The sequence below is a fragment of the Bubalus bubalis genome, chromosome 6 (genome assembly GCF_019923935.1).
Source record: "Bubalus bubalis isolate 160015118507 breed Murrah chromosome 6, NDDB_SH_1, whole genome shotgun sequence".
NCBI lineage: Eukaryota > Metazoa > Chordata > Mammalia > Artiodactyla > Bovidae > Bubalus > Bubalus bubalis.
Window position 1 is genome coordinate 49,246,999 of NC_059162.1, and position 64,405 is coordinate 49,311,403.

At 42.2% G+C, this 64,405-nt stretch overlaps 1 long non-coding RNA gene across 1 annotated transcript; it reads right to left on the reverse strand.

Moving 5' to 3' along the window:
* Positions 1-576: 576 nt before the first annotated feature.
* Positions 577-27,238, reverse strand: LOC123334052. The gene is made up of 2 exons (XR_006551802.2): positions 27,135-27,238; positions 577-2,475 (listed from the first exon to the last, which is right to left on the reverse strand). It is a non-coding gene; the product is annotated as an uncharacterized LOC123334052 (long non-coding RNA).
* Between the last annotated feature and the right edge of the window lie 37,167 nt (positions 27,239-64,405).

Sequence of the window (64,405 nt, forward strand, 5' to 3'; positions counted from 1 at the left end):
TTCTTCGGCGCTCAGCTTTCTTCACAATCCAAATCTCACATCCATACATGACCACTGGAAAAAACAGAGCCTTGACTAGACGGATCTTTGTTGGCAAAGTAATGTCTCTGCTTTTGAATATGCTATCTAGGTTGGTCATAACTTTCCTTCCAAGGAGTAAGCATCTTTTAATTTCATGGCTGCAGTCACCATCTGCAGTGATTTTGGAGCCCCCAAAAATAAAGTCTGACACTGTTTCCCCATCTATTTCCCATGAAAGTGATGGGACCGGATGCCATGGTCTTTGTTTTCTGAATGTTGAGCTTTAAGCCAACTTTTTCACTCTCCACTTTCACCTTCATCAAGAGGCTTTTAGTTCCTCTTCACTTTCTGCTGAGTCACACCATTCCCCGGATAAGTCTCTTGTAAGACATAGTCTGTTTTCCAGTCAGACTGATTGGTGATGGGATATTAGTAGATGAAATGGAACTAGCAATGGTAATGACTGGGGGAGACCCTAATGGATAAAGACAACAGAAGATTTATTAGTTGAAAGGTTTTAGGGTTGCAAACGGCAGAAACCTACTTTGATTAACATAAGTAAAAAGGAAATTTATTAAAAAATTATAAAATAACTCAGAAATAAAGAAAAAGTTGAACAATTGGGTCTTTGGGAGACAGGAAGCAGTGCAAATTGAGATCTAGATCTAGGAACTAATGGACAGTCTCTCCAGGGTATTTCTGCTAGGATGACTCAGCTCCAAACTTTAAATTCTTGTGTCACACAGCTCAAGATTCAAATTTCATGGGAGAGAGTCTAATGTTAGTCACTCAGTTGTGTCCAACTCTTTGTGACACCATGGACTGCAGCTAGCCAGGCTCCTCTGTCCATGGGGATTCCCTAGGCGGGAAAACTGGGGTGGATTGCCATTCCTTTCTCCAGGGGATCTTCCTGGCCCAGGGATCAAACCTGGGTCCCCCGCATTGCAGGCAGACTCTTTACCATCTGAGCCACTAGGGAAGCCTCTTGGGAGAGAGTCTAATTGGCCTCTATTGGATCATATGCCCATATCTTGGGCAAGTGAGTGTTGGAATCTTAACCAACAATTGAACCAAGACTGCATTCATTATAAAGGGGGAGTCCCCAAAGAAAAATCAAGATATTTTTCTGCTTATAAGGTTCATGTTCTCAATCTTCTTCATACTCTGGGGGACATGGTTCCTAGGAATTCTGGGATCACATCTGACATCTCCATTATTAGTGATGGAAGAGAAAGAATCACGGGGAATGACTCTAAGTGGCCAGGCTGGGTGACTGCTCTGCATGTGGGGCTTGGGTATTGGGTAGGGCATTAGGAGTGGTTCTTATTCCAGAACCATACAGAGAAATAACGAAGGAACAGTTCCCTAAAGAATAGGAGTGCCACTACCAAAAGAAGGGAGCAGAGTGATATTGGGCAGAGAAAAACGGATTCCCATCATGTCATCAACCCTACATGATTCTTCCTTGCAGCCTGGAATTTTGTGAGTCCTGTAGGAGAAAGAAAACTCAAGATGCTGCTGGTGAATTTTCCCAAGAGGAGTATCCCAGGCCGGGGTGGATGGGTTCTCCGTCTGGCGAACATAGGGCCATAGAAGGAGGTAGGGTGTGGCACAGAAAATACCGTGGGATCTTGGATATTTCCTCACTAGGTGCTGAAGGCCTTTCTGGGGCCACTGGGAGATGGAGTCCAAGCCTGAAAGTCTTCCATTAAATGCCACAAGCTTCTTAACAGAGAGCTGAAGAAAATCCACGAGGTGGACAGGGCCAGGGAGGGCAGGTTTGCCATCTGGTGCCTGGGGCCCAAGGGCCAAAACAGGCAAGCAGTTCACTGGACTTCCTCTCATCCCAAGCCATTCTGCATAAAAAGCTCAGTCTAAAATGTCAACATCATAGGAAAGGCCAGAGGTGGGAGTTAGGGTGTCACAGCAAAACTGTAAAATCAGAGCCCAGCCAAGGACCGGTGAAGGCCAAGTACCAGCAGATAGTCTGAAGACATTTCTTAGGGCACCAAAGCTGGGGCAGGAGTCATTTATGGAGTTTGTAAGCGGGAAGGAAAAGGGGGAAACAAGTAATTTTGAACAAGTGATGATAACTTTGTGAATATATAGTGCAATTTTCTCTTATGTAAGAATAAGAGCATGAGGTATGTAGGTAAGTGATATAATTAATAGCATATTGTACAAAATAAATTTTATTATGTCAATATAATATGGTGTAAAGTTTTACTGGTCCACTTCTCTTTGGATCTCCACTCACGTCCTAGAGAAATAATGTAGACAGTCAACAAGAGAATGTCTTTGCTGCTGCATGGCGTTCTTAGAGCCTGGCACATAGACCGCCAGCTGCAGAGATCCCCAGGTGGAGCATGTCTCATAGAATAAAATCTGCGAACTAGGGAACTGGAAAACCTGAGATTTGGCAATCATTTGAAGGCCATGGTCCACGATGTTACACTGTCAAAAGAAACACAAAGGATTTGTTCATTGACCTGGATTCATAACCACAGGTAATTAGCATTTGCACCTCATCCCTTTGGGGTAGTGACACCTCTATCCTCAGGAGCTTAGGCTTTAATCCAAGCTCTCATTTATAACAACTCAATAAACAGCCCAAATGTTTTCCACTGGGAAATTGATAAGCAAATTGTGGAACATCCATGCAATGAAATACCCGTCAACAATAAAAAAGAAAGAAACTAACTGATTCACACATCTTAGAAATGATATCACATTTTTGCTGTGTTCTGTTTGTTCTAAATCATTATGTTAAATGAAGGAAGCAAGACAAAAAAGAACCACATACTTTATGATTACATTTATAGGAAATTTCAGAAAAGGCAGACTTACAGTGACAAAAAGTAGATGATGTTTGCCACAAGGGAAGGGAGCTGACTCCTAAGAAGCACAAAGAAACTTTTGGGAGTGATGAATATTTTCTGTTTTTTGAAATAGATGATGGTTTGATTAAGACTGTGTACCTATGTCAAAACTTATCAAATTGTATACTTAAAATCGGTGACTTTTTTTACTGTGGTAAAATATATACATAAGCTTGCCCTTCCCTCTCTAAGTGTACAGTTTATTGGCACTGTTTATATTCACAGGGTTGCACAACCGTCTTCACAATATATTTCCAAAACTATTTCTTTTCTCCAAAAGACGGTGTCCTCATTAAGCAATAACTCCCCATTTGTTCTTCCTCCAGTGTGACTTTTATTGTACACAAATTATACCTGAATAAAGCTGGTTTTAAAAATTCACTACCTGCACCCAGCCCCCCTGCCTGCTCTTACTTGAGATAACTTTTGTAGCCTTGCATTGTATCCGCCTCGGACTTCCGCCCGTGCGCTGACCCTGCGTGCCCTGGCCACTGCAGTCATCTCCCTCTCCAGGGTGTCCACAAAGCACACACGGGCATGGTTTCCCTGGTTACCTGGGGACTTTACTCTTTGACCCTTATCCAGGAAGGCGTCTCTTCCCTCTCGCCACCTGTCCATGAATCTTTTTTGCCTAGCCCAGCCTATCAGGTTCTAGCTTTGAGCAACACACACACACACCAGATTCTCCCTTCAACAGTGTGACACAACCTGTTTGTATGTCTTATCCACCCCTGACCCTTGACCTCCTTTCCTTTAACATTTTTTCTTCCTTATCAGTTAGTTGAGTCCAACCTGGACTTCACACTTATATCTTAAATAGTATAGAGCTGATCTAAAGGCCACGTGATGAGAAAGACTTTGTGTTTTCTCCTAAAAAGACAGGAATCTTTTCTGTGTCATCTTGCTATGATGGCATCCCTCTAAGTCCACCCTCTGGAGGACAGGGAGCTTACTTTCAAAGTGTCATGTTCCACTCTTGCAGCAATAGCTATTAGATAGGGACTGTTGCTTCTTCCGTCTTTTAAAGGTACGGAATGAAATGTTCCTCTCCCTTTCCACTCCCCTCCCCATCTTCTCCCTCCCTCCTTTTCCCCAGGATAAGCATCAAAGTGTGTGTGTGCTTAGTCACTCAGTCATGTAGAGCCCACTTCTTATTCGTGAAGCCCAAGGTGACACAATTTGATAACAGGAAATTAAAGAAAGAAATGAATGCATTCAATGCAAAGAAATGAAGATGGGTCTGCAGCATATTCTGCCTGGGCCACCTCTAAGGAGGCTGGGCTTGGCTGCCCACCCCAGATTCCTATGTGCGGTTGGGGTGTTGAACTCCCCACCCCCACAGCTCTTAGGAACTGGCACAGGTGATAGATGGCTCCCTTAGTGTATGCTGCTAGGGCCCCACTTTCCCTTCAGTATGCTGAGGACGATTCGCTGGTGGAAGTAGGGAAAGAATTCTGGGGGAAGACTGACGCTTGTGGACAGATGAGCAGGTTTTTCTTTGAGAAGTGGGGAAAGGAACACATGGAGAAAAGGTTAAAAGATTAGAAGAAAGATATAAAGATAGGGAGTGGTATTAGAGACCAAGCTTGTCCATGAGACACTCTATGAATAATTTAACTTCCTAAGTGCACTTCTGGAAAAACCACATTTAACCCTGAGTTTTAACCCCCTTCCCCCACCATCTTGTATTATAATGTCCTTCATCTTAATGGAAATCTATCCTCCACTTCTCTCCTGCCGCCAAAGCACAGTCTCATCATCTGTACTGAACTATGAGATTACCTGAGAGAGTAATCAGTAATCAGCAAAGCTGGGAGCAGAGGGAAGCACATGACACTGAAGTACATACAGCTCCTGATAGACTGCTCAGGTGGAGTACAAGAGAAAACCTTTTCAAATGCTTCTGAAAGAAAGTGTGTATTTTTAAGGAGGGGAAAATGATATTTGGGCCACAAATGGATCAGGTTGTAGACATTTTATTCCATTCCAAAGATGGGAAGCAAGTTCAACGGATTTGTTAAGGTTAAGCACACATTTTTTAAAGTGGAGCTTTTGAGTGAGGATATACAATTTACCCAAAAACTATATTAAAGAAAACTAAGAAGCAACAGGGCTTCGCAGGTGGCACAGTGGTAACAAATCTGCCTGCCAATGCAGGAGACGCAACAGATGCTCGTTCAATCCCTGAGTCGGAAGATTCCCTGGAGCAGGAAATGGCAACCCACTCCAATATTCTTGCCTGGAAAATTCCACGGACAGAGGAGCCTGGCACGCTGCAGTCCATTGGGTCGCCAAGAGTCAGACATGAGTGAGAAACTGAGCATGCATGCACAAAAAGCAGCAAGCTGGGACAACTATACCAAGTGATAAGCAAAGGGTTATGACCTCAGTATAGGGAAAGAACTTACATTCAGTGAGAAAAGACAACGTAATAGAGAACTGAAAACGATGGCACACGCAAATTAGGATAAAGGGAGGAGGGTTCATTTCCAAAGGACTGTTCGTACAGTGATGAGTGAGAGGAAAAACCAGCGCAGTCACTTGGAGCTATCTGAAGTCAACCAGATGACTCTTTTCTGTGTGAAAGGTCAAAGAGGGAAAGGTCACAGGAGCCCAGAGTGAGAGAGGGTCAGGTTAGAAGAGCAATGAACTTTGTTTTGAAAACACAACCAGTCAGATGCAACCTCCCAGGAGGGAGACAAGGGAATAAATACTTTGAGTTTAGGCTCTTTCCACCTCCAGTCTCCTGCCTGCCTCTCCACTGGCTAAATCCAGCAGGGAGCTGGAGGGCACTGGGCCATGTTGATGAAACCCAGGGAGGTTAAATTTCTAGGGTGATAGCAGAGTGGAGAAAGGGGAAGAGTGACGAACAGAAGACATCCAGCACAGAAGGAAAGGATGTGAAGATGCAATTCAGAGAAAAAGAAATGTTATGGGCCTATTTGGCCACCTGAGGTAGACTCAATCTCACCAGTCATTAACAGCTCAGATTCTTAAGTCAGACTTACTGAGACTACCCCATCTGCTACTGTATTATGGAATCTTGATCAGGTCTTGTTTTTATAACTGGGGTACAAAATGGAATAAAATAGCACCTATGTGCATGCATGCCAAGTCACTCCAGTCCTGTCCAACTCTGTGCGACCCTATGGACCATAGCCTGCCAGGCTCCTCTGTCCATGTGATTCTTCAGGCAAGAATACTAGAGTGGGTTGCCATGCCCTCCTCCAGGGGATCTTCACGACCCAGGGATTGAACCCCCATCTCTTCTGTCTCCTGCATTGACTGGTGAGTTCTTTCCTACTAGTGCCATATGGGAAGCCCAATAGTACCTATATCACAGAGTTAAAGCAGAGATCAAATGGAAAAAGATATACAAAGCCTTGAGCTGAAGGTCAGCATGAGAAAAGCAATCAATAAATGATACCTGTTTTTTTCCCTTTCAAATTGGTAAATGATAAAGATCTGTAGACTTGGTATCGGCAAGGTTATGGGGCAAAAGACAATGTCAAAGACATTTTATTGGCAGTATGAATTGGCATACAACCTTTTTTGGGGGAACAATTCTACAGTTTTGTAATTCAAAATCAGTTCAGTTCAGTCGCTCAGTCGTGTCCGACTCTTTGCAACCCCACGAACTGCAGCACGCCAGGCTTCCCTGTCCATCACCAACTCCCGGAGTTCACCCAAACCCATGTCCGTTGTGTCGGTGATGCCATCCAGCTATCTCATCCTTTGTCGTCCCCTTCTCCTCCTGCCTTCAATCTTTCCCAGCATCAGGGTCTTTTCAAATGAGTCAACTCTCTGCATCAGGTGGCCAAAGTATTGGAGTTTCAGCTTCAACATCAGTCCCTCCAATGAACACCCAGGACTGATCTCCTTTAGGATGGACTGGTTGGATCTCCTTCCAGTCCAGGGACCCTCAAGAGTCTTCTCCAACACCTCGGTTCAAAAGCGTCACTTCTTCTGCACTCAGCTTTCGTTATAGTCAAACTCTCACATCCATACATGACTACTGGAAAAAACAGAGCCTTGACTAGACAGACCTTTGTTGGCAAAGTAATGTCTCTGCTTTTTAATATGCTGTCTAGGTTGGTCATAACTTTCCTTCCAAGTAGCAAGCATCTTTTAATTTCATGGCTGCAATCACCATCTGCAGTGATTTTGGAGCCCAGAAAAATAAAGTCAGCCACTGTTTCCACTGTTTCCCCATCTATTTGCCATGAAATGATGGGACCAGATGCCATGATCTTAGTTTTTTGAATGTTGAGTTTTAAGCCAGCTTTTTCATTCTCCTCTTTCACTTTCATCAGGAGGCTCTTCAGTTCTTCTTCACTTTCTGCCATAAGGGTGGTGTCATCTGCATATCTGAGGTTACTGATATTTCTCCCAGCAATCTTGATTCCAGCTTTCGCTTCATCCAGCCCAGCATTTTGCATGGTGTACTCTGCATACAAGTTAAATAAGTGGGGTGACAATATACAGCCTTGATGTACTCCTTTCCCAATTTGGAACCAGTCTGTTGTTTCATGTTCGGTTCTAACTATTGCTTCTTGAACTGAAAACAGATTTCTCAGGAGGCAGGTAAGGTGGTCTGGTGTTCCCATCTTGAAGAATTTTCCAGTTTGTTGTGATACACACAAAGGCATTGGCGTACTCAATAAAGCGACAAGAGATGTTTTTCTGAAACTCTCTTTCTTCTTCTATGAACCAACAGATGCTGGAAATTCGATCTCTTGTTTCTCTGCCTTTTTTAAATCCAGCTTGAACATCTGTAAATTCTCAGTTCACATACTATTGAAGCCTGGCTTGGAGAATTTTGAGCATTACTTTACTAGCGTGTGAGATGAGCGCAATTGTGCGGTAGTTTGAGCATTCTTTGGCATTGCTTTTCTTTGGGATTGGAATGAAAACTGATCTTTTCCAGTCCTATGGCCACTGCTGAGTTTTCCAAATTTGCTGGCATGTTGAGTGCAGCACTTTTACAGCATCATCTTTTAGAATTTGAAATAGCTCAACTGGGCTTCCCTCATAGCTCAGTTGGTAAAGAATCTGCCTGTGATGCTGGAGACCTGGGTTGGATCCCTGGGTCGGGAAGATCCCCTGGAGAAAGGATAGACTACCCACTCCAGTATTCTGGCCTGGAAAATTCCATGGACTAAGTCCATGGGGTCGCAAAGAGTCGGACACTACTGAGCAACTTTCATTCTTCACTCACTCAACTGGAATTCCATCACCTCCACTAGCTTTGTTCATAGTAATGCTTCCTAATAAGTCCCACTTGACTTTGCATTCCAGGATGTCTGAGTCTAGGTGAGTGATAACACCATTGTGGTTATCTGGGTCATGAAGATCTTTTTTGTATAGTTCTTCTGTGTATTCTTGTCACCTCTTCTTAATATCTTCTGCTTCTGTTAGGTCCATACCGTTTCTGTCCTTTATTGTGCCCATATTCTCATGTTCCCTCGGTATCTCTAATTTTCTTGAAGAGATCTCTGGTCTTTCCTATTCTATTGTTTTCCTCTATTTATTTGTCCCAGAGATTGAATATTTGACCATTCCTGGGACAAAAGTCATCATCTGGAAGCTTTTGTTTTCCCAGTTGTGTGATGTGCCACAAGAGGGAGCCAGAGACTGCTTTTGAAAACAATCGGGGAGTTTGGGGTTTTGTTTAAATTGTACCCCAAATAGCCACTAGATGGTGCCCAAAGACTTCTGAAAATCTTTTGAAATGTCAGTTATTTGTTTAGTGTTTAAATTATGGTAGGGGCTTCCCTGGTGACTCAGATGGTAAAGAATCCGCCTGCAATGCTGGAGATGCGGGTTTGATCCCTGGGTTGGGAAGATCCCCTGAAGAAGGAAATGGCAAACCATTCCAGTATTCCTGCTTGGAGAAAGAATCCCATGGACAGAGGAACCTGGAGGGCTACAGCCCATGAGGTTGCAAAGTGCTGGACACGACTGAGTGACTAACACTAAATTATGGTAAAAATAATATTTGGTCATCATATTTAATTAGAACAATGCAATAAATGAGGTCAAGTGTAAACATTTCAATTCAACACAGACTAAATCTTTTTCTCTGTTCTAGATCCTAGTCATAGGAAAACTCCTGGAGAAAAAAAATTTTTTCTATTAATCTATTAAAGTTTTAATTAAAAAAAAGGTTAAATCACACTTCACTGGTCATGATTTAGCAGCCCCATCACGTGGAAAGGATGGTACTGAGGGAAATATTCAATGCAGCTCATGTGCTAACTTTGACAAGGATGACAAAACAGCCACAGAGAACAGGAGCTCGGGGGTCTTTCATCTGTTCCAGCAGGACTGCTTGAACGGTGACAATTCCTCAGAGACTGTTTTCTCAACTTGTTTCACTTTCTCTCTTTCATACTTATGAAAGGAATAGGCTTAAGAACAATAATGAAGTAAGAGAGAGCCCTGAAGCCTGAAACCAAAAAATATCTCAATTTTGTCATGTCAAAAAACCTGAGAGCGTAGAGTAGAAGAGGGAGGAGGAATAGGTACCAATTGATCATCATTCTTTGCTGAAACAGTCTTAAGAGTCCCCCCAAGGCTGACTCATTGAATCCTCTGAAGAGCTCTACCTGTTCAATGTTTTTAACCTTCATTTGACGGATAGGCAAACTGAGAATCTGAGAAGTTACGTTTTCAAAGTCACCCAAATGGTAAGAAGTGGAAGCAGGAAACAAACCAGAAAAGTTAGGAAATGCCAAGTATGTGAAGTTTCAATATAGGTGGACAACTAACTTCCATAGCCCTTAGTAGTTACTCAGTGGTGGTGGTTGTCAGAGGGCATATAGAAAATAGGTTATTCGCTCTCTTTCTTTGACTGAAGAAGCAATGACCCCAGAATATAAGGTTGTGACTTTAGGCACTGCACAGAGGCAGGGACCTGGACCTCTCTAAGGAGGGACCAGGATGCTGGCAGCTCTCCAGTTTAGAGAAGAAGGGGCCATCTCCACGGGCAATGGCTACCTAGTAGAAACTTCCTGACTTTCTCCAGAGTGGTAGTTTCCCTCTACTGTTTATCCATATGCTATTTAAAAAAAAAGTGCTTGTAAACAACTTGAGTGCATGAACAATCTAATTAAAATAATTAAAGTAATAGCTTGTGAAAAAAATAGTAAAACTCATTATTATAGAGTAGTATGTGGGAAGGCAAAAATTGCTGACATTCTTTAGTCTGAGTTTACCCTGTTTGTCACAGAAAAACACAGACCATTTACCAGGTTCCTTCTGAGGGTATGGTTCCTCCCTCCCAACACAGGTTCAAACTAGTGCTTCTCATCTCAGTGACTTTCTTCTTGGTAACAGCCATATGTGAATGACCCTCCAGTGGTTCCAACTCCAAATTGTTCCTCGGGGTCAAACGTCTGAACTTTTTTCTATTTAACTCAAAGAATCATGAAAGTTTAGACTCTGAGACTCTCTGTACTGAAAGAATGCATGTGTGTGTGCGTGCTCAGTGGCTGGGTGGTGTCCCACTCTTTGCAGCCCCATGGATTGTAGCCTGCCAGGCTCCTCAGTCCATGGGATTTCCCAGGCAAGAATACTGGATTGACTTGCCATTTCCTTTTCCAGGGGATCGTCCCAACCCAAGGATCAAACTGGTGTCCCTTGCATCTCCTTCATTGACAGGCAGATTCTTTACCACTGAGCCGCAGACCCTTAGTAAACGATCTATGGATGCCTCACTCCTTTTGACGTCATTTCTATGTGACGGCTAGTTACTCGTTCCTCCAGTGCATTTTAGAGACAAGGTAATGCAAGTGTGGATACTCTGACTGCTGTCAAATACATTTTTGTTTCTGTGTTAAGCCATACTCTGTCCTTTTAATGCCCCACTATTCCTCATTCTATCCCTCAGGGCCATAGAGAATAAGAAAAATGCCGCTCCCAGGAATTTGAAGGCAGAACTATGGTTGCTCATGCCTTCCCAGTATCGAGTTCCAACACCAAGCCTGTTAAGTCTTCCACACCACGAATGGAGCCCTGCTTGACAGTTCTCACAGTTTACCTCGGCGGGGTACTTACCCGGAATGGCCAGATACTATCCTACGCAGATGTAAGGGCCAAAGTTTTTGCCAGTAAGAGTAATGGTCATATCTGAAGGGAAATGGAACGTCAAGTCAAGAGGTAGAAGAAGGGACAGAAGGAAGATATCAGACAGTAAATTTGTCAGCTAAGAGGGTCAGGAGTGGAAGAGAACAATAAGGCGCACAGGTACAGAAAGGCAGTTCAGAACTAAGATCACGAGGAGTAAATTTTTACAGGAGCTCCCTTTTCCTTACATGGTGCTTCATACACACCCCAGGGCCAGACACCCTCAGTTAAACACTGATAGTTCTTCAACTGTCCATCGTACAACTACTATCGAAACTGCTTTCATAATCCACACCAGAATCTTGTTGAACAGCTCATCAAGTAACTGATCGTGGGTGGTAGAATCCACCTGGCACTTTTGGGTAATGGTGTATCTCAGAGGCATTTGTAATGTATATACCAGAGCATGGAGCAGACGTTCTTCGCTCAGGAAAAGTCACTTTAGTGGACCTTCTTAGCTATGTAAACACAGCTTGATAAAGTACATGGAAAGCACTTAGCATAGCCAATAATATCAGCGTTCATCACCACCTCCCTTTAGACTAGGTCTTCTTAAGACAATGGAGGTAAGTGAGGCAGAGGTGGCCTTCGGAAGACAGATACAGACCATATTGCAGAATCAAGCAATTTCATTGAAATGTGAAAGTGATAATACTCTTGCAACCTCCCTGTTCTCTTACACCTTTCCCAAGTTGGCAGCTACTGCCCATGGCACAAGCCTGGCTGCTGCTTCCCACGGCCTCCACCACTGCAGTTGGGCTGTGCTGACTGCAGTTGGCTTAGCAGCGGTTTCCTTGGGGCCTACTGGCCCCTGACAGGAGAGAACAGAGTGACTGGGGCTAGGAGAGCCCCAGGGACCACCAGCTGCCACGGCCAGGAACCTGATGGGATAGGGGAAGGCCAAGTTCAGTATCCACACCTGCATTTGCAGGCAGTATCTCAGAGAGCAAACCTGGGAGAAGGTAAGGGATGATTCTAAATATTTCATCTTCACATTATTAATAGAAAGTATGCAGACGTGTAAATGTGAAATAAACTCCTTTGAAATAAACTCCCCTTAGGGGAAAAAGTATCATACATTGTTAACAAAGTGGGTCATCCTGGTTTCATATGGAATACCCCACTGATGTTGTTCAATTCCTAGTTCATAGCCCTTTCCTTCTTTTAAATTTCTTAGTGGTCACTAACTGGGATTTGGTGACATCATTCACAAGTTTATTGGGTAGCTTATGTAATTCATCCAGACCAGGAAATGTGCGCTGCCTTAGAGCAGCAGGTTTCGTTCATTCAGCAAGTCTGACGAGCTTCCTTTTTGCCGAGCCCTGAGGCAGGTGCTGCAGGAACAATGATGGGCTCTCTGACCACCCTCCTTTGTCCCTGCAGGACAAAGTACACCTTCTGCCTTTGCACCTGCTCGCACACAGCGAGACAGCTGGTTTTCCTGGAAAGTCCTCCAGCTGCTGAGGCTACCTTATCCTCTAAGGTACAAACAAAATGGGAAACCCAGCATTTCTCCCAAATCTCTAGATATTCCCAGACAGCTTTGCTTCTAGTCACTTCCAGGCTCCAGCTTCCTGCTTCCGCTCATTTCTCCATCCCCACTCAGCCCCTCACCTTCTGTATGCACTGTCCTTTTTCACACCACATCACTCCACCATGGAAACTGCTCGAATTCCTGCATTGCCCAGGCCCCATCCACAAGGAAAAACCCCACTGTGTCATTTCAGGTCCTCTGAGATTCAGTCACCAAGAAAAAGTTAGAAATGCAAGTGAATTCTTGAGGGAAAAGCTTTTCAATGATAAAGAAGAGAGAGCAAGAGAGCAGGAGCAGGTAGGGGAAGTCTTAGACAGGGTTCAGCTGTGACACCTTCGAAGAAAGAAAGGAAAGGAAAGAAGTTGATTGGTAGGAAGAGCCTCAAGCCACATGCGGCTCTGAGAAGGTCATGAGCCAGCAGATAGGGAGGTTGAGAGCAAAGATCAGCACTGGAGGAGTCCTTCAGTGGGCAGGAATGGCCCAGCCACAGTCCCTGTTGTGTTCACTCACTGGTTGGGCAGCCCAGGGAGGTGGTGGCTTTGGCATGAACTCTGTAGTGCACCCTAAAGGTGCAGCAGTTGGAGACTGATGTACTTGTACTCGCTGCAGCAGGTTCTCTGGAAGAAAGACCTCAACGGCATAGTCTATAGCCACACTCACTGACTTAGGGCACCACATGGGAGACTTACTGAGGTTCTACAACAGAGGAGAGAATGATAAGACTTACACAAAATCAGAGTATAGCATGGTCAATTATGTAAAATCAATTATTGGATGCCATTGGGTTTAAAACTCACTTAGCCATTCTTAACTACTTACTGGCTCTCTTTGGAGTGGGGAGCTCTGAAAAAAATCACCCCCTCACTTTACTTTCCTTAGCTCCTCTTTCTCTTCCCTTTTGGCTGTGCCTGCATCATACTAAGTCAATTCAGTCGTGTCCTGCTCTTTGCAACACACAAAGACTGTAGCCCGCCAGGCTCCTCCATCCATGGGATTCTCCGGGCAAGAGGACTGGACTGGATTGCCATTTCCTCCTCCAGGGGATCTTCCCAACCCAGGGATCGCACCTGTGTCTTCCGCAGCTTCTGCATTGCAGACAGATTCTTTACCACTGGAGCCACGAGGGATGCCCCGCTTTTGGCTGCCACTCTTCAATTCTTGATACTTTTCTTACACAAGGCAATTTATCCTTGGGGATTGCATCTTTCCTATTCAAGTTCATTTGCTAATCAAAGGATAGTCTTCTCTCAAACAATTCTATTTCCATTCTCAAAATTATTATTTTAGGCCCATTACATGTTTTTTTTTCTGTTCATTTCTATAGAATTTTAAAACCTTAATTGCAAGTATTAATTGATAATTTAGTGTATTTGCATTTTTGCCAAAGAATTAGGCACATCTTCTAAGATTCTTGCCAAAACTGTCAATCACTTAATGAATGATTTCAATTCAATGTAATTCAACAGTATTTATGGAGTTACACTCAGTTCTAGAAACTATACTAAGTCACTTTGGGAGGTTGCAGAGACAATTGAAATTAGCTTCTGCCCCCAAGAAATAAGCTAGCTTCTAACTTCTAGAGAAAAAGTAGGCATATGGTAAAGGAGTCAATGTATACTGCCATAATGACTCAATGGCTGATTGCTGCTGCTGCTAAGTCGCTTCAGTCGTGTCTGACTCTGCGCGACCCCATAGACGGCAGCCCACCAGGCTCCCCGTCCCTGGGATTCTCCAGGCAAGAACACTGGAGTGGGTTGCCATTTCCTTTCCCAAGGCATGAAAGTGAAAAGTGAAAATGAAGTCGCTCAGTCACGTCCGACTCTGTGTGACCCCATGGACTGCAGCCCACTAGGCTCCTCGATCCATGGGATTCTCCAGGCAGATGTCTAGATAAGGAGATTGAAGATCCTCATTGAGGTGTAGTGATCAAAATGTAATGTATCCAGAGTAAGGACAGGACAAAATGCAGATGGGAGTGGGGATAAAGAGTAGATGATTTTAGACACGTTTCACAGGCACTCAATAAGTTTTCATTGAGTGGATAATTAAATGAATGAAAAGGTAATGACATGAGATTTTCAAAAGACAATTGGAAATCCCGACTTCAGGAGAGTAGTGAAGGAAAGACCTGTAAAAAAAAAAAAGATCATAGGCTTGAATGAGGCTGCCCAGAGGAAGTCCAGTGAGAGAAACCAAACAAGCTAAGCCGAGAATCCTTGGAGATAATGTACATGAACAGTGTGAGTAAAGAAAAGAAGACTAAAAAGGAACAATGAGAAAAGAGAGAGAACGCCTATTTCAGTGTAGCCAATAATAGCACATATCACCTACCCGGTGTAGACTGAATATTTGCTTTTGAGAAGGTAAACTCAGAACGACAAGAAGCTAGAATAGCATAGATGGAGAAAAACCTGTTAGATTCTTCTTGGATGGCCATGAAACCAGCTGTTTCAGCAGAGGAAGGGAGCAAAAGACAGACAGAGGGGAGTTTAGTTTATGTGAGGAATGAGGGCAGTGGGCAGTGCCCTTCTGCACCCTGGAGGACAAGATGCATGAAGCCAGAGAATAATTGCATATGGCTAGAGGCAGAGGGGAAGGAGTTGACGGAGGAGTTTCCGCAGCTGAGACAGAAAAATGGGCTTATCGATGAAGTAACATCCTGAAAGAGCCTTAAGGACATTTTTGGATCCCTACTGCAAGAGAGAGGTTGGCTTTGGGAAGGAATGGGGTCTGTGTCCTTGAAGATAGAACAGGAGATGAGGTGCACAAGAAATGGACTATGTTCCGAGTGGAAAAGGGAAACAGGATGAGGTAGACCTTCCCACCATGTGTTAGAGCAGGGGAGCCAAGTGGAGCTGTGGTCCTTTGAGAGTGGAAAGCGTTCAGTTCAGTTCAGTCGCTCAGTCATGTCTGACTCTTTGCGACCCCATGAATCGCAGCACCCCAGGCCTCCCTGTCCATCACCAACTACCGGAGTTCACTCAGACTCACGTCCATCGAGTCAGTGATGCCATCCAGCCATCTCATCCTCTGTCGTCCCCTTCTCCTCCTGCCCCCAATTCCTCCCAGCAGCAGAGTCTTTTCCAATGAGTCAACTCTTCACATGAGGTGGCCAAAGTACTGCAGTTTCAGCTTCAGCATCATTCCCTCCAAAGAAATCCCAGGGCTGATCTCCTTCAGAATGAACTGGTTGGATCTCCTTGCAGTCCAAGGGACTTTCAAGAGTCTTCTCCAACACCACAGTTCAAAAGCATCAATTCTTCAGTGCTCAGTCTTCTTCACAGTCCAACTCTCACATCCATACATGACCACAGGAAAAACCATAGCCTTGACTAGACGGACCTTTGTCTGCAAAGTAATGTCTCTGCTTTTGAATATGCTATCTAGGTTGGTCATAACTTTCCTTCCAAGGAGTGTCTTTTAATTTCATGGCTGCAGTCACCATCTGCAGTGATTTTGGAGCATAAAAAACTGGGCTTCCCTGGTGGCTCAGACGGTAAAGTGTCTGCTTTACCCTGCAATGTGGGAGACCTGGATTCAATCCCTGGGTCGGGAAGATCCCCTTGAGAAAGGAAATGGAAAAGGTTAGAAAAGGCAATAGAAAGTTAGCCAGAGATGACATGAAGGAAGCTAGAAAGGTATGGATTCTTATCCTCAAACTGACTGCATTTCATTCACAGTGATAGCTTTTGTTGGAATTTTTATTTTTCCCGTACAATCTCACTGAACTCTTGCTGCTGCTAAGTCACTTCAGTCGTGTCCGACTCTGTGCGACCCCATAGACGGCAGCCCACCAGGCCTCTCCATCCCTGGGATTCTCCAGGCAAGAACACTGGAGTGGGTTGCCATTTCCTTCTCCAATGCATGAAAGTGAAAGTGAAGTCGCTTAGTCGTGTCCGACTCTAGCGACCCCATGGACTGCAGCCTACTGGGCTCCTCCATCCATGGGGTTTTCTAGGCAAAAGTACTGGAGTGGGGTGCCATTGCCTTCTCTGCACTGAACTCTTAACAATTTCTAAATATTTTCTAAGGAATTAAAATCCCCCCCCACCTCCATTGTTTGGCCACAACCATGCAGCATGTGGAATCTTAGTTTCCCAGAGTTTGAAATAGCATTCCCTGCATCTACTTCAGTGTAGAGTCTTAACCACTGGACCACCTGTGAAGTCCCCTAAAATCCCATTTTTGAGACAAGCGCACCAAAGCACAGAAAGGTTTACCACTGTGGAGCTGGACTCCAAACTCAACTTGCCTAGAGCCCATGTTCAAAGCTGCCTTGTCTTCTAGAACACCTAACCTTTCCCACCACTCTTCACTCAAATGGTTCTCTTAACAAGCCCTGCTCAGTTTCCTCAGGCTGATTGCCTGCTCTTGGCTCTGGGCTCTCAGAGGTCCTTTCTGTATCCAAGATACCCTGTCTGCAAAGCAAGCCATTTGCTCCATCACCACTCATCAGGGTCTCATGATGTACTCCTGTTCAGTTAATGTCTTCTCTTTCTAGATGAACCTTTTTAGATGAACCTTTCTCTTGCCCACACGTGTGCTTGTATAATGCATGTGCTTTCCTATCATTGGATCCCCACGCTCATGGGAAGCCCTGTGTCTACACCGATGTCAGGTCCTTAAGAGTGTTAGGGTCTCCAAGTGGAGAGGGATTCCTTCATCTGCTCTTAATACCTTCTTACCAGTCTCTATTCTATCTTAGCTAACAAATAGCATTTGCAGAATATGATGATGATGCCAATAGAAGTTCATTTACTAGTTTTCTCTATAAATATGTCTCCAGAGACCCCTATAAGAATTTTAATTGAGGTAATTTTTCTTAATAAGATTGCTTATTTTCTGAACTCACATAAATCTAGGCATTTTGTAATTTCACCCTGATGCTTTATCTACACTTAAAATTTTTCAGTTGCTCTTGAGTTCCAAGAGAAATGCTAGCAGTTTTCTGCTCCCTCCCCTGGTCCATTTCTAGAAATGTGTTAGATTAACTTGGCTCTGGTTCCCCCAAGCATTCTGTCTTTCCAGGGAGCCATCCAAACGCTGCATTAAGGCAGTATTAATCTCTGACGCTTTTCCTTCCCACTCAGAGGCTGTCTCTTCTTGAGTCATCTTAATTTATCGAAGGGAATTCCTAATCACCCTTAATTTATCACTTTTCTGACACTGTTTCCATTTCTGATACATTTTACTGGCCTCATGAAGGCAAGACAAAAAGCTAAACTAAAATAAAACTTAGTTCAATTTTTCCAAGGTCCCAAAGAATGTTCCCCCTCACCCACGACCACTTTGGGTCTTTAAAGAATCTTTTATAGTTGTGGCTTTTTCTAAGGTCGTCCTTCCATTACCATCTACTTTAGCAGTTCTCTTTATATCCTCTTAGTATTGTTTCAAAGCCACCTCCCTGTTTCATAAAAAAATCTTTCCAAGTGTGCTGGTTTTATAAAGCCAGAACCTTCTGTTTTTTCTTGGTCATTCTCATGTGATCTTTCTTTATTAGTTTGTCTGGGCAGTTAATTCATTTCCTGGACACAGAAGATTTTTAGGAATCTTTAATCTGCCTTATTATCCACTTTGCCCCCTCAATCAATCCTTTGCAACAGTATCTGGTTCTTCTAATCCCATCTATTTTATAATCAAACTCTCCCCCTTCTTTTCAGTGACTCTCGCTGCAGTGTTTCATCCTTCTGCTTGCCTTTCTCCCATGATTTTAACATCTTGGCTGATTAAAGTTGAGCTTCTCTTAGCTTTCTGACAATCAAGTTTTAGGAATGAATCAAAAACAATATTATTTTGGGCTCACCGTAAACCCTTTTTTCATGCTAATAATCATGTGTGGTAAACACACTGATATAAAGAATAAGCTAATTCTTGTTTTTATAAAATTGTAGCTTTTTCCTGTCACCTCCTACTAGTTATAGAGCCTTTCATCCTTTCAGGTTATTTTGGTACTGATTCTTTTTAGAAAAAAGGGGGCTCTCATATAACTCATTCACTTTGCTATACGCCTGAAACTAACACAACCCTGTAAATCAATTTTTTTGAAGTAAAAATAGCATCTGGGGGAAAAAAAAGATCTCATTAATGAATACTTTTTTATTGGTCTTAAACCATCTAAACCTGCCTAAACATCTATACTTGTGCTGTAGATATTTCTTATGGTTTCTGTTGGAACTATTTTGCTTACCAATCCAAGCTTAAACTTTTGGCCTTTCTCTGGATGGGGGACAGATTTCTCTAAATTAATCATGAAGTCATTCTTATCTGGAATTCATAATGTTCATGAAGTAATACTCAAAGTGCTTCATGAATAAAGAGAACTGCCTTGGAGTCTGATGCTCTGAGGTACAAAGGGGTTAAGTTATGAGTCTCCGGAACTCAACAATGAGCTCCTGAAGGGACCAAAAGAGAGACAGCATTCCTAAGTCACTTCTCCAACTCCTCTCGCCCTGCCCCACCAGGCTTTTTTGTTACTGGCTCGTTTCCTCTGATTGTAATTCATTCTGTATTCCTTCCTGCTCCTCTGTCTTGGCTAATTGTTCTTTTCCCACACTACAGGGTTTTAATTTCCTCTAGCTATCCCCTTATCACCAGCGTCTACACTTCCTACTCTCTTTCTGACCTGTCTCCAGCTCAGCACCGGCTTTCAGTGATCTGGCATGACTGCTTAACTGCACCTCAGTTTGGCCATTGCTGAAATGGGAGTGTCACCTCTCCCTTTTCTTCCGAGGCAGCTGCATCAAAATCCGGTTGTTTGTAAGACAGTCTGGCCAATAAGACACTGGGGACAGGTTGAATTCTGAGATTATTTTAATGAACCTTCCGATTAGTTTCACTATCAAAGCTAGAGGCTGCAAAGACATGTCTTTTTTGGGGGTTTTGGTTCTGTTTGTCCTTTTTTTTAGGGGTTTACCAGGTGATGCTAATGATAAAGAATATGTTTGCCAATGCAGGAGACATAAGAGCTGCAGGTTCGATCCCTGGGTTGGGAAGATCCCCTGGAGAAGGGCATGGCAACCCACTCCAGTATTCTTGCCTGGAGAATCCCATGGACAGAGGAGCCTGGTGGGTTACAGTCCAAGGGTCGCAAAGAATCAGACATGACTGAAATGACTTAGCACATCCTTATTTTTAACTTTGTGAGGGAATCCAGTCATACAGATCTTACCAGTCACTGACCAGAGCAGTTTTCTCTGGCTGACATTTTGAGCGAATGTACTCGTTTCTTTCAGGGAAAAAAAAATGTTTTTTCTAATTATCATGACATGGCATTTTCCTAGGAACTCCATCATGATGCAGACTCACTCACCAAGCTTCTTGGCATAGGATTAAAAGGGAAATCTTCATTTTTAAAAGCAACAAAACATATTTTCCAAAGATCTATTGCTATTATTCTATAGGAAAAGTGGAGAACCAATGTTACCTGGAGATCACTGATCCCAGGGTGTGCAGATGGAGAGACAGCCTTCAGGCTTGCTACTGTTGTTTCGTTTGTGCAGAGTTGATCCCTTTTTATTCTCTTAGTGCCTGGTGGGGTTGGGGTCAGGGTGGGAGGGGGAATCAAACAGTGCCCTGCCTGAGGGAGGAGGTGGCCTGGAGGCCTTTGTTTTGGGACTGCGGTTCTGATTACACCTGACAGGACTGAAACTCGATTCCTACTGAGCTGTTCACACCTTATCTTCTTCCACCAGCGACAGTTATGGCAGGAATGCAGCAGGAGTTGTCACTTCGGTTCAGTTTGTATAATGCTGATCATGATAACCAAAATAAAAGTTCATTTTTTTTTTCCTTGAAATATTCTCCAGGAGGAGTTCTCTTTTCCATTTTTTTTTTTTTTAAATTGGTCAACATAGTGAGTTCTCATCTAAAGGCTCTATCTCCTCCTGGCTGAGATTCTCCTAGCTCAAGAATGATCATATTCAATTAAAAAAAGCCTGTCTGAGAAAAAGACTCATATAACCTGAGCTGTGGCCCTGATTCTGTGGTATTTGAATTCACGTCTGTAAAAATATTTGGACACCAGGTGGTGGATTGTTAGGCGCATTCATCCCAAACCAAAAGTTAAAAAAAAAAAATTCACACATACAAAACATTTGGGAAGGGGAGGGAGAAGTTATCATTAGGTTTTTTTCCAGGCATGTTTCATGAGTAATGGTAAAAGCAACAGCTAAAACAATAAGATTACTGTGTTGAGTTCTTAGTGCATTGTCAGAAATAAAGACTTCAAGTAGTGCTGAAAATATTTTCTCCCTCTGAATAACTCATACCTTAAGCACCACTCACTTTGACAGCTTCCCAAGTGTACATATTTTATAAAAAACAAAATCATCATGGTGGAGTTAGCTATATGGAGTGACCTATCTCCTGCGTGGGACTGGATTGGGAAGGAGCCAAATTAAACAGAAGGCCAACAGCCTAGGGCCACAAGTCATTAATCCAAAATGACTTTTCTCTGCAGGTTGATTTTAACAGTCACTTCTCAACTATCTACTCTAGTGGGTGGGGAGGCACGGGATAAATAAACCAAAACAGGGTAATAGAAAACTAAACTGTGGAACATATGATATGTTTGTGGGAGGGTTGTTATTTATGTCCCATGGTGGTCACGCTCCATGGGGCTTTGGCTGTCCATTTGTTTTTGTGTCTGAGCAAACGTGAACTAGTTTCTGAAGGCAATCTGGCCCCAGCCCATGGGTACGGCTTAGTTGGCTTCTTTACGGAGGTAGGTCTATGCAGGCACCTGGCTTGGATAGCCTACTTTGTGTTTATAAGTAGATGCCACACTCTTATAGACCTCTGTCTAATCAAAAATACAGTTTTGATACATTAGACCCTTGCCAGAGAGTTTGTCCTTGATTTCTTTGTTGCGTGATTCTTACTGAAGTTTGATTGGAGAAAATAACATGTATGGGAGGATGCAGTCCTTTGTTTCTTTTAGATATTTTAAACTTTAAACAGGATCAAGTCAGGTAATTAAAGGACTTTATATTTGAACTACCAGAGAAGGCAATGGCAACCCACCCCAGTACTCTTGCCTGGAAAATCCCATGGATGGAGGAGCCTGGTGGGCTGCAGTTCATGGGGTCACTTAGAGTCGGACACGACTGAGCAACTTCACTTTCACTTTTCACTTTCATGCATTGGAGAAGGAAATGGCAACCCACTCCAGTGTCCTTGCCTGGAGAATCCCAGGGACGGGGAAGCCTGGTGGGCTGCCATCTATGGGGTCGCACAGAGTCGGACACGACTGAAGCGACTTAGCAGCAGTAGCATGACATCAAGTGATGTCTCTTTTATTTACATATTTTTATTTTTGGTTATGCTGGGTCTTCGTTGCTACACGTGGGCTTTCTCTAGTTATGGAGATGAGGGCTCCTCTTTGTTGTGGTGTGTGGGTCCTTGTGGTGGCTGCTCTTGTGGAGCTCTAGGTGTTCAGGCTTTAGTAGCTGTGGTGCTCCTTGGCATGTGGAATCTTCCCAGACTAGGGATCGAACCAGTGTCCCACGTATTGCAAGGCAGATTCTTATCCACTGTACCACCAAGGGTCCTGTTTGAAGATGCCTTGGAGAAACTTCAGATCTCCAGTCTCCAAGCCCCTGGCATTCATCTTATAAAACATCTTGACTCCTATGACTGGTTTGATTTCTTCGTTGCTCAAAGCCAAATTTGTGGTCCCTCTGTAGTGACTGCTTGAATCCCTGTGGTTGATATTTGTGCTGTGGCTTTATCTCTTGTTCCATTTTACTGTCTTTTTCTCTTTGCTCTGATTTATCTATCTCTTTTGTTTCAATTATGTTGCATGATTTTTATATTACCTAAGATACATTTCAAAATGAGGCAGGGGTTAAATGGATATCTTTATCATTCTTATGGTATTACCTGAGCAAACATCAATAAGAAAATACCACTGGAGATACTCCTCAAAGTATGAATGATTATGGGAGAAAATTTTAAATGTTTTAATTACCTCTGATAATTGAGAATTGGAGATATAATAGCTATTTTTAATTAATTTGACTGAGGCACAGAGGAAATTGAGACATTGTGATCTCAGTCTCAAGGAAGAATAGAAAGCAAAAATGCTCCATCAGCTAGGACTCTCCTACTGAGAAAACTAGGACTCGAAGGAAGTGAAGAAGATGCCACTGGCCCTTCACTGTGTGGAAAATGGTCCTGAAAGGGCCCATCTGGAGGAAGGTGTTACTCTGCTGACAGAGGGAAGCAGGGAGAAAATTCTTTCTCCATAACACAATTTAAAGCTTCATATCCCGTTTTTTCATATTGTTTATTTATTAGCATGATGATGATGCTTAAATTTGAGCAATCCATAACTTGACCCCTGTATCAACCCTTAGTAAAGAAGCTTATTTAGGCAGAGGAAGTCTATCAAATACATTCAGCAATGTTCCTGGCACTGAAGATAAATGAACAAGTCAGAAACCTTGTCCCCAATGAGCTCAGTCATTTTAGCCCTTTTTGCTCATTTGCTTGTTTATTCAAACCATATTAATTGAGTATCTGAAGGGGAGGCTGTAAGAGTAATTATTAGAGGACACCCAAGTTACACTGTGGAGAAGGAGATGGCACCCCACTCCAGTACTCTTGCCTGGAAAATCCCACGGACGGAGGAGGCTGGTAGGCTGCAGTCCAAGGGGTTGCGAAGAGTCGGACACGACTGAGCGACTTCCCTTTCACTTTTTACTTTCATGCATTGGAGAAGGAAATGGTAGCCTACTCCAGTGTTCTTGCCTGGAGAATCCCAGGGACAGGGGAGCCTGGTGGGCTGCCGTCTATGGGGTCACACAGAGTCGGACACAACTGAAGTGACTTAGCAACAGCAAAGTTACAATGGGTTGGGACTAAGAAAGCCTATCTGTGTGTTTAGTCCCTCAGTTATTTCCAACTCTCTGCAACCCTGTGGACTGTAGCTCTCCAGGCTCCTCTGTTCATAGGATTCTCCAGGCAAGAATACTGGAGTGGGTTGCCAAGATGGCATTTATATGAAACCTGAAGGATGAGGAGCTGGTCCGGGAGCCAGGGATGGGAAGGGAGAATGCTGAGTGATTGGAACCGTGTGTGCAAAGTCCTGAGGTGGGAAGGGGGTGGCCAGGGTGTTTGGAGAGCAGACAGGGAGGGCTATTATGCACAAGAGGAGGTGATAAGGTACCCAGTGAGGTCATGCTGTAGGAAGGCATTTCTTCTTCTTCTCCCAGATAACCTCACAGCCCACGCCCTTCACCTTGTTCAAGTCTTTGCTCCAACCACCTTCTCAGTTAGGCCTGCCCTGACCATGTCACCTAACGGTAACAGCCCTCTTATTCCAATTCCTTTCCTTTGCACTTATCAGCCTCTAATGTAGTATAATAAATTTTTAAAATTATGTTTCTTTTATGTTTTTCCCTACCCTCTTCTGTAAGCTTCAGGAAATCAGGAATTTTTAACTGTTTTATTTACTGATGTATTCCCAGCATTTAGAATGGGGCCTGGCATACGCTCGATCAGTAACTATTGAATGGAATTTTTTGAATTTTTAAAATTTATTACTATCTTAAGATTTTTATTTCTTTTCTTTTTATGTTGTGATAGAGCCACCCTGCATGTAGGATCTTAGTTCCCCAACCTGCGCCCCCTGCAGTGGAAGCACTGCATCTTAATCATTGGACTGCCAGGGAAGTTCCTTATTGAATGGAATTAAATTGAAATGCAATGAATGTTTTAAGCATGGATGTGACTTCCTCTCATTTATATTTTCCAAAGATGACTCTGGATGCTGAGTGAAAAGGATATTTTAAATCTGAAAGACACTTTCTTTTCTGCATTGCTCTATGTGAACACCAGAATATAAAATCGAGACTCAGTTGAGAAGATGTTGAACTGCTTTCCTTTCTGAATCTCCCAGGTAGCGAAAGAGGCAACCTGGGTACTATGGAGGCTTCAGGCACAGAGGTGGGAGCCCCAGAAGGAAGCCCCTTCAACTTAAGTCAAGCTAGAAGCACTCCCCGCAAGCGTGCCTACCTACAAAGCCCCAAAATAACCGGGATAGTTAAACGACAGCTTACAGAAGTTGTGTTTGTGCTTTGATTCTCTTTGCTGGGGCTTGCTACTGCCTTGAGGAAGAAACTGTTTACTTTTCATATCAGATGTTTTTAAATTTTCAGGTTTCACTCAAAAGTATAGCAATTTGTACTGGTTAACTCTTTTTAAAGAAGTCATGAAAGAAATTGCCTCAGGATGGGGCGCTCATACTCCATTAACAGGAGATTTATTGGTTACCCAGGCTTAGAAAGCCTACTCTAGGCTGATTCATTCATTCAACAAATATTTATAGAACATTTTCTGTGTGCATGGCCTTGCTGGGGAGTTAGAGGTGCAGTTCTTCTACAGGCTTCTTATGAAGCTTACGTCCTAGTTGAGGAAATGACTTATGTGCACAAGAAGTTAAATAGAGTCAACAACTCAAAATGTGCCCCAAGGCAGCTTATGAGTAAGAGCTAAATCAGTGCCAGAGATACCAGTCTAGTTGTTTTCACTACCTCAGACAGCCATACAATAAAGAGAAATGTGAGTTTTCCTAAAGTGGAGGGCAAATTCTTTCTACATTGAAAGAACTGATGGTTATTCTGAGACTATGCCTTTTGGGCTTTTTGAGTGATAAAATGTCTTTAGTAAGATAATCCGGAGAAGGCAATGGCACCCCACTCCAGTACTCTTGCCTAGAAAATCCCATGGACGGAGGAGCCTGGTAGGCTGCAGACCATGGGGTCGCTAGAGTCGAACACGACTGAGTGACTTCACTTTCACTTTTCACTTTCATGCATTGGAGAAGGAAATGGCAACCCACTCCAGTGTTCTTGCCTGGAGAATCCCAGGGACGGGGGAGCCTGGTGGGCTGCCGTCTATGGGGTCGCACAGAGTCGGACACGACTAAAGCGACGCAGCAGCAGCAGCAGCAGCAGTAAGATAATTGTGATGCTAGTGTTTTAAGTCTTTAGTTTGGCAGAACAAAAAGTTGACAGTCCTATATTGAACTTTATTATTGTTTGGAAAAGTCTTGCTGGCCTGTTAAATCCCCCAAACTAGAAAGTGCTGCAGTTGGGGGAAGAAGGATGGACAGGAGGGGTCATTGACCATGTGGAGTAACTGCATACTGGATGCTCATGGGCGTGCTAGCCTGTTCCACCACATCTTTTTGAGTTGAACTTAACCGTACTCTGAGTGGAGGAGATGGGAACAAGAGGGGTGACAATGGGGATGGCCAGATTGGAGCCTCCCTCTCTGAGGAGTTTATAGTGGTGATCATTGGGAAAGAAGTGAAAGAAAGTGTTAGTTGCTCAGTTGTATCTGACTCTTTGTAACCCCATGGACTTTGGTCCTCCAGGCTCCTCTGTCCATGGAATTCTCCAGGCAAAAAAACTGGAGTAAGTTGCCATTCCCTTCTCCAGGGGATCTTCCCGACCATTTAAAGTAAAATTAGGACATGTTATATGGAAAAGCTTCAATGTCTAAATAAGGAGATAGACTTAGAAGAATAGGCACCATTTTAGTGCACAGTTTTAAAGCAGAAAAGTGACACGGAGTATTTCTTTTAAAAGATTAATCTTAACATAAACCAGGGACTTTGAGTGATACTGATGTGCCACTGCAGGTTCACCCATAGTAACAAATGTCCCCCTCCGGTGTGGGATGTCTGCAGTGGGAAAGGTTATATATATGTAGAGACAGAGGAACTCTCTGTACTTTCTGTTACATTTTTCTGTGATCCTGAAGTTCTCTAAAAAATAAAGTCTATTAAAAAATGATTAATCTGGCATCTTAAGTGGAAAGTTAATGGTGATGAGGAAGATCCTGTTTTGAGAGATCTGAAGCTTATATGATCTGGGGAGTCTTCTTTAAGAAAAGGAATGTAAAATCACAGATACAAAACTAGGTATAAACACTTGAAAGGGGTTCATCTATGCAAGCGAGGCATCCTAGATTTTAGGACTTATAAACTAAATGACAAATCCACTTCTATAAGGGAGAGACTCTAAAGGCAGAGGACCCAGTCAGGAAGTAACTGTAATAGCCTAGACCCAAGAAGAGAAGGACAGAAAACAGAGTATTAATATCTATCAGTGGAGAAGATGGAAAACAGGGAGTGAGTTCTGGGTGTCAGCAAAGGAGGAAATTATAGTGATTAGTGGGATCTGAGGGGAGGGAGGGGCCAGCAGAGGTGACTCTAAGGTTTGTATTACAGCCAGGTATAGGGAATCGGGCAGGCGACGGGGGGTGGGAGGTGCTGCCTTTGGGTGGATGACAGCACTCTGAGGAGGCAGGCGTCACGGGCAGGGTTTCCCAGATGCCAGGCACAGTGGAGGCCCAGCCTTTTGATGAAAGGTGTGTGTGAGAGAGATTTCTAAGGCAGAGAATCTGACTCTGAAGAGAGGCGGCATCCTCAATGGGAGGAAATTTTCAATCCTGTGACATTTCAATTCTGTTTTTCCATTGGCCCCCAGAAATCTTAGAGGAATAGAAAATTGTATTACTTGCTCCAAGAACCAGAATAAAGACAGGAAACAGTGGTTGCTGGTTACCTTTTCCGGGAGTGGCTAGCGGATGTTTACAGGAAAGATTCCTTTCTGCCCTTTGACTTGTAGAGCTTTCAGACTAGAAATAGGGCCTCCAGAGTAGAAATCCTAGGGGGACAGAGCAAATACAAATAATAGATAAAAACAGAAGTGGAATTTCCCAGGTCACAAAGCACCCTTGCACATCCCTCAAAAAAGAAAGGAAAACAGCTGGGGAGGGAGTATGGAGAAACTTTGTTAATACAAGATTGCATCTCTGTTCCTCTCCCCTCTTCAGTCTCACTCTTTTCATCCCCCACTCTCCTAAATTCCCTTCCATTGACTAAACAAGAATACTAAATGGAGATGAGAGTAGGAAAAGCATATATAATAAATGGTTTCCCCAAATCATAGGTTGTTTTAAAAGAGCAGCCGTCCTTGCTGTCAGTACAGTTACATCAGATGAAATCACAGTTTTTACCAAGGACACAGCTAATTCAACTGAGACTGGAGTCAGGTTTGGCACCCCCATCATAGACCAGTCCGTAAAGAATCTGCCTGCAATGCAGGAGACCCAGGTTCAATTCCTGGGTTGTGAAGATCCCCTGGAGAAGGAAATGGCAACCCACTCCAGTATTCTTGCCTGGAGAATTCCATGGACAGAGGATCCTGGTGGGCTACAGTCCATGGAGTTGCAAGAGTCAGACACAACTGAGTGACTTTCATAGTGCTCAGTTGGTCTCAGATGTCAGGGTACAAATCCTCGCATATCATTCCCTAGCTGGTTAACTGTGCTCAGGTTATCCTGTTACCTTATCCGAGAAGTGAAGATAACAAGAGAGGACGGTGGAAAGTAATTAGCAGAGTCCTTAGACAGGCAGAAAGTACAAAGGCAGGTCCAGATTTTATGGGGCCTAAAGATTATACAACTTTGAGGGCCCTCTTAAATAAAAAGAAGTTAAATCTTATTTTTATAAGTTTTATGGGAATACATTGCTAAGGCTCCTCACAGGGTCTGGGAAGAGGGCTTTTTAAAGTGGGAAGACCTGAAGCTTCATCTTCATCAGATTCAAAGTAAACCCTCCTCTGAATAAATGTTCAAAACCAATGCTAGCCTTTGCTGTTCTGTATTTATTTTTAAAATGTTTATGGAGCATTTACTATGTGCCAGGCTGTGAGGTCCTGCGAGGTGTTAAGGGTATTGCACATCTGGAAATTCTATGCCCTCCGTAAAGGGAAGGTCATTAAATATCAAAGCAAACCAAACTCCTTATCTAAAGAATGTGGTTGGATTTGACAAAACACCCCTAGCTAATAAATGACTGCAAAGCACTTTGCAGACCTCCTTAACAGAAATCCGGCATCAGCAAAATAGATGAGCTTTTTGTAATCCTTATTTAATTTTTTTCATTAAAAAAATTGCGATAAAATACACATAAGATTTGCTATTTGAACCATTGTTAAGTGTACAGTTCAGTGGTTTTAAGTATATCCATATTGTTGTGCAGACATCAACACTATCCATCGCCAAAACAATTTTTATCTCGGAAAGCTAAAACTCTCTACCCATTAAACCCTAACTCTTCATTTCCCTTCCCAGAGCCTCAGGCAACTGCCATTCTTATTCTGTCTCTGTGGTTTTTGACTCCTTAGAGTGGTCAAATACTCTAAGAGTATTTGTATCTTAGATCTGTAAGAAACCACTTATAGAGTACTTCATATAGGTATAATCAGACAGTATTTTTTTGCTATGGATTTATTTCACTTAGTATAATGTCCTCAAGTTTTATCTATGTTGTAGGATGTGTTAGAATTTCCTTCCTTTTTTGAGGCTGAGTAATACTCCATTGCACATTTATACCACATTTTGCTTAATCATTCATCCGTCAATGGACACTTAGGTTTAGCTATCCTGAATTATGCTTCTGTAAACATGGATATACAAGTGGTCATCATTTTTACTTTGCTTTAGAACATTTGCACCCCTACAATCACTGATTAGAATGTACTTGGATTATTGCTTTGCTTTCCTCACATGTGAATTAAATAAAGCAGTCAAGGGACTTGCCTGGTGGTCCAGTGGTTAAGACTTTGCCTTCCAATGCAGGGGGTGCAGGTTCCATCCCTGGTCAGGGAGCTAAGATCCCACATGACTCACAGCCAAAACATAAAACAGAAGAAACATTGTAACAAATTCAGTAAAGACAATAAATAAATAAAGCAGTCAAATGTCTAAGAGCCAGTAATTAAACTTAAGTTCCTCTTCATAGCTGACCCCATATCTGCCAGGACAAGGACAATGGGTCAGTGTAAGACCTTATCTAGGTCTTAAGAGATCTGGGTTCTGGTGCCAACAACACTGTAAATGTTCTTTATGTGATATTAGGGAAGATTCTTTCATTTTGCTGGGCTTCAGTTTCTTCCTCTGTCTTGTGAGTGATTTGGACTAAGAATTCCTTTCCAGGGTGATTAACTCAGCCTGTATCTTGGGAAATTCCTTATTTCCAGACAAACTAGGATGGTTGGTCATCCTCCTTTCATCAAGTACTCAAATATGACACCAGATTTTTTTTTTTTAATGCTAGATTAAATAGAAAAGTGTTTGCTGCTCAGTCGTGTCTGACTCTTTGGCAAGAATACTGCAGCAAGAATTCTCCAGGCAAGAATACTGCAGTGGGTTGCCATTCTCGTCTCCAGGGGATCCTCCTGAGCTAGGAATTGAACCCTGGTCTCCCGCTTTGCAGCCAGATTAAATAGAACAAAGCTGTTTACCTCTCCCTGCAATCCCCCAGGAAATATCAGAAGAGAATGCAGCAGCTGAATCAGGTTAGAACAAAATTCCAAATGTGTAATTTTTAACAGGCCTTTTGGGAAAGGGTTGATTTCAGATCCTGTTAAGAAGTCATCCCTCACAAATGTTCTGGTTAGGGAGGTTTGTATGTTAACGATTAGACAAGAGCTATTAAAATCTCAGCTGAGCAGCTTAAAATATTTTCTGCTCTTAATAAATAGCTTAGCCTCTCATGGAACCACCCGTAAAGCAGATAGGATTTTTTTTTTTCCCCTTCAAAGTGCAGATTTATATATCATGGAGGAAAAATGAAACAAACAGTAAGAGCTAATGAACAAAATTAAACTAAGATGTGCTCTGTGTCTAATCCACAGCTAAAAGGAAAGCTGAGCCTGGAAAATGTTGAAATCCCCCCTCCTTGTATAGGAATGTGCTAATGTGCTTGCCTCCAATCCCACATGAGCCCCCTTTACTGGAAGGACAATTCAGCCAGGTTCCAGCTGCCATAAAGAAGCAGGGCTGATGTGAATGCAGTCAAAGAAGGTTTGAGGACTGTTAACTTCAAGAAGTGAAATGGAATCCTGGTTGATTTGGATTTCAGCTCAATCCATTGGTCACATATTTTGAGATTATTTGTAGTTTCAATCCTAGGTCCATGGGCAGTCATAGTGCATTATTGATTTGATTGAGTCTTGTTTTTCCAGTGGTCATGTATGGATGTGAGAGTTAGACTATAAAGAAATCTGAGCACAGAGGAATTGATGCTTTTGAACTGTGGTGTTGGAGAAGACTCTTGAGAGTCCCTTGGACTGCAAGGAGATCCAACCAGTCAATCCTAAAGGAGATCGGTACTGGGTATTCATTGGAAGGACTGATGTTGAAGCTGAAACTCCAATATTTTGGCCACCTGATGTGAAGAGCTGACTCATTGGAAAAGACCCTGATGCTGGGAAGATTGAGGGCAGGAGGAGAAGGGGACGACAGAGGATGAGATGGTTGGATGGCATCACTGATTCAATGGACATGGATTTGGGTGAACTCTGGGAGTTGGTGATGGACAAGAAGGCCTGGCATGCTGTGGTCCATGGGGTCGCAAGGAGTCGGACACGACTGAGCGACTGAACTGAACTGAACTGAACTGACATAAGACCTAAACAGCAACCTTGAGGCCATACAAGTACTTGTATGGGCATACTTGTACTTCTCCCTACAAGTACATGGAAATGAAAAGACGATTCCCCACATCAATTATTATTCCCTATAGAAAGTGGTTTAGTGACCCATTCTTTTCTGGTCTATCATGTTAGAAACTGTATTTATAGATCAAATTATATTTTATAAAACATATTTTATAAAAAACTTATTATAAACAAATGAGTCATTCAGATTTCATACATTAAGATAATATATGTAAGGTAAGACATTATAACCCTGGGGACTCAGTCAATAAAGAGTCTATCCACAATGTGGGAGACCTGGGTTTGATTCCTGGGTTGGGAAGACCCCTTGGAGAAGGAAATGGCAACCCATCCCAGCATTCGTGCTTGGAGAATCCCATGAACAGAGAAGCCTAGTGGCCTACAGTCCACGGGGTCACAAAGAGTTGGACATGACTGCCTGAGCAACTAACACTTTATTTTCAAGACATTATTATCTCTATTTTGTAAATGCAGAAATGGAAGCCCAGAGAAGTTATGAGTTTTTTGCACAGATACAAAATTGGTAAGTTGACAGAGCTGGGCCCAAACCTAGGTCTTCTCAATCAAAATCTGGGCTCATTAAAATGCAAAGCAAAATGTGTTTCCCTTTTTAAAAATATTGCTTCTACCATTTTTGCTAATCTTTCTCATGCATTGATATCATCTAAAGACAATGATTAACAGGAGTTTAGAGAGAGTGTTAAAGAGAAGAAGGTCAAAAAGTAATGTTGGGTAATGCTTCCATTTAAAGGACCAGCACCGGGGAGAGAAGACAGCAATGAGGTTGGGGTTGGGGTATCTGAGAAGGAGCAGGGGACCCAGCGAGCTTAGTGCTGCCTCTTAAGATGAGGGAGGGGAGAGGAAACTTGTCTGTAAGGACAATAACTGACCGTGACCTGGGGTTTGGTGTTCAGGGAGATACTGAATACACAGGGATTTCATATAGCCAGAGTCTTGGGTTCAGGAAATTCAAATAATCACCCTTACCTCAACAAACCCTCAGACATTGGCAACTTTCCCACTTGACTCCAGTGACCCTGATGAGCAGCTCTCCAAGCAGCCACTCCTAGACAGTATGCCTACTGCATATCGGGTACTCTTTTAAGTACTATGTATGAGGGCTGTAAACAAAATGGTCAAACTTTCTGTATTCTTAAACTTACCTTCTGGTGGGGAGAAATGACTTAAACAAAAAGAAGGGTGCTGTCAGGTGGTATGAAGCGCTATGAAGAAAACTCACGGCAAGAATGGGGTTCTCGAGGCAAGAATATGGAACTAGAATAATACTGAAGCAAAGCGCAAAGGAGAAAAGGAAAGATATACCCATTTGAATGAAGAGTTCCAAGGCTAGCATGGAGAGATAAGAACGCCTTCCTTAGTGATCAATGCAAAGAAACAGAGGAAAACAATAGAATGGGAAAGACTAGAGATCTCTTCAAGTTTAGTGATACCAAGGGAACATTTCATGCAAAGACGAGCACAATAAAGGACAGAAATGGTGTGGATCCAAGAGAAGCAGAAGATGTTAAGAAAAGGTGACAAAAATACACAGAAGAACTATACAAAAAAGATCTTCATGATAACCAGATTTCCAGATCCAGATTTCTATATAACTCACCTAGAGCCAGACATTCTAGAATGCAAAGTCAAGTGGGCCTTAGGAAGTATGAACAAAGGTAGTGGAGGTGATGGAATTCCAGGATATTTCAAATCCTAAAAGATGATGCTGTGAAAGTGCTGCATTCAGTATGCCAGCTGCTTCCAAGTTGCTTCAGTCGTGTCCGACTCTGTGCAACCCCATAGATGGCAGCCCACCAGGCTCCCCCAACCCTGGGATTATCCAGGCAGGAATACTGGAGTGGGTTGCCATTTCCTTCTCCAATGCATGAAAGTGAAAAGTGAAAGCGAAGTCACTCAGTTGTGTCCGACTGTTAGCGACCCCATGGACTGCAGCCCACCAGGCTCCTCCATCCATGGGATTTTCCAGGCAAGAGTACTGGAGTGGGGCAATATGCCAGCAAATTTGGAAAACTCAGCAGTGGCCACAGGACTGCAAAAGGTCAGTTTTCATTCCCATCCCAAAGAAAAGCAATGCCAAAGAATGTTCAAACTACCGCACAATTGTACTCATCTCACACGCTAGCAAAGTAATGCTCAAAATTCTCCAAGGCAGGCTTCAACAGTATGTGAACCATGAACTTCCAGACCTACAAGCTGTATTTAGAAAAAGCAGAGGAAACAGAGATCAAATTGCCAACATCTGTTGGATCATCCAAAAAGCAAGAGAGTTCCAGAAAAACATCTTCTGCTTTATTGAGTGTGCCAAAACCTTTGGCTGTGTGGATCAAAACAACCTGGAAAATTCTTAAAGAGATGGAAATACCAGACCACCTTACCTGCCTCCTGAGAAATCTGTTTGCAGGTCAAGAAGCAACAGTTAAAACTGGACATGGAATAACAGACTAGTTCCAAATAGGGAAATGAGTACGTCAAGGTTGTATATTGTAACCCTGCTTTTTTAACTTATATGCAAAGAATATCATGCAAAATGCCAGGCTGGATGAAGCACAAGCTGGAATCAAGATTGCCAGGAGAAATAGCAATAACCTCAGATATGCAGATGACACCACCCTTATGGCAGAATGCAAAGAAGAGCTAAAGAACCTCTTGGTGAAAATGAAAGAGGAGAGTGAAAAAGTTGACTTAAAACTCAACATTCAGAAAACTAAGATCATGGCATCTGGTCCCATCACTTCATGGCAAATAGATGGGGACACAGTGGAAACAGTGACAGGCTTATTTTGGGGGGGCTCCAAAATCACTGCAGGTGGTGACTACAGCCATGAAATTAAAAGACGCTTGCTCCTTGGAAGAAAAGCTATGACAAACCTAGATATCATATTAAAAACAGAGACATTAGTTTGCCAAAAAAAGGTCTGTCTAGTCAAAGCTATGGTTTTTCCAGTAGTCATATATGGATGTGAGAGTTGGACTATAAAGAAAGCTGAGAGACAAAGAATTGATGTTTTTGAACTGTGGTGTTGGAAAAGACTCTTTACAGTCCCTTGGACTGCAAGGATCTCAAACCAGTCAATCCTAAAGGAAATCAGTCCTGAATATTCATTGGAAGGACTGATGCTGAAGCTGAAACTCCAATATTTTGGCCACCTCATGTGAAGAACTGACTCATTGGAAAAGATCCTGATGCTGGGAAAGATTGAAGGCCGGACGAGAAGGGGATGACAGAGGATAAGGTGGTTGGATGGCATCATTACCTCAATGGACATGAGTTTGAGCAAGCTCTGGGGATTGGTGATGGACAGGGAGGCCTGGTTGCTGCAGTCCACAGGGTCGCAAAGAGTCAGATACGATTGAGCAATTGAACTGAACTGAGGAGACCCCTTGGTCATTTACTCATTTAGTCAATGATTATTTATTAAGCACCACCTGTATGCCAGGCACTGTGCTAACTGCTGGGTAGGTGGAAAGTGGGGAACAACACAGATGGTTACCATTCTCATGAGAATGATTGATACTGCCTACAGGGGGAGTGAGCTTCCCAGGTGGCACTAGTGGTAAGGAGCCAGACTGCTGATGCAGGAGACATAAGAGACAACGGTTTGATCCCTGGGTGGGGATGATCCCCTGGAGGGGGGCATGGCAACCCACTCCAGTATTTTTGCCTAGAGAATCCCTTGGACCAAGAAGCCAGGTGGGCTATAGTCCATAGGGTCTCAAAGATTCAGACGTGACTAAAGCGACTTAGCATGCATGCATGAGGGGAAGGAGTAGAGAGTGAGGAGAAAACAGTACACAGGACCAGTCCCAAAGGGTACTAATAGTTCAGAGTCAAAGAAAGAAAGAAAGAAAGTGAAGTCGCTCAGTCGTGTCCGACTCTTTGTGACCCCGTGGACTGTAACCTATCAGGCTCCTCCATCCATGGGATTCTCCAGGCAAGAATACTGGAGTGGGTTGCCATTTCCTTCTCAAGGGGATCTTCCCGACCCAGGGATTAAACCCGGGTCTCCCGCCTTGCAGGCAGACGCTTTAACCTCTGAGCCACCAGTGAAGAGTCAACGGGCCCACAAATGAGAAGCCATCAAAGGAGAAGCCCGCAAAGAGGCAGAAGAGAAAGCAGGAGAGGGTGCTTTCTCATAGAAGCCAAAAAAAGAGATGTACAAGGAGGTAAGGAGTAGCCTATCCTTAGACTACTGCTGAGACATCAGATAAGGTGGGAGGCTGTGAAAGATCCCTCCACAGGAAGGTTCTTAATGGCAGGGCTAGAGTGGGTGTGTTGAAAAGTGGCTGGGATGTGCATTTTCAAATTCAGACCTCTTATTCACAAACCTGAGTCAACAAGACAAGAGCTGGATGGATGTGTGAAACTCAGGGAGAAAAATTTTTTCCCTTGTTTTTTAATTTTTACAATGTGGTGTTGGTTTCTGTCAAACAACAACACAAATCAGCCATAATTATACATATATCCCCTTCAGGGAAAATTTTCACAGATGAAATATAGTAGATTATGTTTGGAAGCTGATGAAAAGAATCCATGAAAGCAAATTACTTAAGTCGTTTTTTAAAATGCAACTCCCAGTAAGAAATATATCTTTTTGCTGGGACTCAGTATGTGCTCTACACACATACAATTGAGACAAATGTTTCAGAAAACAGTAGTTTAATAAAACAATGTTTGCCCTTATTATGTGTAATGGGCTCTAATAATTTCTATTTTCTTCTATCTCATTTTTAATTAAGTTATAAAAGTGCAATTGATTATGTACTCGATGTAATCAATTCAAACAAAGCAGAAATAGTACAGTAAAAGTGAAAACTCCTCCTTCATACCTGCTACCCTTCCAAATACCATTTCCTAGCTCAGAGGAGCACTTGGAATTAACAATTTGATGTTTATCCTTTGAAAGCACTTACTAAGCATTTATATAAGTATGAGCATGCATACACACACACAAAAATTTGTTTGGTTTTGGTTTTCGTGAATGTGATCATATATACTCTTGTTCTGAAACTTGACTTTTTTTCTCTCTCTCTGTTGAAGGTATTTTTATGTTAATACATTATTATCCACCTCATTCTTTAGAAAGGCTAGTAGTTTTCTAGTGTATGAATGTACTGTGATTTATGTAAAGCATCCCTCTCTTTGTAGGACAGTGAAATTGCTTCTAATTTTTTATTGCTTCACACAGTGCTACAATGAATATCTGTGTACAGATGTGAATATTTTTAAGGAAGAGAATCTTGGAAATAAATAAAGAGGAACATTTTGGTAGATATTAGCAGATGGGTTTCTTTAAAGGACAAGGTCATTTATATACAATGACATACGATAATGATAATTTGTGATGGTCTACTGTCTGGGGCAGGAAGATCCACTGGAGAAGGAAATGGCAACCCACTCCGGTACCCTTGCCTGGAAAATCCCATGGACGGAGAAGGCTTCGGTCCATGCAGTAGCAAAGAGTCGGATATGACTGAGCGACTTCACTTTCACTTTCACTGTCAATGACAGTCTGTAGTCAATTTGTCATTTTTTTGGTCCATTTCTTGCTTTTGACTCACTTTTTAAGGGCTTTCCCATTATGAAAGTCATAAAAATTCTCCCATGTTTCTGTTTATTAATTTTATAGTTTTATTTTATATTTAACATACTTTTAAAATCTATTCAATTAAGTGGAGATAAACGTTATTTTTTTCCACTGAAACCCAATTTTTCCAACACTATTTTGTTAAATATTCTAACTTTTCCCAATGTTTTGAAATCTACCTTTATCTTATCTGTACTCTTATCTGTGGTTTCTGGGATCTGTGTCACTGATGTATTATATCTTCTAGCAAAAATTCCACATGATTTAATGATAGTAACTTGACGGTTTATTTGATAACTCAGAGAATGATATTGCCTCTGTTGTTTTTATTTTTTTCATTTTCTTGGTTGTTCTCATGTACTTACTTTTATGTTCCACTGTGTTTTGCTTATATTTGCTGTATGAAATATTATACAAAGTCATCCATTTACAGTAAGGCATGGAGGATCAGATGTTTGAGGAGAGTGAGCATTTGAGAAAATTGTAGTGGAAAGTAGAACTAATTTATCAGATGGTCCTGCAGAGAAGGAGGCAGCCAAGAATTTATAATAGCATCTATCTGCAATTTGGGTGATTTTTTTTTTCATCCATCCTCAGCTGCTCATGAGCAGGTACAAAGAACAGTTTGGTTGGGTTCATGCTGGGATTGGGTGTGGCTAAGACAAGCATAACAGAGGGAGCCAAAGAATGAAGATATTTTTATTTATTTATGTATCGGTCACACCATGCAGCTTGCAGGACCTTAGTTCCCCAACCAGGGACTGAACTTGCTCCCTTGGAAATGAAAGTATGGAATCCAAACCACTGGAGCACCAGGGAGTTCACTTTTTAGAATTTTAAAATTTTTATAAAAATGTTTTTAGAAATGAAGATTTTTTTAAACTTTTTATTTTATATTGGCCTATATCCAATTAACAATGTTGTGATAGTTTCAGCTGGACAGCAAAGGGACTCAGCCACACATATACATGTATCCATTCTCCCCTAAACTCCCGGCCCATCCAGGCTGCCACATAGCATTGAGCAGAGTTTCCTGTGCTATATGGTAGGACCTTGCAGAAATGAAGATATTTTCATCTCTTTGTCTTCCTTTTGGTAAAGATAGAAGACAAATAATTTTGTTTTCTATTCATCAAATAGGAATACGTGTGAATAAATGAGCTGCTAAGTCGCTTCAGTCGTGTCCAACTCTGCGAGACCCCATAGACGGCAGCCCACCAGGCTCCCCTGTCCCTGGGATTCTCCAGGCAAGAACACTGGAGTGGGTTGCCATTTCCTTCTCCAATGCATGAAAGTGAAAAGTGAAAGTGAAGTCACTCAGTTGTGTCCGACTCTTAGCAACCCTATGGACTGCAGCCTACCAGGCTCCTCCGTCCATGGGATTTTCCAGGCAAGAGTGCTGGAGTGGGGTGCCATCGCCTTCTCTGGTGAATAAATGAATAAAGGTGCAATTTTTTTGTTTTGCTCTTGCTTTAAACATCTTGGTGGTTGTTTAGTCGCTAAGTTGAGTCCAACTCTTGCAACCCATAGACTGTAGCCTGCCAGGTTCCTCCGTCCATGGGATTCTCCAGGCAAGAATACTGGAGTGGGTTGCCATTTCCTTCTCCAGGGGCTCTTCCCAACCCAGGGATCAAACCTGGATCTCCTACATTGCAGGCAGATTCTGTACCAACTGAGCCAAGAGGGAAGCCCATTTTAGTAAAAAAAAAAAAAAAAAATGTTAACTTGGGGGCAAGAAAGCTAAATTATAGTTGATTTTAGAATTGTATAAATAATCTATAATACACATATACAATCATGTTATACTTGAGATACTTCCCTTGTAATAGGAGAGCACTTTTGGTGTGCACACCTATTTTTTGAGTATGTACATTTCCCTAACATTTTCTTTGGTACTGAGCATTTTCAAGTGTGTTCCCTGGGGAATCCAGAAATGTTGGTACATATCCATTTGGCAGTTTAGGGATCTGTTAGAGTGTGGGAAAATTCCAAGGTTATTTTCAGGTTACGACATCTGAATACTTCTTTGCAGGTCCAAAGAACAGTTTATTTTTAAAACTGTAAAGATACCTTAGTGTTGGTCCTCACTGAGAGAAGAAACTGCTATTGTTTTGGAAAAAATGTTATTCAAAAAAATCTTGAGTTAGAAAATTGAAGATCTAAATCCAGATGAAATAGAAAAATCTACTGATATTTCAAAGTGCTTGGCTTAATGATATTTTCCTTTATTTAGACAAGCAAAGTTAAGGCACTACTGAAGAACGTAGTCATAGGGATGTGACAATGGATATGATAGATCCTCTGTGAATATGATAGATATCACCATGGATATAAAAAACAAATCTTTTTATATTTTCCCTCTCTGAACCCAGGCTTTCACAGCATGATTCTCTGTTCTACTCTGGGGAAATAACTCGAAGTCACTCCTCTGGGGCTTCCCAAACTCTTGAGATGCTCTCCATTCTCATTATAGCTCTTCCAGCGTGACTGCATTGTAGGTAGGGAAATATCCAAAAAAGCTGAAGCAATCCCACTGATACCCAGGGCTCAACAACTGCAAAGAAGAGGACACAATGTCCTATAAGTTGGTCAGGAAATGGCCTCCCCCAAAGGCATTGACTGCTATGTCCATAGTTTTCAGCAGCCTTCAAAATATTCTCTGTATCTCCTTCAGTCGAGGCAAGCTGGACTCATGCAAATTTAAATGAATTGTTGTAGTCTAGACTCTCATTGACCTAGAGCCAGACATCCTGGAATGTGAAGTCAAGTGGGCCTTAGAAAGCATCACTACGAACAAAGCTAGTGGAGGTGATGGAATTCCAGTTGAGCTATTCCAAATCCTGAAAGATGGTGCTGTGAAAGTGCTGCACTCAATATGCCAGCAAATTTGGAAAACTCAGCAGTGGCCACAGGACTGGAAAAGGTCCGTTTTCATTCCAATCCCAAAGAAAGGCAATGCCAAAGAATGCTCAAACTACCGCACAATTGCACTCATCTCACACGCTAGTAAAGTAATGCTCAAAATTCTCCAAGCCAGGCTTCAGCAATATGTGAACCGTGAACTTCCTGATATTCAAGCTGGTTTTAGAAAAGGCAGAGGAACCAGAGATCAAATTGCCAACATCTGCTGGATCATGGAAAAAGCAAGAGAGTTCCAGAAAAACATCTATTTCTGCTTTACTGACTCTGCCAAAGCCTTTGACTATGTGGATCACAATAAACTGTGGAAAATTCTGAAAGAGATGGGAATACCAGACCACCTGATCTGCCTCTTGAGAAATCTGTATGCAGGTCAGGAAGCAACAGTTAGAACTGGACATGGAACAACAGACTGGTTCCAAAGAGGAAAAGGAGTTTGTCAAGGCTGTATATTGTCACCCTGTTTATTTAACTTCTATGCAGAGTACATCATGAGAAACGCTGGACTGGAAGAAACACAAACTGGAATCCAGATTGCCGGGAGAAATATCAATAACCTCAGATATGCAGATGACACCACCCTTATGGTAGAAAGTGAAGAGGAACTCAAAAGCCTCTTGATGAAAGTGAAAGAGGAGAGTGAAAAAGTTGGCTTAAAGCTCAACATTCAGAAAACGAAGATCATGGCATCCGGTCCCACCACTTCATGGGAAATAGATGGGGAAACAGTGGAAACAGTGTCAGACTTTATTTTTCTGGGCTCCAAAATCCCTGCAGATGGTGACTGCAGCCATGAAATTAAAAGACGCTTACTCCTTGGAAGGAAAGTTATGACCAACCTAGATAGCATATTGAAAAGCAGAGACATTACTTTGCCAACAAAGGTTCGTCTAGTCAAGGCTATGGTTTTTCCAGTGGTCATGTATGGATGTGAGAGTTGGACTGTGAAGAAGGCTGAGCACCGAAGAATTGATGCTTTTGAACTGTGGTGTTGGAGAAGACTCTTGAGAGTCCCTTGGACTTCGAGGAGATCCAACCAGTCCATTCTGAAGGAGATCAGGCTTGGGATTTCTTTGGAAGGAATGATGCTAAAGCTGAAACTGCAGTACTTTGGCCACCTCATGCGAAGAGTTGACTCATTGGAAAAGACTCTGATGGTGGGAGGGATTGGGGGCAGGAGGAGAAGGGGACGACAGAGGATGAGATGGCTGGATGGCATCACTGACTCGATGGATGTGAGTCTCAGTGAACTCCAGGAGTTGGTGATGGACAGGGAGGCCTGGCGTGCTGCAATTCATGTGGTCGCAAAGAGTCGGACACGACTGAGCGACTGATCTGATCTGATCTGATCTGAGACTCTCATTGAATCAAAATGTGGTCAGTTGTGGTGATCACATTTTTCAAGAGTTGCCAGAAACCTCACATTCAACTGTTCTACTCATGTATCCTATGGATGATCAACCACAATTTATTCCCTGAACTTTGAGGGAAGACAGTGAAAATAAACATGAGACATCAATGTATTCTTGGTGTGTACCAACCAACTAGAAAACTCACATTTCAGATTCTGAGTCCTCTTGACACTGTCTTCATCTAATTATAAAACCAGTAAATTTTACCTTAAAAGAAAAAAATATATATATATCTTATACCCATCCCCTGCTATCCATTGGCACTGCCAAGGCCTTGGTTCAAGTCTTCATCATTGCCCATCCGATCCACTATAAAGCCAGGCTCTTTCATCTTTTGAAAATGTACCTCTACTCATAGTACTTCTCTCCTAACATTTCGAGGTGGTTTATCTGCTCAGATGAATCTTTCAGATGATCTGCCCAGATGATCTGAATTCTTTTAGGTTCTGGTCCTTACCTATGTGTTTCCCGCCTTATATTCTGTTATTCTTCACTGATGTTCTATGCTCCTACCACGTAGATTGCCATGCACTTGCAGTGTTCCTCCCCTTGCCCAAGGCCGAAATTTTAAATATTTATTTATTAAATTAATTTTTATCAGAATGTAGTTGCTTTACAATGTTGTATTAGTTTTTACTGTACAGTAAAATGAATCGGCCATATGTATACATATACCTCCTGCCTTTTGGACTTCCTTCCCATTCAGATCACCACAATACATGAAGTTGAGTTCCATGTGCTATACACTATGTCCTTAATATTTATCTATTTTATACACAGTATCAACAGGGTATATGTGTTAATCCCAACCTCCCAACTCCTTCCACCCCTCCTTTTCCCACCTTGGTAATCCAAGTGTGTGTGTGTGTGCGCCAAGCCACTTCAGTCGTGTCCGACTCTTTGCAACTCTATGGACCATACCTTGCCAGACTCTTCTGTCCATGAGATTCTCCAGGCAAGAATACTGAAGTGGGTTGCCATGCCCTCCTCCAGGGAATCTTCCCAACCCAGGGATTAAACCCCCGTCTCCTGCAGCTCCTGCGTAGCAGTCAGGTTCTTTACTACTAGTTCCACTTGGGAAACCCTTGGTGTCCATACATTTGTTCTTTATATCTGTGTGCACTCTATTTCTGCTTTGCAAATAAGATCATCTATACCATTTTTCTAGATTCCACATATATGTGTTATTATACAATATTTGTTTTTCTCTTTCTGACTTGCTTCAATATATTTAAAGAACAGGAACAAGTCAATCAGAATGAACTCCACAACTACTGAGAACTGCTTATAAGGACAGTCTGCTAAACATCAGCTCTGACTGCTATTTCTAGCATCTTGACCATGATTCTCTTCCTGGGGAAACTCTGTGGTTCCTTAACATGGTCCACAGAAGACTAGCCATTAAGCAGTGGCTAGAGGTAAAGGACAGCATCATTTAGAAAGGTTTAAGGACACAAAAACACCATGATAATGTGTCCAGCATTTATGTAGAGATTGAAATATTTGCACAGTAAGCACTACTTGCAGAACCTAAAATGACCTTTTATATTTTTGAGATGTGCTACACACACACACACACACACACGTGCACACGCATGCACACACACACACACTGCCTTTTCTCTGGTTACTTTGTAAATAATTTTGCCTCCTTCTGTTTTTCAGAATTTAATCAGCAAGAGACTTCTACCTCTCGCTCAGGCCCTCCAGCAGATCAGTTCCCTACCCACCCCAGCCTTAATCTTTTTATTTCCATGCAGACTAGGAAACATTATGTCCTGAACTGACCTAAAAGTTAAAGGAAAAGTTTCAGGATCCTCTCTAACAAGAAAATAATACACGTTTTTCTCCAATCCAGATAATGGTGTGCAAACTAGTCATCGTTAAATCATATTTCCTACATTAGCATTGTTAAGAAATTATCACTGGGACTTTCCTGGTGGTCTGGTGGCTAAGAGTCTGTCCTCCCAATGTGGAGGGCCTGGATTTGATCCCTGGTCAGGGAACAAGATCCTACATGTTGCAACTGAGAGTTTGCATGTTGCAACTGAAGAACCCCATGGGCTGCAACTAAGACCCAGCACAGCCAAGCAAATAAATTAAAACAAAATATTTTCAAAAATACTTAAAACAAGAAATGATCATCAAGTCATCGCTCAATACAAAACACTTAAACTAGCATTGAGAGGAATTTAAAGAAGTAACCAACACAGTCCATGTTCCCTGTGTGTGGGCTGATAGTCTGCTGTGGAGATAGGCATGAACAACTAAACACTATGGCAATTCTGAGAAAGAAGTGTCTATGCCTCTTCGTCAGTGAGGTGAGGCTTTCTGGGGGAGCTGAGTCTTGAGCTGGGCATTGAAATGTAGGTAGATTTCCAGCACTGTCTCAGCAGGAGAAGCGTGCATGCTATGGACACAGATAGCATGCGACAGGGTAAAGCAGGGCCCAGACCTCGAGATGAAGCTGGAAAAGTCAATAGGGCCAGACTGCAAAGCAAATTGTGCCAGGAGGAGGCATTTGGGGTTTCTACCAGGAATAGACCTCTTAAAGTTTTGTTAAACAGAAGGTTGGCAGAAAGCAGCATTTAAAAATATTAATCAGATGATAGTAGCTAGCAAGCAGTGTGCTGGGAAGAAATGTGGAATAGCGAAAAACAGCAGGGGCCCTGTGTTGAAATACTGGATTCGAACTTGGCTCAGACACTCTCTAATTAGGGGGGCTTGGACAAGTTACTTAACCTCCAAGTCTCCATTTAATCAGCAATAAAAATAGAGGTTATACCTCATTCTAAGGATTATTATGAGAATAATAATATTTCATTTATGCCTGTTATTTCATTTAATCCTTATATCATTGTTCTATTGTGGCAAAATATACTTAACATGAAATTTACCATTTTAACCAGTTTTAAGTGTACAGTTCAGTACCTTTAAGTACATTCATACCACCATCCATCTCCAGATTCCCAAAGTGAAGCTCCATATCCATTAAAAAAATAACTCCCCATTCTCAGTTTCCAGGTCCTGGCAACCACCCTTCTACTTTTTGTCTCTATGAATTTGATGACTATAGGTGCTTTATATAAGTGGAATCACACAGTATTTGTATTTTTGTGTCTGGCTCATGATGTCTTCAAGGCTCATCCATGTTGCAGCATGTGCCAGAATTTTCTTCCCTTTTAAGCTAAATGCTATTCCATGGAGTATCTTACATTACTGTTTTATCACAAGAAAATTGGACTTAGATTAACTTATCCAATAGCACAGCTAATAAAAGAAAGAGGTAGGATTTGGACTGAAGGCTTCCCTTGTGGCTCAGTTGGTAAAGAATCCACCTGAAATGTGGGAGACCTGGGTTTGATCCCTGGATTGGGAAGATCCCCTGGAGAAGGACAAGGCTACCCACTCCAGTATTCTGGCCTGGAGAATTCCATGGACTGTATAGTCCATGGGGTCGCAGAGAGTCAGACACGGCTGAGCAACTGTACTTTCACTTTTCAATCTGATTCCATAACTTATTATTATAAGCTTGTATACTATGTATCTTGTGTTTCCCTGTATATCCTGTCTCATATAGGTAAAGAACCCAACACTGCACCTGGCACAGGATGGCTACTGCAGGAAGATATTCAGTTGCTCTTGACTACCTAGCACCTCTTCCTCAGCTCATCCTGGTAACGAAATTCCTCTTTTTCTTGAGGAACTCCTTCTGTGATTGTTCTACTCTCCACCCAAAGGCTACAAGTTTGAGCTCATTACCCAGGCTCAAATAGGGACTTATTCAGGAGGGTCACAGGGATGCAATCAGAATTCTCTGTGGTTGTAAGCCAGGGTCATGACGGTTCATTGTAAATTTAAGCAGGAAGATGGCAAGAGAGATGAAGTCCTGAGCATTCATCTGATTCCTGAGTTTGGATATGGTCAAAGCCAACCATCCCCATCAACTTCCCAGATACATGAGCCAATATATTCCTGGTTTTTGCTTTTAAGCTACTTAAAATTGAATTTTTGTAACTTTCAAGAGAAATAAACCTGACTAAAACACTGGATCAAATGACCCTCATGGGAACAGAAAGGTAGAAACTAACAAGAAGCATTGTGAAGGTATGTGGTGTGAAGAAAAGGGTCCTTCTTAAGTTTGGATACTGGTGAGCAAGAATAATTTATTATTGAAGAAGTAGAAGAAGTTGCAATTTGGGGCATGGAAAAGAAAGTTACTGGTACTCCGAGGAATCTTGAGTGCTATCTAGCTTCCACAAGTAAAATGCACTTTACTTATGATTACTAACCACTTCATCCCCTTCTAGGATCTCAAACTCATAAAGTGTTCAGGGTCTGGTTGGACTCTCACCTTTATCCTCCATCCCCACTAAATAACCTAGTACAAATTCTCCTTCCAAATGTAATCCATTCATAATGTGCTCATTCATTCCTGTAACACATACTTATTGAGCACTCAGTGTATGTCAGGCACTGTTTTAGGTGCTGAGGATACAGTGATGAGAAAATAAACACAATCCCCTCTCTTTAAGGACTGTGTCATCTCGTCGAGAAAAGAGTCATAGAATGGACTATCACACAAATGAATATAATTAGAAATTGTGTTAAGGAAGGGCTATGAAGAAAATGTAGTTTCATAAAAAGGATGTTGGAATGTCTAATTTAGATAAAGCAAGGACATTAGGGATAGTTTCTCTGGGGAAAGAACATTTATGCTAAGGCCAGGCCAGGGTAAGAGGTCAACACTGAAATGAAAAGGAGAGGTGGGAACCAGAGAACAGTCTCACCTACCCAGAAGAAACAAGTGATTCATCCACCAGGAATGTGAGGCAGGAAGGCTTGAAACAGGTTTCTTTGAAGTGTAGCTCCACAGGGCCTTAGAGAGGGACCAGCAGATCAGTTAGCTATTGTAGGGACCCCACTGCCTGTTGCCCAGTCACCTCTCTGTGACTCTGCTCATTCATTCATTTACTCATTCAAGAAATATTTATGAATAACCCACAGGTCGGGGGTGGGCATTGTGTTAAATGATGAGGATGCAGGAGTAGGAAGACAATCTCTAGTCTAGTTCTCAGCAGGAAGGCAGAAGCATGGGAGGGCTCTTCCTCAAATGGCTCCAAGAGACAGCCCGATCCTTCCCTCAGGGAACAGTTAGACTCGGGTTTATGAGCTTGTTTCCTAAGCCTTCTTTCTCCAGGCACTCACCCCTAGCAGACTTGTACACTTTTGTTTTTCCTCGGAGACTTAAATCTAGTCGTTCCAGCAGAGGCAAACTCCTTAACCCACAAAAAACTAAGAAAGGAATCACGTGGGGCAACATGGCAGAAAGACACCCACCAGCAGGGCTGTCCAGCCCCTCCGGATAAACATAAGGAAAGGTCATCCAAACACAGGAAGACAGCCGTCCCCTTCCCTTTTCCTTTACCCCCTCCCCTTCCTCCCTCTGGCTCCCTTATCCCTAGAGGGTGGACCCAGCCTTTCCCAAAGTTTATTCTGAGAGCTCCAGGCTCCCACAATGGAACGTGCTGTGGACATGGGAATATAACGGCCCAGCCAACAGGGAAAACCAAAAATATAAACGGAGAGATTTAATAGATTCCTTTCTCTCTCTCCCTCAGAGTTACAGCAGAAATGTCCGCTATTACTGCTTTTACTATTCTTGATATGTCAGCTCTTCTAGGGAGGAGGCCTTCTGATGTTTACTGCGTTTGTCAGCAAACACTTTGCCCAGAAAAAAGTTAAGATCTTTCTTAGGATCTCAGTGCCACTGACTTGGTCCATTAAAAAAATGCAATGTAATGTTAGGAAGCGAAGTTCAGAAAGCCTTGCATCTCAAACCCTGGCCATGAGTGTAATAAGAATATGAATAACACTAATACTGTAGGAAAACATTTATGAGGCTAAGTTTCTTTTAAATCCACTATTGAAATTTTATAAATAGGAACCCCGAGCCCCAAAATAGGAAGTCATTTTATCTTTTACTGACATATTCTGATCAAAACAGTGGTAAGAATATAAGTTTTAGTTTTTATCCTGCACTTAGGAGGAAAAAGGTTACTACTACAGGACTGTGTACCTCAATGTTATAAACCAGCATTTGTGAAGAAATGTTCAGTACTAATTTCAAAACAAACATAGTGTTTGAAAGCAAAGCATAATGGTGACCTTTCTCATTAGCTGTTGCTCAAACAAAGATATGTTCCAGCAATATCCGATGCTTCCTTCCTGCCAGGGCCTCCACCCTGTGCAATTTAAAACACTTGTGTTACATCCAAATCAGAGCTGAGGATGTGGTAGAGCTGAGTTTCAACAGCATTGTGTTTATGGTTTATTATTACTTTCTAAGTTTTTTAACATTTTGTTTTCATATATTTATTGTCATGAGTTGGATTTGCAAGATTAAGTATGTGACACCATACAAATGAACTAATTATTTACTCTTCTACCTCTTCACCTCTCTCTTTTTTTGTGGCAAATAGCATCATAGGTCTTTGACCATAAGGACAGATAATTATCTCATTGCTCTCTGGAAAACGCTTTTATGAATACATTGACGGCAGCAAGCAAACAAAAAAGCTTTTTAAGGACTATGATTAACTTGTTTTGGGCAAAATGCTATAGATCTAAATAAACACAAATCTAAGGAGAGAAGGAGAGAAACAGACAGAGGAAGATTGAGAGACTGCTTTCATACAAGTAATCCTTGTGTTCATCATGACCAATGCTCATAAATTAGGTAATACAAGTTGAAGATTATCAAAATCGAGGTGAATTTTCCATGGAACAACAAATAATGAAGAACTTTTTTTTTTTTTGCTGGTCACAGACCTAATACTCAATCTTTATAGAAACTACCATAAACACTAAGTCCAACTATAAATGATATAAACTATTTATATTTTTTATAATGGACATAATTTTATAATAGAAAAACTGAATGCATGTTATTTTAAAAGTAATTTTACCTCTTTGTATCTGTGCAGTATAAATTGTTCTAAAATATATGTACATTTGTTAAAAAGAGCTACACACTAATAAAACCCACGAAAGACCAGGGAGATGGGTGACTCTAATTAGCTGAAACCAGCCCAGGATTCTCCCTGCATCCGAGAGTGGAATTTGTCATCCTTTAACAACTTTGCTAAGAATGGGAGAACTCTGGTTTCCCCCACAAAAAATCTGCGCACTGCTAGGAAAGGAAAGAGGGGAATGGACAGTGAAGAGGCAACCAATGACTATCCAATTCAGTAGTTCACAGGAATTTTCATGAAAATTAAATAACACTGTAGACATGAGACAGCTTGCATACTGCCCGGTGCAAGGAAGTGCTCAAGGGGTGGGCTGAGACCTAAGCAAGTTCAGTTTCAGTCCTTCAGGAAAATTTGGTCTATGGAAACTGTAAGAGTCCCTCTTCCTAAAGGACCGTGAGGTGCCGTTAGGTGAGTGTAGAGCTCCCAGTAGCCATCTTTCCATATGGAGCCATGTGGAGAAAGTCTATCTGTTTTAAGAGGGCATAAGGAGTAGAAACCTTAGACATGAAAAAAAGAGAGCCTTGATAGTGTCCTCCAAATCCAGATATGTCTGAGGCCACTCTGCCCTTGGACCTCCGAAGTGAGCCAATAAAGTCCTTTCGAATTTAAGAAAATTTGAATTTAGTTTCCATTATTTATAACTGAAAGGACCCAGATGAATTGCAGCCTTCCAAATCATGCACTCAAGCATCTTGTTCTTTTCTATTACTTGTCTTTCTAGAGAGTTTGTTCAACTATGTCTTATCAAGGCACCCAGTCCTCTATCAACTCCTCTAATTCTTCCATATGGATTAGTCCCCTCCTCCCTTTACTTTCCTCCTTTTGCAACTTAGATTTATGGTTCATCATTTTAAAAACTCCCTTGACTTCATTAAGCAAAAATTCCATCCATGGAGCCTACCTACCTGCTTTCTCCTTATTCCAACATGAGCAATTAAAAAACACTAGAGAAAAATCCGGAGAAGGCAATGGCGACCCACTCCAGTACTCTTGCCTAGAAAATCCCATGGGCAGAGGAGCCTGGTGGGCTGCAGTCCATAGGGCTGTGAAGAGTTGGACATGACTGAGCGACTTCATTTTTCACTTTCATGCATTGGAGAAGGAAATGGCAGCCCACTCCAGTGTTCTTGCCTGGAGAATCCCAGGGATGGGGGCGCCTGGTAGGCGGCCGTTTATGGAGTCGCACAGAGTCAGAGACAACTGAAGTGACTTAGCAGCAGCAGCAGCAGCAGAGAAAAATCACTGGTCGCTCAGCTGGTAAAGAATCCACCTGCAGTGCAGGAGACCTGGATTTGATCCCTGGCTTGGGAAGATCCCCTGGAGAAGGGAAAGGCAACCCACTCTGGTATTCTTGGCTGGAAAACTCCATGGGCAGGGGAGTCTGCTGAGCTACAGTCCATGAGGTCACAAAGAGTCAGACACGACTGAGTGACAAACACACACAGAGAGAAAAATCAAAGAGCACACTGACTTTACCCTAAGTTCATGATCATACCTCAAATGGCCCTCAGTACTCTTCAGCAATCCTGCTACAATCCTCTGATTAGCTTTCTCTTATTCCTCAATGATAACATCAGAGCCTTATCATTCTCATCTCTTCACCCAGTCATTTCCATTGATGATCTCTGCTTCATTCACGTAATAGAAACTTAAAAACAGTCTGCTGATATAGCCCATCCTCTATTAATTCGCAAAGAGTCGGACACTACTGAACGACTTCACTTTTTCATAATAAATGAGTTATCTTTCCTGTTTAAGTCCCGTTCTTCTGAGGCTGGGATCTCATACTGCCCCACCTTGTCAGAAATCCACGCTATCAATTTGCCCTTCTCTAGCCTGTGTCTCTATAGGCACTTGGCTGATGAGCCCTGTCTTCCTCTCTCTGTTGTGCTGTGCTTAGTCACTCAGTCATGTCTGACTCCTTGCAACCCCATAAACTGTAGCCTGCCAGGCTTCTACTGTCCATGAGGATTCTTCCAGCAAGAATATTGGAGTGGGTTGCCATGCCCTCTTCCAGGGGATCTTCCCAACTCAGGGATTGAACTCAGGTCTCCTGCACTGTGGGCGGATTCTTTACCATCTTAGCCACCAGATCTTCCTCTCTAGAGCCACTTTTATCTTGTCTACTCTGCTGGGTAGAATGTTAAAACTCAACATTCAAAAAAAACTAAGATCATGGCTTCCAGTCCCATCACTTCATAGCAAATAGATGGTGAAACAATGGAAACAGTGAGAGGCTTTATTTTCTTGGTCTCTGAAATCATTGCAGATGGTGACTGCAGCCATGAAATTAAAAGACGATTGCTCCTTGGAAGAAAGGCTATGACCAACCTAGACAGCATATTAAAAAGCAGAGACGTTACTTTGCCAACAAAGGTCCATCTAGTCAGAGCTATGGTTTTCCAGTAGTCATGTATGGATATGAGAGTTGGACTATAAAGAAAGCCAAGCACCGAAGGATTAATGCTTTTGAACTGTGGGGTTGGAGAAGACTCTTGATAGTCCCTTAGCCTGAAAGGAGATCAAACAAGTCAGTCCTAAAGAAAATCAGTCCTGAATATTCATTGGAAGGACTGATGCTGAAGCTGAAACTCCAATACTTTGGCCACCTAATATGAAGAACTGACTCATTGGAAAAGCCCCTGAAGCTGGGAAAGGTTGAAGGCAGGAGGAGAAGGGGACGACAGAGGATGAGATGGTTGGATGGCATCACCCACTCAATGGACATGAGTTTGAGCAAGATCTGGGAGTTGTTGATGGACAGGGAGGCCTGGTGTACAGCAGTTTATGGGGTCGAGAAGAGTCAGATATGACTGAGTGACTGAACTGAACTAAACTGATCCTGCTGGTGCTGGAGGACGCTGAAGTCTGTTTGAACTGTATCAGCAGGCTTCTCAGCCCTCTGCTCTCTGGGGGCATGGCCAATGGAAAGTACCAGTAGGAAATCTGAGAGAGGGAGGAGCATGAGATAGGAGTATTTATTTCTCTAACTTTTTCTCCTCAAAGTCTTCTTGCATTTGCTGATTCTTCTGACCAAAGTCATTGTCCTCTCAAAACAACCTTCTCCTGATTTCTGATAATATCTGGCTTCTTCCAACCCTTTAAATCTAAGGTTATTGCTCCACTTTGGGATTGGAATGAAAACACCTTTTCCAGTCCTGTGGCCACTGCTGAGTTTTCCAAGTTTGCTGGCATACTGAGTGCAGCACTTTCACAGCATCATCTTTCAGAATTTGAAATAGCTCAACTGGAATTCCATCACCTCCACTAGCTTTGTTCGTAGTGATGCTTTCTAAGGCCCACTTGACTTCACATTCCAGGATGTCTGGCCCTAGGTCAGTGATCACACCATCATGATTATCTGGGTCGTGAAAATCTTTTTTGTACAGTTCTTCTGTGTATTCTTGCCACCTCTTCTTAATATCTTCTGCTTCTGTTAGTTCCATACCATTTCTGTCCTTTATCGAGCCCATCTTTGCATGAAATGTCCCCTTGGTATCTCTAATTTTCTTGAAGAGATCTCTAGTCTTTCCCATTCTGTTGTTTTCCTCTATTTCTTTGCATTGATCGCTGAGGAAGGCTTTCTTATCTCTTCTTGCTATTCCTTGGAACTCTGCATTCAGATGCTTATATCTTTCCTTTTCTCCTTCGCTTTTCGCTTCTCTTCTTTTCACAGCTATTTGTAAGGCCTCCCCAGACAGCCATTTTGCTTTTTTGCATTTCTTTTCTATGGGGATGGTCTTGATCCCTGTCTCCTGTACAATGTCACGAACCTCATTCCATAGTTCATCAGGCACTCTATCTACCAGATCTAGGCCCTTAAATCTATTTCTCACTTTCACTGTATAATCATAAGGGATTTGATTTAGGTCATACCTGAATGGTCTAGTGGTTTTCCCTACTTTCTTCCATTTCAGTCTGAATTTGGCAATAAGGAGTTCATGGTCTGAGCCACAGTCAGCTCCTGGTCTTGTTTTTGTTGACTGTATAGAGCTTCTCCATCTTTGGCTGCAAAGAATATAATCAATGTGATTTCAGCGTTGACCATCTGATGATGTCCATGTGTAGAGTCTTCTTTCGTGTTGTTGGAAGAGGGTGTTTGCTATGACCAGTGCATTTTCTTGGCAAAACTCTATTAGTCTTTGCCCTGCTTCATTCCATATTCCAAAGCCAAATTTGCCTGTTACTCCAGGTGTTTCTTGACTTCCTACTTTTGCATTCCAGTCCCCTATAATGAAAAAGGACATCTTTTTTGGGTGTTAGTTCTAAAAGGTCTTGTAGGTCTTCATAGAACCGTTCAACTTCAGCTTCTTCAGCATTACTGGTTGGGGCATAGACTTGGATTACTGTGATATTGAATGGTTTGCCTTGAAAATGAACAGAGATCATTCTGTCGTTTTTGAGACTGCATCCAGTTGCATTTTGGACTCTTTTGTTGACCATGATGGCTACTCCATTTCTTCTGAGGGATTCCTGCCCGCAGTAGTAGATATAATGGTCATCTGAGTTAAATTCACCCATTCCAGTCCATTTTAGTTCACTGATTCCTAGAATGTCGACATTCACTCTTGCCATCTCTTGTTTGACCACTTCCAATTTGCCTTGATTCATGGACCTGACATTCCAGGTTCCTATGCAATGTTGCTCTTTACAGCATCGGACCTTGCTTCTATCACCAGTCACATCCACAGCTGGGTATTGTTTTTGCTTTGGCTCCATCCCTTCAGTCTTTCTGGAGTTATTTCTCCACTGATCTCCAGTGGCATATTGGGCACCTACTGATCTGGGGAGTTCCTCTTTCAGTATCCTATCATTTTGCCTTTTCATACTGTTCATGGGGTTCTCAAGGCAAGAATACTGAAGTGGTTTGCCATTCCCTTCTCCAGTGGACCACATTCTGTCAGTGTGGCAGATTCCAATTTCAATCCCAAAGAAAGGCAATGCCAAAGAATGCTCAAACTACCGCACAATTGCAGTCATCTCACATGCTAGTAAAGCAATGCTCAAAATTCTCCAAGCCAGGCTTCAGCAATACATGAACTGTGAACTTCCTGATGTTCAAGCTGGTTCTAGAAAAGGCAGAGGAACCAGAGATCAAATTGCCAACATCTGCTGGATCATGGAAAAAGCAAGAGAGTTCCAGAAAAACATCTATTTCTGCTTTACTGACTCTGCCAAAGCCTTTGACAGTGTGGATCACAATAAACTGTGGAAAATTCTGAAAGAGATGGGAATACCAGACCACCTGATCTGCCTCTTGAGAAATCTGTATGCAGGTCAGGAAGCAAGAGTTAGAACTGGACATGGAACAACAGACTGGTTCCAAAGAGGAAAAGGAGTTTGTCAAGGCTGTATATTGTCACCCTGCTTATTTAACTTCTATGCAGAGTACATCATGAGAAACGCTAGGCTGGAAGAAGCACAAGCTGGAATCAAGATTGCCAGGAGAAATATCAATAACCTCAGATATGCAGATGACACCACCCTTATGGTAGAAAGTGAAGAGGAACTCAAAAGCCTCTTGATGAAAGTGCAAGTGGAGAGTGAAAAAGTTGGCTTAAAGCTCAACATTCAGAAAACGAAGATCCTGGCATCTGGTCCCATCACTTCATGGGAAATAGATGGGGAAACAAGTGGAAACAGTGTCAGACTTTATTTTTCCGGGCTCCAAAATCCCTGCAGATGGTGACTGCAGCCATGAAATTAAAAGATACTTACTCCTTGGAAGGAAAGTTATGACCAACCTAGATAGCATATTGAAAAGCAGAGACATTACTTTGCCAACAAAGTCGGTCTAGTCAAGGCTATGGTTTTTCCTGTGGTCATGTATGGATGTGAGAGTTGGACTGTGAAGAAGGCTGAGCACCGAAGAATTGATGATTTTGAACTGTGGTGTTGGAGAAGACTCTCGAGAGTCCCTTGGACTGCAAGGAGCTCCAACCAGTCCATTCTGAAGGAGATCAGCCCTGGGATTTCTTTGGAAGGAATGATGCTCAAGCTGAAACTCCAGTACTTTGGCCACCTCATGCGAAGAGCTGACTCATTGGAAAAGACTCTGATGCTGGGAGGGATTGGGGGCAGGAGGAGAAGGGGACGACAGAGGATGAGATGGCTGGATGGCATCACTGACTTGATGGACATGAGTCTGAGTGAACTCCGGTAGTTGGTGATGGACAGGGAGGTCTGGCATGCTGTGATTCATGGGGTCGCAAAGAGTCGGACACGACTGAGCGACTTAACTGAACTGATTGTTCCACTGTTTTTTTGCCCCAGGGTACTCTACAATCCTGTTAGATTCCTGTATTGTATTAATAAGTACCCCATTGTAAGGGATCCCTTCCTCGGATTAAACTAATGTGAGTGTGTCATCTATTTCCTACTGACTGACACACTCTTTCTCTCTAATGAATTCTTCTCGTCAATGTAGAAACATGTTTAAGTATCTTAGCCTCACAGATCCTTAATTATTACTGTTATCTACTTTTTCTATCCTACTTTCTTGATTACACCCCAGGTCTCAACAATCGAAATTGTTCCGTCTCTGAGATGTTAAACTCCCATTATCTGAGAACCCTCTTCTAACCTTATCAATGCATATTTTTAAATTGTATCAAAAGCACTAAGCCCCTTGACTCCTCCATCCCGCCTGCAATTTCTCAGTCTCGATTTGTTCTCACTTCCTTCTCTAGGCAGGAGAAGGCAATGGCAACCCACTCCAGTACTCTTGACTGGAAAATCCCATGGACGGAGGGGCCTGGTGGGCTGCAGTCCATGGGGTCGCTAGGAGTCGGACACGACTGAGCGACTTCACTTTCACTTTTCACTTTCATGCATTGGAGAAGGAAATGGCAACCCACTCCAGGGTTCTTTCCTGGAGAATCCCAGGGACGGGGGAGCCTGGTGGGCTGCCGTCTATGGGGTTGCACAGAGTCGGGCACGACTGAAGCGACTTAGCAGCAGCAGCAGCATTATTTTATGATCTCCAACTTCATGTCTGACGCTTCCAGCTGTCCATACTTAATATCTTCTCTTTTCTCCCCATAAAATGTAATTTCAAACCTTCTTAAACTGAAAGGAGGGGTCTATGCTTGCCATTTTAGCTTTCTGACTCCTCTTCTCTCCAATATCTTTCAGTCTTACACTGTCCATTGATGTTGCTTTTGCCATAGTCAACAATGCAATTCCTAATTTCTCAATACAATTGAATTTTCACTCTTTGCCTTATTTGGCTTCTTGAAGAAAGTTGACCTTATTTTCAGTTTCCTTCTCGAAACTCTCCTCAGTCTTGCCTTCTAGGAAAATATTATCTCCTGCTCACCTCTTTTTGTTGAATGCTGGCGTTCTCCTGGGGCTGCTTTCCCTCTTCTCATCTCTGCAAGTTTTCTTAGCCACTGCCAGTGACACCGGCACGGCAGTCTGTACACTGATGGTTCCTAATCTAGAAATCAAATTTTGCTCCTAAATTCTAGATCTAATTGCGGAGCATGTTGACTGTATATCTGACCAGTACCCAGAACTTAATATAGTACAAATTACATGATGAATATTTATCTCCATGTTACAGTCTGCTCAAGCCCTCCTTTATTGAATGGCACCACTTTCCATTTTCCCGGTCACTGGAACTCAGCTTTCTGTAATCATCTTTGACTCCTAATGCACCAATCCTTACTCATTCATTTGGTCACCAAACCCTGGTAGATCTTCTTTCTTTCTCCATAGTTCTGAAATCCATTCATCTTCTCTATTCCTTCTGACCTCATTATTTCTCGATGAGAATGTTACAACAATTTTCTAGCCAATCTCTATAATTCTAATTTACCCATCTTCCATACCACCAAAAGAATGGTCATTCCAAAACAAAAGATTTATTAAGTTACTTCCCTTCTCAGAAAGCTTCAGTGGTTATTCACTGTCTTGAGGGTAAAATCCAGACACAGTATCATGATATAATAATCTTTAATAGTACAAATTCCTTTGGCTGAAAGGAATTTTTTTTTAATTTCTGTTAAGTCAACAAAAAAGGGGCTCCTTTATCGAAGCAATATTGGAGAAGCTTGTGGAACGGGAGGAACTGAACAACCAAGTGCCAAGAAGAACCTGAACCAGGGATGCTCTGAGGATGTCAGCAGCAGAAGTTTGAAAACCTTAACCAGAGCTACAACTCATATTTGTGCACTGTTTATGGTAGCCCTTCTCTCTATGGAATTGCCATTAACATGACTCAGCTTAAAGATTCCCAGCCTCTGTGTCCCTTGCTTCTAGTTTGTTTTTTTTTTTTAATTTTATTCTATTTTTAAACTTTACATAATTGTATTAGTTTTGCCAAATATCAAAATGAATCCGCCACAGGTATACATGTGTTCCCCATCCTGAACCCTCCTCCCTCCTCCCTCCCCATTCCATCCCTCTGGGTCGTCCCAGTGCACCAGCCCCAAGCATCCAGTATCGTGTATCGAACCTGGACTGGCAGCTTGTTTCATACATGATATTTTACATGTTTCAATGCCATTCTCCCAAATCTTCCCACCCTCTCCCTCTCCCACAGAGTCCATAAGACTGTTCTATACATCAGTGTCTCTTTTGCTGTCTCGTACACAGGGTTATTGTTACCATCTTTCTAAATTCCATATATATGCGTTAGTATACTGTATTGGTGTTTTTCTTTCTGGCTTACTTCACTCTGTATAATAGGCTCCAGTTTCATCCACCTCATTAGAACTGATTCAAATGTATTCTTTTTAATGGCTGAGTAATATAGTTTTAAAATTCCCACTAATAATATTCTGATTAGCCCAGTATGGATACATCAGTTAATCTCTATACTCTGAGAAGGAGTACACAGCACAGGTATGACTCTTGGGGGTTCCCTCCTACGTATAAGGCATTCACAAAGGACTGAGAATCACTGTGAGCTGAGAGAATATCTAATGGGTGTCTGTAATACTCTGTGTTTGTTACCTGTCAATTTTCTTTCTCCACTGTTCTTCAAATTGTACCTTATTTTCCCAGCCATGGTGTGTGCTGTGGACTGAATGGTTGTGCCTTCTCAAAATTCATATGTCGAAACCTTAACCCCAAGGAGATTGTCAGAAAATAAATCACTGCTGTGGAAGCCACCTAGCCTGAGCTAAGAAAGTATACTACTTGTTGTCTCCTGGAACAAATCATGTTCTTTAAGACTATCCTGTCCTTGTGACCTGCCTAGCTTTTCACCTACCATTCACTGGAGTTTGAATTAATTTCTCCTTCTCTCTACCAGTACATCCCTTTCCTTCTTCATCTTGCAATACTCAGTCATCTGTTAGGAATCAACTTAAGGATCACTTCCTGCAGAAAGACTTCTTTGATTCTTTCAAACTGATTCCATTTTCCTCCTCTATATACTTCCTGAGCTTAACTTTATCGCAGCCCTTATTGTTTTCTTCCCTGGTGGCTCAGACAGTTAAGTGTCTGCCTGCAGTGCAGAAGACCTGGGTTCGATCCTTGGGTAGGGAAGATCTCCCAGAGAAGGAAATAGCAACCCACTCCAGTATTCTTGCCTGGAAAATCCCATGGATGGAGGAGCCTGGCAGGCTACAGTCCACGGGGTCGCAAAGAGTCGAACATGACTGAGCGACTTCACTCACTTATTGTTTTCAAATCTGTTTCTCCCACTAGCATAGAAGAGTGTTGAAGACCCTGAAGAGTGTTCAAATCCTATTCTGCCGTCTTTCTCTTTCATTCTTTACGAAGAATTAGCAAAATTGGATCATCACTTAAACCAATGGTTCCCAAACTTGTTGGATCACAGAAAGACCCATGGAACCTTTTTAGAAGACTCCAACACAGATCTAAATCAGACTTTTGGGGTGGTAGGGGCTAAAAGTCTGTGTTTTTAAAGAGTTTCTTAGTGATTGTGATTATCTGCCAACTTTAGGAAGTAATAAGAGGCTTGCCAGGCTGTGGGTCACTATGATGTCTGCTTTTGGTAAAAGAACTGCACCTGGCCCTTAGACTATTTTGGCAATAGAGAGGCCTAGTCAGATCCATGCCTCTCCTCACCACCCTCAGGCCCATCCCTCACATATGCCATGCTGTCCTAGTTGCTGAGGAGTGCAAACCTATGGACCAAAGAATATTCCTTGGAGGGGCTTTAGTAATTGCATGTCCACCAACACAGCAGTCCTCAGCCATGATATCCCAGGGGGAAAAAACCCCCCAGTAATGCTGCCAACACTGCATACATAGCTCAGAACTGATTTTCACCAACCTTAACTGCTCTGTATAGCATTTGTCGAAGAGTAGGCAGCTAGTCATTAGTTGATTTTATCCAGAACCCCTCTTTTTCCTTGAGTGCTTATAAGCAGAACCTGCGGCAGAAACCCATTTAAAAAGAAAGCCTGCGTGTGCATAATTCAGATTCTACGTTCCCAGTGATAACACTATTATGTGTGATTGCAGTTCTCTAAATCCTTCCAGCTGATTTCCTGCCACCAGAGTGATGAATGCTTTGATACATTCCTGAATTTCTGTGATGCACTGCCATGAAGTCCTGTAACTCATCTCACTGATGGTGTTGATCTCAGGGTTAGCTTTAAGTGCTAGGCTGTTTCCAGAAAGAGCAGCCTCTAACGCACCTCCCGCCTTGTGCTTGCCCAGAGAGATATGATACCACAGGGGCCTCAATTCCTTCCCTATCATGCTGTCATATTTGGCAAACATAAGGATTTAGGGTAACTTTAGAAAATTATAAATCCTTGCTTTAGAAAGTGTTTAAATGTGCATGCATATATATCTACATGAATATTTTGTGAATGTATGTTTGGATACATGTGCATATGGGTGTGTGAATGTGTGCTATATGGTGAGTGTGTATACTCATATAAGATTCAAATTTTCTGTTTTTTTGTCTCTCGGAGAGCAATACTATGACCATCTCTATATCTAATACTCATAGCAGAGTACAACTGTCAGCTGTGGAAATATGATTAACCCTTGAAGGGAGTTGAAATATTTCTATGTCACTGGAAGTCATTATTCAAAGTTGGGAAGTGATGCCTAGAAGTTCAGGATTGATGGAGGATATGACACAGGAGATGGAAAGGGAGGACATCAGTGTTCTCTGTTTATCCTACCGTTATTCCATCTTTTAGGTAATTTGACAAAACCATCCCATCCTCCCAGTTAGGGAAGAGGAATGGGTAATGTAACTGCTGGAGACTGGATTGCAGTTTACAGAAAAGAGTCAAGATAAGCTCTACGCTTTCTTTCTCTCCTTTCCAAAACAACTCTCCTTCCAGCTAGTGCCTGCCTGCCGCCCCCCGCCCCCACCCCTATCACCGCCACCACAAGTTGTCTTCTTTTATTCTTTAATTCCCTAACTTCAGGGCAAAACATTTAGGGGATAAAATACAAATATAATATTTCTCATTGTAACTATTTGTAAGTATATAAATTCAGGGGTATTAAACTTCTGTACTTAATGGTGAATTACCTGAGTCAGGCTTGCTCATTGTGATGAGTTTATATGACCCGTGGGAGAGGTTAGCAAGAGTGTATATGCAAGAACCATGGAAGCCTTCAGCCTTCCCATCTTCCTCTACAGATTCATTAATGGTTTCTTCACTTTTCAAATCAAAAGATTTCTTTTTTACTGTGGGAAAATTACCTATAGAAGACAATGCCAAGTTAAGTCAGAAATATAACTTTGTAGACCATCTCCTGTCCTCATTTGCTGAAGAAAGTCAAACCAAAAAACTAACCATCAAACAAAATACAATTAAAAACAAACAAACAAAAAAGACCCCCAGAAAAACAAGTGCTAAGAGGGAGAAGAAGGAAGACTGCAGCCATGAAATTAAAAGACGCTTACTCCTTGGAAGGAAAGTTATGACCTACTAGATAGCATATTCAAAAGCAGAGACATTACTTTGCCAACAAAGGTCCGTCTAGTCAAGGCGATGGTTTTTCCTGTGGTCATGTATGGATGTGAGAGTTGGACTGTGAAGAAGGCTGAGCGCTGAAGAATGGACGCTTTTGAACTGTGGTGTTGAAGACTCTTGAGAGTCCCTTGGACTGCATGGAGCTCCAGCCAGTCCATTCTGAAGGATATCAGCCCTGGGATTTCTTTGGAAGGAATGATGCTCAAGCTGAAACTCTAGTACTTGGCCACCTCATGCGAAGAGTTGACTTATTAGAAAAGACTCTGATGCTGGGAGGGATTGGGGGCAGGAGGAGAAGGGGACGACAGAGGATGAGATGGCTGGATGGCATCACTGACTCGATGGACGTGAGTCTGAGTGAACTCCGGGAGTTGGTGATGGACAGGGAGGCCTGGTGTGCTGTGATTCATGGAGTCGCAAAGAGTCAGACATGACTGAGCGACTGATCTGATCTGATCTGATCTGAGGGGCAATCGGGATGAACAAAATTCCTAAGAATGGTGGTCTTGGTTGAATACAGTAAGCAACAGTGTTTGGCATATGGTAAGTGCTCTTTCTGAATGAATAAATGAGATGCAAATCTATGTAAATGAACGTGAGTGACTAAGTGAATAAGGTCTAAATCTGAACCAAGGCTGGAAACTGTGAAACTGTAAGGGAACTTTGATGGATGGTGTGTAATAGCTGGATGTGGTCAAGATATGTGGTAGAAGGTGGTATCAAAACACTATGAGACAAAGTTAGAATCATATTAGGGAAATCTTGACCAAAAGAGCAATTCTCATGAGATGTCCATCAGAATAAATGGAAAGAAAGACTCCAAGGGAAAGACTATAAGTATAGTGAAAGTTCAAGTCAACACTATCCTTTAGCGTGCTCTCAGGACACTGGGGTAAGAATGAGGGTGGAGGTTCAGTTTAGTCACTCAGTCATGTCCGACTCTTCCCATGGACCACAGCACGCCAGGCCTCCCTGTCCATTACCAACTCCCAGAGTTTACTCAAACTCATCTCCATTGAGTCACTGATGCCATCCAACCATTTCATCCTCTGTCGTCCCCTTCTCCTCCTGCCTTCAATCTTTCCCAGTATCAGGGTCTTTTCAAAGGAGTCAGCTCTTCTCATCAGGTGGCCAAAGTATTGGAGTTTCAGCTTCAACAGGTGGAGGTGGGACCCAACAGTTAAGAGAGAAATTTAGACCAGAGAAGAAATTCCATGAACACATTTATTGAGTGAGTCATAAACAATGAAGCACTGGCAAGCATTTGACAAGCATGGACTAAAGGCACAGGGCCCTGTGGACACAAAAGAAGATAGTCACTGACTCCAAGGCCTCCATTCAACTTTTAAAGATAGGAAGGTTAGTGATTGTGTAAGTTCTGAAAGGTGCTATGAAGAGGTTATATGTTGAAAGAAATGATGTAGAGAGGAAGGAGAAGTCTGTGCCACTCCTGAAGTTCAGAAAAACTTCCTGGACAGGTGACATTCAACCCTAGTCTTTGAAGTACAATGTAGAAGCTTATCAGTTAGACAAGAGGGTTAGGGCTCTCCAGGCAGAGGGTACAGCACAGTCAAAAGGGGGCATGAAATTGTATGGCAAGCAAAGCATTGCTTCATACCATAAGCAGCTGCCCACTAATCTTTGAAGAAATACTAAGACTGCTGGAGATTAGCCATCTGGAGGACCCTCACAGCTGCTCTTTGAGAGCAACAATGTTACCAGACAAAAGGGAACCATGAGAAACAGCAAACCTGGCCAAAACAATCAAAGAAGCTAGAAATTAGGACACTATAGTCTGACACTCATAAGAATGTAGCTAGATTCATGACCTTGATTTCTTACAAATAAATGCACATTGTAATCAGTCTTCTTTGCCTCCTTAATAAACATCACTACCATCTTATTCTACCAGTTGGAGGTTAGTATTTCTCCTAATGCTCACGTGTGCACTTATCCAATAAGACTACTGTCCTCATTGCTTCCCTTCCTCTGAGGCCTGTAACAAACCCAGGCAGCCACAGAGGTTCTTCCAGGCAGGCAGCTTCCTGCTGTGGAGCTGCTAAGCATTTGCTTCTGTTTATTAACAGTCAGGTTGGTTCAAAACCCATCTTTCCAGGCTGGTATGTCTACTTAGCAATTAAAGTGAGGTTTTTATATGACTTAAAATATTTTAATTTGACTGTGCCCACATGGTCCTCAGCAAAGGGTTTGGTTTAATAGATTTAATGACTAATTAAGACACCCTTAATTTCAACCTCCATGAGGTTCATTTTTTAATGGGTTTCAGAATGTCTCTCAGAACATTTCTACCCTGGATGTGGTGAGAAACACATGCACGCACATGTGCCAGGCGTGGTGGATTTTAGCCTGTGATGTACCAGGTACTAGCTGTGTAACCTTGGAAAGAATCACTGAACCTCTCTGGGCTGCTTTTCCTTATATAGAGAGAAAAAGGTTAGGATAAGGTATTTAAAGTTCTTGACTAGGCAAGGAAATTAATAAACTACCTTTTATTAAGACAACAGTTGAATGCCTGTTCTCAGGACTTCCCCTTTAGGGAGGCAGAGGGTCCTAAATGGTACAAGATATACTGTGTATGTGTGTGTGTGTTTGCTTATGCATGCTTCAATGAATATCAAATAATCTGATGGCTTTGTGCAAGTAGAATTAGGACTGGGTATATTTCAGTATGCAGAAAGATTTCTTGAAATATTTTATTAACTGGTTGATGTACAAATAAAATTTGGAGACAATCTGGACTTACCAAGATATATTTATTGTCCCCAAACTACTTAATCTTTCCACTCCTGAGGGTTTGAATTGCTTTCCTTCTAGGAGCTATATCCTGGAGGAAGACCTGGCAGGAATTGATGGAGAAGAAAAACTCTAATCAACTTGTCTCCCTCCAGTAGGGATCTGATACTAAAAGCAAATCACCAGACTATCCTTTCCCTTTCTTTTCCCCGTCACCATGTCAGGCAGCTCACACACTGCAATATTTACCTTAATCAGGGAAGGAGGAGAGAATTTCAGAGAAAAAGGAAGAAGAAAATTAAAATATTAACTGTCTCATTGCTACAGTGGAATTGTCCTTCTTCCCAGGTTGGGAAGTACAATCCCTTATTTTTTTCTCTTCCATTCTGAAGCAACACACACACACACACACACACACTCTCACACACATGTACTCAGTTGCTTAGTCATGTCTGACTCTTTACGACGGTATGGACTGTAGCCCTCCAGGCTCCTCTGTCCATGAAATTCTCCAGGCAAGAATACTGGAGTGGGTTGCCATGCCCTCCTCCAGGAGATCTTCAGAACCCAGGGATCGAACTGTGCCATCTGTGGCTCTTGCATTTCAGGCAGATTCTTTACCGGTGAGCCCCCGGGGAAGCCCCTCTGCCCCCATGAGACAAAATCAAATGCTGAATTTGATCTACCTAGTGTCTATATAAATAATTGGTACTTAAAAAAATAACTATTAATTGTTTAAAATTGTAGTCAAAATTAGCATTTTCTTCCACTTTGAGCAGTAATTTAGCATGATCTGAGGAAAAACAAGGTCTGAATTGTCTCATTCAGTACAGCCAAATGTTGATGCCCTAAATCCATGACAAATCTGCCTTTCAGTTTCATTGTGACATTACTCCCTCCCCCTGTGTATTTAACTCATCTTTAAGAATGAGAAGTTGGCTTGCTCTCTGGTTTCTTCAGAGTTGGATCTTCCCAGAAGGGCAACATTATTTTACTTAAAGTCCAGTGAATTCCCAGAATTCTAGAAACATCCCTATTCAAATGTTAGAATAAAAACACATTCCAGAGTGAGATGAAAAACTGCACTCTGCTCCAAAGCATGGAAAGTTAAGAGTTGACTATTTGGGAAAGTTCCTGCTGTGTCAAAACCGGATGAAAGCAAGTCTGTTTTCATTTTTCGTATTCAAAAAGGCCTCAGTAACAATAATTTGGGGGCCGTAGCTAAGACTCTTAAGACAATTATTCATTAAAGTTAGTTGGCTTTTTACAATGTCCAGGAGCAGCTTGACAAATATTACAAAAAAGAAGCTGAAAAGCATACAGGTTTTTTCCAATACATCAATAATAGGAACTACAATGACAATGTAGAATTCGGACTCATGAATTTCTAATACTTTTATGTTTAAAAATATCTAAAATTAACTCTATACATGAACACTTAGAGCTTAATGTGATCATTTGATGCCTTTATAAGCTTGTCCCTATGAGATTATATATTTACTATGTAAACAGTCTAACAAGATGCTCTCTTCCCTATACGCTCTGAAGAGACCAATGTTAAGTATTTAATATCCAGGATGTCTTCTAGAAATTTTTTTAGGTTGAAAACCCTCCTGCTGGGCTTGTGGCTTTGCTTCTACTCAAATGCTCTAATTTAAAATA